This window comes from Hemicordylus capensis, chromosome 2 (genome assembly GCF_027244095.1).
Source record: "Hemicordylus capensis ecotype Gifberg chromosome 2, rHemCap1.1.pri, whole genome shotgun sequence".
Classification (NCBI taxonomy): Eukaryota; Metazoa; Chordata; class Lepidosauria; order Squamata; family Cordylidae; genus Hemicordylus; species Hemicordylus capensis.
In genome coordinates, this window is record NC_069658.1 from 311,744,427 (window position 1) to 311,816,515 (window position 72,089).

A 72,089-nucleotide genomic window follows, 5' to 3' on the forward strand; every position below is an offset into this window, starting at 1 on the left:
TCCATAAAATACGGTATATATATATATATTGAATGCTCACAATATAAGAACAGCCCTGCTGGATCAGGCCCAAGGCTTATCTCATCCAGCATTCCGTTTCACACAGTGGCTCACCAGATATATACATAGATGTATATAGGCAAATATCAGCTGCAGAGCAGGGAAGCAGCTTGCCTAGGGAGCAAGAGGCTGTTTGTTCGAATCTCTGCCGGTGGCTTCCCAGACTGTGCCTAGTAAATATATATTTGTAGTTACCTATATCACACTGCAGCAATACAGGAAGGTGCTGGAGGTGGTTGCTCACTTCAGTTACAATGGCAAAGGTATCATCTCATACTGCATGGGAGGAGAGCAATGGTAAACCACTCCTGTATTCCACCATGAAAACCACATGAATCTGTGGTTGCCAGAAGTCGACACCGACTCAGCAGCACAATCTTTCTTTTCTTTATATAGATAAATACATATATATAACTTCATTTTCTCTATAAATGACTTTTGTAAAAGCATGTACAAAGCCTCCCCCCACCAAAGAGCTGAAATATATAATATGGGTATGCAGTGTGTGCTTGCTATGACTTAACTGGGTGCCTTCATATAATGGCAAAAACATGCACACTGGAAGAGTTTGGAAAGTTTAGTTTGATAAGAAAATTGAGGTAGTAGGAATGTATTCACCCAATTACTTATTTAGGTATTTGGATCCTGCCTTTCATCTCCTATATCACTCCCTATGACTCTCTTTCCCACCCCTTTTTCCATTAAGGTTGGGATGCAAATATGGTTGCCCACCTAGTGTCCCACCAAAATGGTTACCAGTGAAATAAACACCTCTTTTGACCACTGTACATACAGAATTATAGCAGGTACCGTTTTCAAGAAATCCCAAACCAATTCTTCCACAGATAGTACTAGAAACATAAGTTTACAGGGCCTATTTAAAAATGAAGAAAACAGAAAGAGAATGAAGGAGAAACCCTGCAGCAATTAGATACTAATCATTTCACCACCACAAGGTTAGAAACAGGAAAGGAACTAGAGCCTGACACATACATCCAGGTCCCTTTAATCCTTTTTTCCTTTCAGGCAAATTCCACCCTATTCCCATTTTCCACCTGCCTGCTACATAATTGCTAATCAATTATCCTGTTGAACTGAAAGTGAACCTGCTGTGAAGGGTTAAAATGTGCTTTTGCAAAGCCTACTGCCAAATCAGAAGGGGATAAAATGTTTTCATATCCCAAGTACAGAAAATGTTTGGGTTAAAGTGGAGTTTGAATGAATCATCATCTCAAAGCAGTGTGAGGATGGGATAGGGTGCTATACAAAAACAGAATCTGCAGGGCAATAATCCTTGTGTTTAATTTGTAGTTATTTTATGATGGGTATTTTTAGGTATACTGAGACCTATATGATACTATGAATTAAAAGAACATTCATTTATATGCTTCATCCCGAGAAGCACTGAAAATTTGGCTTCAAGAACCATGCTGTTATGCTGTATTTTGAATCTATTGTAGGAACAAATTGTATTTAAGACTTAAGCCACAACCTTATTCACATCAGGTAAACAGAACCATTTGCAACTTGCTTCCAAGTAAACATGCTTAGGGTTGGGTTTTTAAAAGAATAAGTGAAAAGAAAACTGATAGAGCTATTTCTTTCTTAAAAGAAAAGTGATAGAACTGTTGAGCCTAAAGTTCCTTCCTGGCACACAATAGTAAGTAGCACAGAAATGGAACCTCCCTCATTTAATACGTGGCACTGATTTTCTTCTGAGGTGTACGTATTTCCACTTGTGCTGGAACAACTCCTCCTAATAAAGCAAGCTAGCTGGTGAAATGTTAGTTTTCTCTCTTTGCTACTAGATACACACTAACAAACAAATTGGATGTAATGGATTTTTAAACTGTTGAAAACAGCACAGAGCTTAGTCATTTTAGGGTAAATAGCAGAATAAATTCCGAGAGTTTTGAAAACTGATACAAATGCTGAAGACAATGTTGTAAATAACATTCTAAGAGTCCCAAACATTCCAAGTTGAGTCTCAGCTGCCATTAGGGGTGTGCACAAAACCAGCTGGTCCAGTTCAGTTCAAGGCCAAACCAACAATCCTCCCGGTTCGGTAAGGTTCGGGGGGATTCGTGAAAATATTTTTAAGATTTTTGTTTTATTTTTGGTACCTAAGCACTCCAGGGGGCTTCTCCGAGGCTGCAGGGGGTTCTGCTGATGTTCCCCCTCCCCCACCAGCCTTCCTTGTGTATAGAAGTGCCTGGTTTGGGGCAATCTTTGGCCCTTTGACCTGCACCCAGTGATGGCTGTAATTAGCAGTGTCTTGTCATGTGACAAAGTCTACAAGAAGCTAGAGTCTCTTGTAATGATTATCGTCATACAGGGAGTTACTTCTTCTCCATAATGGGAATCTAAATCTCAATTAATTTAACGTTACCAGCCATACTTTCCCAATTCCTTCCCCTTCCTCTGCTGGTCACATTACACCTGGTTGCCTAAGATACAGACTTGGTTGCCATCTTCCACCCACTGCATTCCATTGCAATATAATAGCAGCATTGGAACATAACTGTGGACGTATATGGGATAATATGGGAGCACAGAACAGGAAAACACAAGGTGAAGGTCTCAGGAAGATGCTGCAAACCCACCTAGGGTTGCTAACAAAATATGAATCAGCAATGTAGGCACTAAGTGGCATCACTCACTGAGCTATCCAGAATTCCTATGCTTTGTACAAAGGTTTATTGTCTATGGTACAAAGGACAGGGCCTTTTCTGACATCACACCCAAGCTCTGAAGAACTTTCCCCTGGAAGTCCATGACCAAAGCCTCCTGCTGCTCATGCTTGCTGGTGTTTTCTGCTCAGCCTCTATCCATACAAAGCATTTTCTATGCAGACCTGACTCCTCTAAACATGCCCAGCTCCTGACAATCTTCCTATTAGAAAACTCTCGGATTTCAGTTGCAGGTCAGCTTTAACAGTTAATTCATCCTTGGCATGAATCAATACTCCCTTTTCATTTAGTCATGATTAACAACTTTCTTGCTGTGCATAATTTCACATAAACTCTTTGGGGGTACTTCAGTGTATGTGTTTTCCACTTTGGCATAAATGAACTGGGAGGCATAGCTGGAATTCTTCTACCCCACATTGCACAGATACGTAGATGACCAGACAAGACCAAGGGGAAGCAGGTGTTCCCTCTTCAAAGAAATGTACAGACAGGAATTAAATAATTCTCACTACATCCCTAATTAGGTAGGCATTATTATTTCATGCTTTTAAAGATGTGGAAATGTAGGAGATAAAAGTATAAATTATAAATGCGCTTGTACATGGACAAGCAACGAGTCTTATGATTTAACGGCTGTCAAAATATGATAAATTCCTTTCATTTTCTCAGGAGTTACACAAATAATATTCAGGGATGTGCTGCACTGTTAGGTCAACCTCTTGTAGGCTGAGGCAGATTGCTTTCTACCAGAAGAGGGGGGAGTCTGGTAATCATTCATACTTTAGCAATGGGCACGGTTCCAAATTCAAAGGGATTATTGGTGTCTGTGTGTGCACGCACCACGCATGTGTGAGAGAGATGCTGATAGTCATTCTGTTTGGATCCTTATCCAGTGCTTAGCAAGGTGCACCCTAACCTTTCACCTGGAAATCAAGCTTGGAAATCTTTCAGGAGACACTTGTTATGAAGATTTGAAATATTGTGCTCCCTATTTGCAACAACGAGAATAGCTTCTTGGGCTTTTATAAATTAAAGCAATACACAGGTTGAGAAACTCAGGTTGGGTTCAAACATAAAATGGAACTGAGCGTCCAATGGACCCATGGTTGCTTGCCCGCTCCCCCAACTCTCCATCCACGTTCAGACATTGGAGAGAGGGGCATCTCTGCAGTCTGCGAGACTGCAGAAAGGCAGGGGAGCTGGCTATGCAGGTTTCCTTCTTTCCTGAAGGACAGCCCACACAGCCAATACCAGCCAGAGTGAGGGAGGAGCTTCCTCCCTCAACTCTGGTTTGGAACATGGCTAACAGTGGTGCCAGCATACAGATGTAAAGCTGGCTCCACCAAACCAGAGGTTGGGACAATGAAGCTTAGAGAGAACTAAAGGTAACAAATGGAGTTTGGAGATGGAAACCAAGGGTCCATTTTTTCCTTTAACGGCAGTTTGCCATGATTGGATGTTCAGTTAGTGAAACCAGAGGTGAAGGGACCTCTGGTTCGTGTTACGTCTGAACCCGGCCAATGATCAGCACCACTGTGCAGCCAACCTCTGGTTTCAACTTACAGGAAGTGTTTTCCATATCAGACATTAAATGATAGCATTGGAAGGCTTTAAATGTGTGTTCTTAGGCAAGTATATGCTAAATTGCTTCTCGGTTTGTGGCATGACCATATCTGACCAACAAATAGAGGTGTAGGTGCTTTGCATGTTTTATTCCTGTGTAACCATAAAAATTATTTGCAGAATTGCTCTCAGAAAATGGCAAGATGGGAAACCACCTCACTGTGGTCAAGGAAAACTGGCTGCTGCTGTTCATGATAAACTTTGAAATGCGGGAGGAAGTGTCTATCATGAGTTTGGCAGTCATGTGAAATGGTGCTTTGTATAGTTTTTCATTACAATTGTGACTCTTCATTAAACCCATTACTATGATCTTTCCATATGTGGTACAAATGAGAAAAAATAATTTGCTGCAATTCTGAGGACATTTTATGTACACAGTTCTGAAAATTCAATTTATGTGTAATTTATATCCTAAATATCCCCTGCTAACTTGGCAAAGAGGCACCCTTTTAACATGGTGATTTGGTTTATTTAGCAGGAGGAGAATAACTGGCCCTATTCAGCCCCAGCACAGTACCTCCAGTGACTATTGCTGGTGTCTATCTTGTGTTTCTTTTTAGATTGTGAGACCTTTGGGGAAAGGCATCCATTTTATTTTATTTTATTTTATTTTATTTTATTTTATTTTATTTTATTTTATTTATTTATTTATTTATTTATTTATTTATTTGTTTGTTTATTTATTATTTCTCTGTGTAAACCGCTCTGAGCCATTTTTGGAAGGGCGGTATAGAAATCGAATAAATGAATAAATAAATAAATTAGCTACATGATAAGACACTGTAAAGAAAATCCTGATACTCTTTCATTTGTTTTTCCTTTTTTAGGCAAGGTCAGACATTTTTTTCAATATCTTCCAAATATATTCCCCAAATCTCTAAATAAAATTATCCAAAAATCAACTCTCAGAAAGATGCAACCTTTTGTAATCATTTTAAACTGTTATTCACTCTAGTCATATCATGTTTTGAGTTTTCAAGCAGGTAATTATTAATTATTATAGGCCACTAGCTTCTTTACTCTAAAAAGGTTTGGCTGATAAAAGTTGCACATTGAGAATCTCCTAAAGCAATCACACAGCTGCTTAAGGCCATGGTCTGCATATATCAACTGAGCTTATATCATCAATACACCAAATCAATTGTGTGAATTTTCTTCCTTTTAAAAATGGGAATAGTGAAGGGTCACAGAAAGGTCACTGCTATGAAAAACTGATTGTTTTTGACCAAATGCAACAAATTCAGTATAAAACCTATCCATAAATCTGAAGGGGGAAAAAATCCAGTTCTGAAAGGCAATACTGAGGTGTTGGCTACATTGCCAATGGGTGTCACTGCCTTTAAAAAAACCCCAGTGTAGCGGAAACAAGCAGGAGATGGCATGGAAAGAGAAAGCAATGGAAAGACCACATGACATGGTGAAAAACAGGTACTCAACAGCTGGAATCAGATCAGTGAGCCGCCCATTTCAAGCAGCTTTTATTAGCTGAGATGGTCATATGCTGATATTGCTGTAATCATCAAGGAAGTGGGTGTCAGGTGTGGGTGATACAAAAGGATTCAGGTATGCAAGAGAAGTGTCTGAACAGTGTGAAAGAAAAAATGTTCAGACATACTGCACCTTAAGTGTTTACATTCCTCTTTTATAATTATCTTAATTAAAGAGTAATTATTTCACTTGCAGAAACGCTCATCTCTGACAAGAAACTACCTGTCTGCCATGTTAAAAAATAAATAAAAAACCATCAGAACTGTATTTATAGCATGCTTCAGTGATTGCTGTTACTGTAAAGACTGTCTTAACCACAAGAAAAATACAGTGTAAATACCACTGGTATTCAATGATCAGGAGAAAAACAATCAGTTTGCTAATTCTGGAAGTAAAATTTCCAGAGGCAGAAAGTCAAAACAAGTAATTTGTTTTCCTTTTGAAGAGTTATACTAAAACTGTTGGTATTTATTTATTTTAATGTCCCTAACTCTAAGACTCAGGCAAGGTCCCGAGTTCATTTCCCCCCCTAATTATCAATCTCATACTTTTGGTACATCCAGAAGTTGAGGCCAAGAAAAAGAAGTCAACTAGAATGTGCGTCCTGGCGCACAGCTAATTGGCTGGGCAACGGAGGCACCTGATAGGCTGAGGTGGTGGTGAGGCTGGGCCACGCCAAAAAACAGGAGTGGCCGGGTTGCGGCAAGCCAGTGGGTCATGGTGGTGAGGCGGCGGCAGGCCTGGCCACGGTGGTGAGGCGTTTGCGGGCCCGGCTGTGGTGGCGAGGTGGGGGTGGACCCAGTCGAGGTGGTGCCGAGCCTGGCTGTGGCAGCGGTGAGGTGGTGGTGGGGTGAGGAGGCAGCTGGGCTGCCAGGAAGAGGATACAGCCTAGGAGGGGATTGTCCGGCTTTAAAGCCGGCCAGAAACTTCAGGCAGGGAGTGGGGGAAGGACCAGCCCAGGTGGGAAACACCAGCCCCAAATACCGCACAGATGTTCTGTGTAGGGTTGCACATTTTGTATTTTTTCTGTTTTGATTTGTACCAAATCCGAATCAACCCCATTTTTTATTTTGTCCGAAATTAAGCCTTCTGAATCACCCGAGTTTTGTTTTGTATCAGAATTAATCTGAATCTGAATCTGAATTAATTTAGATTTTAAAAATGGGTCACATGGTCAAAAGAGTGGGTGGGGGTTATAGTGCCCAATGAGTGGAAGCTACCACAAAAATTTCAAAGTAATTAGGCAAACTGCTGATTTTTGGTGAATTTTTGAAGTTTGCATGTCTTTCAGATTTTCCCCATAGGGTATGATGGAGGTTTCAGGAAAAGTATAGCTTCATGCGGGGGGTGGGAAGGAGTGGCCCAGAGTGGAGTGTGGTTGGTGGTAGTGCCCAGTTGGTACAAGGAAGCTACCACGATTTTTTCAGAGGAATTTGGCAAAGGGCTGATTTTTAAAGAATTAATGAAGTTACGCGTCTTTCAGTTTTTCCTCGTAGGGTATAATGGAGGTTTCTGCAGTCCCATAACTCCACTTGAGGGGCACTGGGGTGGTCCAGAGCAAGTGGCGGTGTAGTGCAGATAGGGTGCCAACCACCCACATGGGTTGCCAACCCATGAAGTACAGGGTTTTGTTGTTCTAGAGGTGTTCTGAGAGTAGATTCTTTAGTAGCATATGAGAGTGGATTCATGGTTTTTCATTAAAAATCTCATTTGCTACCAGAGAATCTAAACTCAACACCTCAGAAACAACAAAGCCCAGTACCCCAATGGTTTAGCAATCCAGGGGGGTGGTTGGCATCCTCTGTGCACTACACCACCACTCACTTTGGGCCATCCCAGTGCCCCCCAGGTGGAGTTATGGGGCTGCTGAAGTCTCCATTATTCCCTGTGGGGGAAAATCTTAAAGATGTGTAAACCTCAAAAATTCCTAAGAAATCACCCCTTTGCCCTATTTGGAATCTGGGTGCACCACCCTTGGGGCACTGCCACCCAACCCACTGTTTTGCCCCTGAAGCCCCACATAAACAAGTTGAAAGAATGAAGAGAATGATGAGCAACAACGACACTGAATTTTTTGGCACAGTTATTTGAGAATTTTGCAGTGGGTGGGAGCCTGTTCCTGTGGCACTAGCACAGCAGCACAATCCATTTGTGGATTCAAGCAATCTTTCAATAACAACACCCCCTCCCCATGGAACAGTGACCACAGGTCATTTGAGATAGCAAGATAGACCAATGAACTGCCTTTGTACTATGGAACAGCTTCAAATGTTCATTTAACTGAAGTGGAGTGAGCTGTAGCCCAAACAAATCAGCCTACTGTTCAGAATTGTTGAAATTTATCATCACTGCATTTAAGAAAGTACAAAACCATGGATCATGGTTACAAGAAAGAGAGAAGCAACTAAGATTCCTGGGGATGTCAATAGATTGACAGAGGTATTCCCCACCCACCTCACCACCCAGTAGTCCCATGTGAATGATCTGTCCCTGCAATGGCAAAAGTTGTGAACCACTGGCTTAGCCTTCATGTCCCACCAAATTACATTGTGGCCTAAATTACATTAGACTGCTCAACTTAGGCAACAAAACTTAGACACCACTATAACTCATAAAAAATCAGCAGAAAAACAAAATAGCTCTTCAAAAGAGCCCATAACAAGTCAAGAGATTCTTTCTAAACCTTTGGAAAGGAAAACCTGTGTAATTTCAGAACTTTCCTAACCAGCTTCTCGAAAAGCTTCTCCACACAATTTATACCATGGCTTTTAGCAAGAGCTTTGGAATTGCATTGAGCTTCCAAAGATATTTGGGTATTTCTGTCTCAAAATGCTGTCTTCCAAATCCCTTTGCAAGGTCACTTTGCATTTCAATCACACTGAATACAACACATACTTAACTAAACCATTCATACTCAACAGCTTTTTGCATAGCTTATCTTCTGCTAATCACTCAGTGCCTCAGCTGGAGTGGAGAGAGTCAGAGAAGCCAATTTCAATTGCAATGCTTTTCCGAAGAACAAAGCATTCTGTCCCAAACACAGTCATTTCAATTTGGAAACAAAAATCTTTGTTTTTTAATTCTCGATTTTGTTTTGGTTACAAAACCTCCGAAATTGCCATTTTCGGGCACAAAACGTTTTGCACCTGAATCAAAATGCACCAGCCTAGTTCTGTGTGGGGTCGGCTAGTTTTAGACTAAACCTTCACCTTCCCAAAACATAATGGAAGAAAAGGTTAATTCCTTTCTATATAAGAAAGACATACCTGGACAAATCACAGTACAGGTGAAACTCGGAAAATTAGAATATCGTGCAAAAGTCCATTAATTTCAGTAATGCAAATTAAAAGGTGAACCTGATATATGAGACAGACGCATTACATGCAAAGTGAGATAAGTCAAGCCTTAATTTGTTATAATTGTGATGATCATGGCGTACAGCTCATGAAAACCCCCAAATCCACAATCTCAGAAAATTAGAATATTACATGGAACCAAGAAGACAAGGATTGAAGAAAATAACAATATTGGACCTCTGAAAAGTATACAGTATACTGTGTTTGATTGGCCAGCAAACTCGCCTGACCTGACCCCATAGAGAATCTATGGGGCATTGCCAAGAGAAGGATGAGAGACATGAGACCAAACAATGCAGAATTGCTGAAGGCCGCTAATGAAGCATCCTGGTCTTCCATAATACCTCATCAGTGCCACAGGCTGATAGCATCCATGCCACGCCGCATTGAGGCAGTAATTGCTGCAAAAAGGGCCCAAACCAAGTACTGAATACATATGCATGCTTATACTTTTCAGAGGTCTGATATTGTTCTATTCTTCAATCCTTGTCTTCTTGGTTCCATGTAATATTCTAATTTTCTGAGATTGTGGATTTGGGGTTTTCACGAGCTGTACGCCATGATCATCACAATTATAACAAATTAAGGCTTGACTTATCTCGCTTTGCATGTAATGCGTCTGTCTCATATATCAGTTTCACCTTTTAATTTGCATTACTGAAATTAATGGACTTTTGCACGATATTCTAATTTTCCGAGTTTCACCTGTATATACAAGTCAGCTTTCAAATTTTCTTTCAGGTTGTTAACATTCTAGTTAAAGTGACTGCAAGAGCCATGATTAGGCACATGTGCATTGTAAGTGATAGATAGGGAAGAAATGGTAACAGTGATGGGATGGAGCCACTTGTAGCACAAGGAATAGGTTACATCAGGACAAAACTGGTAGCCAGAGGCGTAACTATAGGGGGGGCAGGGGGGGCACGTGCCCCGGGTGCCATCTTTTCTGGTCATGTGGGGGGCGCCGCCATGACCAATGTTTTTTTAATTTTTTTTTAATTTTTTGTTAATACACGTTTCCTGCTCAGTGCAGCAGTGCTGCAACAGTCAAGGGAGCGCATCGGTGCCCCCTTCCCCACGAGCGGTCCCTTCCGTGCCGCCTGCACACACCCCCATTGCTTTGCTGGCGCCTGCCAGCTAGTCAGTGGCCTGGCTTGGCGGCGGCGGGCGCTTGTGAGGAAAAACCTAAGTATAATGTAGTATGTTGGGGGGGCGGCGGGGGGGGGCGCCATTTCAGTGCTTGCCCCGGGCTCCGTTTTCCCTAGTTACGCCTCTGCTGGTAGCATACAAGGGAAACGGGAGACCAACAAGGAATGAGTGGTATTTGAATGAAAGAATAGTTACTAGCAAAATGGAACCCTGTCTCACCTGCTTCTAGGCAACATTATTTCAGTGTCATCAACATATTTATAAACAAACCAACTTTCTTTACCTTCAAAAGGAATCCACTCTTTGCAAGGTATTCTTAAATACTGTGATTTTAATAATGTTAAAAGTGATCCTACTTTCTCCAAGCCTCGTTCTTTTAATTGTCTTATGTATTTCTTCAAATGATCACATCCTCTTCTCCCCCCTTTTCTTTAATCTCCAATACCAAGAAAAGGAGGTGGCAGCTGGTTCCCCCCCTATATTCAAAAGAGATGGATGACTAATCCAAGACAACCCAGAAACAGTACTTAAGATTTAAAATGGAACTGAATGGCTATAAACTTTGGAAAGGAAATGTGTCATAGATAGCATGAAAAGGTTGTTCCTATTTATACGACTTCTTATCTTGACCTTATAATTCCCATGATTCACACTTTTCAATAATGAGCCTATACTGTGGGTCAGGAACTAAAACCAAAATAAACATTCATTAACAGAATTAATTTGTTCTTGGAACAGATAGTATTAAAATGAAATGAAATAAAGAAACATATCACTCCACTCTTCTTTTTAAAAAAGGACTTAAAATTAACATCTTAAAAATCCCATCTAAAACATAATAAGGTTTACATAGCTGTCTGTGCTTTCATGTCTGCAGATAGTAGGGAGGTCAGTTTTGTTATTGGTACCTTGCCACATTTCCATGTAGTAAGGAAAAATTGGGTGCTTCATTTAGTTCAGCTTTTCCTGAAATTCAGTCAAATCTAGCAATAAACGCATTAATTGCCCATCAGTCAAGTTAGATCAGCATCGGGCTAACCCTAAGGTGAATTTTAAATATGATTTTCATTTTAATCACCTGTTCTTAATTGCTGATTTTATTGTTAATAATTGTTTTTAACCAATTGTAAACTGCCATGAGATGCTTGTTTTTAATGGTATATGAATGTGTTCAACAAAGAAAGAAAGAAAGAAAGAAAGAAAGAAAGAAAGAAAGAAAGAAAGAAAGAAGACACATGTAAACCAAACAAGACACTCTCAGGATACTTCAGGTTGTGCAATACAGGCCATATCAGATTCAGAACCGGCCTTAACCTTTTAGAGAGGCCCTCACTTCAATTTGGACCCTCTGGGGAGTCCAATTTCACTTTGGCCTGAAGTGAACCTCTTCACTTCACTTTGGACCAAAGCTTCATTCATTCTCCAAAGCCTCAATGTTCTTAAAGGACTAGGTAGGGGGCAGGAGACAGGTTACTTTCCCATACCCATGCTCCCAGAAGCAAGGAAGCAGGCAGTAATTTCTGTGCCTTGCATTTTAAAATGATATTTCCTCCTGGATTCCTGGGTATGGTGCATGTACCTCTGAGAATTGTAGTATTTTTGGGATGTTTTGATGGTGAAATGCTCTAACTTGAAACGGGCCATTTCAAGTGTTTCAAGCTCAAAATAGAACATCCTTTAAATAAAGAGCCGGTTTTGAGCTCAAAATAGAACAAGCCAGTTACGATCAAAATGTTTCAACTTTTCAAGGGCCATTTTGGAGGACTGTTTTCCCATTGCTGATTGGATTTCTGGCACTGGCTTCTCATTGGCTTGCAACCTCCTTGCTTCTTGGTTGGGTTGTTAACATACAAATCAAGTGTTAGGAACATAGGCAGCTGCCATATACTGAGTCAGACCTTTGGTCCATCTAGCTCAGTATTGTCTACACAGACTGGCAGTGGCTTCTCCAAGGTTGCAGGCAGGAATCTCTCTCAGCCCTATCCTGGAGAAGCCAGGGAGCGAACTTGAAACCTTCTGCTCTTCCCAGAGTGGCTCCATCCCCTAAGGGGAATATCTTACAGTGCTCACACATCAAGTCTCCCATTTATATGCAACCAGGTTGGGCCCTGCTTAGCTAAGGAGACAAGTCATGCTTGCTACCACAAGACCAGCTCTCCTCTCTAAGTGTTGTCATGGGCAACTGCACCACCAGTGGCTGAGGGGAGGAAGGAGGGAATTTTAAATTCAAAATGTATTTAAAGGGACTGGGAAGCAAAGTATTTAAAGGGACTGGGAAGCAGAGAATGCCCTTATATTGTGCCTTTCTTAAAGAAGATAGATCAGGAGGAGAGGAGGAAGGAATCAAGGAAAGTTTGATTTTGTGGTTTTCTTTTCTCAGCACTGAATATAATATGTTGTGCTATTGCTACTATAACTAAGCCAGCCGATCGCCGCCTCTCTAGGCAGCGCGGCTCATTTGCCCCAGCCCCCTATGGAGGAGCACGTGACACTGGGAGCTGGCTCCCATTGGTCAGGTGTTCCTCTAGGGGGCGGGGTGAGAGCAGGCCTACGGCCTGCACGCAGGCACCCACCCAGTCCGACTCTCAGAGTTGCAGAGAGCAGACATGGGCAGGTGGTTCTCCCAGCCCGGCTACGGGCGTGTGGTCAGGCCTGCGGAGAATACAGCTCCGCCGGGGGCCATAGGAGGGGTGGATTGGGCTTTAAAGCCCTCCCGCCCCATAACGGCGGCCGGGGCCGCGCGAGGCGGGGATTGGGCTTCGGAGCCCTCCCGCCACATCGGTAGGCAGCCCAGGCCATGGAGGATCGCCCACGCGCTGCCAGCCATGGGCAACCTCTTCTGGGCCTTCATAGGCCTCGTGGTGCGGCCGGGCAACCTCTGCCGGGCCTTCTTTTCTGCCAGGCCTTCTTAGGCCCCACCTCGCTGTGCGGCCAGGTGCCGCGGCCTGTTTCAGGCTGCACGTGGCCACGGCGCCTGGCCCAAGGTAGGTTCATTGGGGGGGGCGGCTTGAGTGCTCCGGGTCCCGACTGCGACCTGGGAACACGTGGCCGGGCCCTCAGGCCTCGGACTGCTGAAGACCTTGCCAAGCTGCTTTTCAGGGATCTCTTGCTGCATTGATGTCTGGTAAGATTTCCTGTTTGGCACGAACAGAAATTAACAAGAATTTCCTGGGGAAGTGGGGGAGGAGGAAGGAACTCTGCACATGCAAATTGGACAAACTCTACAAGGAGCAATCCACACACAGAGGAGCAGCAATGTACTGGGTGAAGTATGTTTAGAGTTGCAGAGGAGGGGGGCAGAAGCAGACCAGTGAGCCCCTCGTTGCCATTCTGCAATTACAGGTAGAATGTCAGGGATCTCCCTTGGTATATCATCAAGCCAAAACACTGGAGGAGCAAGAAATACTGACTACAAAAAGCATAAGGAACTAGCAATCATAAAACACATGGGAAATTTAGTGACAGCCATGTTACTCTAAAACACAACAACAACAACAACAACAACAAATGAGCAGAAATGATAGCCTTTTAGAAGGCAGTTGAACAATGACGTGTATCATGGAAGTGAGATGAACTCCAGCCATAAACGCCATTGCATCTGCTCAATAAATATGGCATTTTGGATGAACGGAAAACATGACTACAGGATCAGACTAAATACTTGTGGCTAAGGCCCACTGAAGTTAATGGGACTTAAGCTAGTCCTGACTAGGTTGTTCCATTGATTTTGATGGTGCACAGTGGGGAAATGCTTGATTACCAAGCAGAAGGATGCCGGTTCAAATCCCTGCTGGTAATATATTGGGCAGTAGCAATATGGGGAGATGTGGAAGGGCTATCTGGTTTTGCTGGATCTCAGAATTACAAAGGCAGATCTTGAGTGTCTGTCTTCCTTGAGATGTGTTTTTTTTGTTTGTTTCTGAGATAGTGTTGGCAAGAAATGGACAGTGGCAACACAGCCCCCACCTACCCCCAGTAATATTTCTTGGTGATTGATGTGCTGAGCTCCATGTCTGGCCTTGAGACTAACTTGTGCTTCACTCACTACTCTGCAATCCACAAGGTATACTCCTCTAAAATGTGGCTGACGTTTCTCTAGCTGAGCTTATGGCTATGCTTGATGCTAAGTAAGGGGTGCTGCTGTGGCAGCCATTAAATGCTAGGAATATAAGGAGTCATAACTGTGTGTGAAAGAGCAACTTGCACCAATGATGTTACTGTAGCACAGGCACTCTTGCTGGCAGTGGATTCTGGGTCTGTCATTCTTTTTTGGCCGTCTTTGGACTGTGAATGTGTCTTCTGTGTTGGAAGGGACAGATTCCCTTTTACTGTGTGCTTCTGCATTGTTTTTCAAGGCAGAGTTGGGAAATGCATTGCAAATCTCTGTGCAAAGGTTGTGTGTGCACTCTGTGAGTTCAGCTTGTTCTGGCCATAGGGAATAATGGGGAAACTCGAAACACCCCATTGTTATCCATGTGTAGTTCCTAGGGACACCAAAGTGGGTTGTGTGGTAGGGCATGATGGGTGCTACCTACTACCCAACACATAAAAGAAAAGGGCAAGTGGGTGATTTTAAACAAATGTTTAACCTTTTCTACTCAAATCCTCATGGGAACAAACTCAAAGTGTTTTGAATGTTTCAGCCACAGGGTACAATGGGGAAACTTGGAACACCCCATTGTTTCTCATAGTATAGCTCCTAGGGACACCAAAGGGGATGAGTGGAAAATCTTAAACATTTTTTTAACCTTAACTGGTTGTTTCGACAGAACATTTTGGCCATTTCTGTTTCTTTTCAAGCTTGAAACAGAATGCAAAATCAGTTCCATGTACACCCCTAGCTCCTGAAGCTTTGCACAGCCTTAATTAAAAGTGTCTGGTATAGAATTATATTTCTCTGTCACCCACACATTTTTATTGTCAAACATGGCGAAGCTCAATCAAAATGAATAAAATGCCCCTCCCTCGGCCCCGTGCAGGTGGGAGGGCGATTTGTCCCAGCCCTGCATGAGGCCCAAGAAGGCCCTCATTGGATGCTGGGCTGCTGGGGGCAGGGTTAGGGACCACTTCGGCATCTCCCCGCCCCCATTTCTTCAGTCCGGTGCTGGATTCCCCCACCCTCCCTTCCCTGGGAGCAGAGCGGGCCTAGAGGCTGGTTGTCCTTCTGGGTGCCAAGTAGGAATTTTTTGCTCCCAATGAATTGGCCGAGATTGGGGGGTTTTTCCGCTTACTCCATTCTGCTTCCTTATTGGAAGCTTTTAGATAGTTAGGCCATGGCTTAGCTGGGACAGTGTGGGTTTGGGTGAAAAGTAGTGGGGGTTTAACATCGGTGAGCACCCTTGGGTGGTTGAATGAGGATTGGTCAATCTCTCCCTTGTGGTTCGTGTGGCCCAGGGATGATGATTTGCCATGAACCAGCTTCAGGACTTTGCAAACCCTTGGGCTGCGTGGTCCAGGGTGGGCAAAGGCCTAGAAGAATCCAGACCCCCTCTGGGGGGTTGGCAGTGAGGGCGAGGTATCAGGCGGGTGCCTGATGCCTTCCTGAGCCAGGGTGTGCCACCCAAGCAAGGCACGGGGGAGGACTAGGGTGTCCAAACCTGGCCGTTGCTAGGTCCCACACTATCTTGGGGAGGTGAGCTTCCCAACCTAGTTCGCTTGCTCTTTGTTATATTATTTAATAAAGCTATGACCAGTGTTACTCATTAATGGTTGTCTGTGTCTTCTTGGGCTGGGGGCTGGGGACAAAGTCCATTTTTGTTTTACTATTTTCAAAACTAGGACTTGGTGCCAGTGAAGAGGGTAGAAGAATCAGAACAAAGCAAAAGTGACATCTAGTTGAAATGAGAAGAGTACAGGGAAAGGAAAAAAAAGTATGCATAATAGATATGAATACATGAATTGATTTTGAAAGAGGAATAAAAGATGGGTATGATGTCATGTTTCAGGCAAAGACCCCTCCCTCCCTCTTTCCCTTGTCACAAATTTGATACCCATAATCTATTCTTGTATACTGTATGGATGATCCATCTTAAAGAGACAAGTCTTGCAAGAGAGGAAAGGTAGGATGGTCATTAAACTTATTTGATTGTCAATCATGCTGAAATAACACCTGTATTTATTTTGACCAATAACTGTGTTGCATTTTAGATAATGTATTGTTTAGCATTAAGTAGGCAAAGACCTCTTAAGCATTCTTTCCATGTCTCATTAGCATGTGCATGATACGATCAACTCATACCAAGTTTTTAAATTTAAGTAATGCCCTGATTAGGAATGTAATTCAATGTTTGTATTTTATCCATTCATGTCTTGTTCATATGACCAACTGGCCATGTGGTGGTGGCTGTTCTGCACGACAAGCTATTCATCTAGAAATGTCTGAAGTTCACCAGATTTTGAAAAACTCAGGTTTGTGTGGTGAATCTCAGAGGCTTTTCTTGATAGGTGCCTCAAGATAATCATCTTAATACAGTCAAAACATTTTCTCCCATAGATACAGTATGTTTGAATGTTTCCTTAAAGGGATTTCCACCTTAACACTGCCAATGTACTGAGCCAGAACATGAGATTACAGAGCTGCTTCAGTGTCTTTGTGTCTCCCCCTGTAAATTAGATTTTAAAAACCAAACCAAACCAAAACACACACACACTCACACACAAACAGCCCTAGAGAGCTGCACATCCGCTTTTCTTGTTAACAGTTTGAAACTAGATGGGAAGAGTGCAGAAACCCTGAGGCTAAAAATGGCTCATTCCAGAAGCTGACACCTGGCATATTTTAAACTTATTATAAAATGGGGTTTTTTCCCTGGTCATTATATTCTTTTACAACACTCTTTTTAGGCTTACTCTTGTCAATTAAAGAAATACCTAAGGTTGCCTTGATCAGACACCATATGAGTTAGAGATATTTTTGGTATGCACATGATTGCAGGATCAGTACATTTTATCCATCATAATGAACAGAGATGAAATTGCAGTATATTTAAATAATGATTTTAAAGAGTAAATATCTGAGATTATCACAAAGATCTTCCGAAAAACACAGATTTATCTCTTTTGCACCCCCTAGTGGTTCTATAGCAGCATAACTAAAATAAACAAATTATATATGTAGCAGGGTGCTTTTTACATCTTCTAGAATTGAATTGTCCAACACACTTAGACAAGATCTGTTATTATCAAGCTTAATTTCCATCACCAGAAAAACTCTCAGCATTCACCACATAATCAAATCATTCTAGGCTGTTCTTACTGAAATCCCTTGTATGGAGTCAATGTGATGTGAACTCTGTCTCAAATCACTGTTGGGCATAAATTTCTTTATTTTTTATTTTTTACGTTTATATCCCGCTCTTCCTCCAAGGAGCCCAGAGCGGTGTACTACATACTTGAGTTTCTCCTCACAACAACCCTGTGAAGTAGGTTAGGCTGAGAGAGAAGTGACTGGCCCAGATATAACTGCTATTACCTTGCAAAGCTGTTTAACTACTGAACCATATAGTAGCGGCGCACATGTGCACAGCAGCGACAGGCGCGCACGCGCCACAATGAGCACATCATGCTCGGATTTATGAGATTTCCGGGCAACAACAGGGGCAGTGGCGGCAGGAAGGAATGCTGCCGCCTCCGAAACCTCATTTCTAAATGCAGCGCCGGAGGGGGAAGAGCGGCGGGAGGGTTAAGTACTACCCCCCACCCTTAAAGGTAGACCCCCCCCCTCAGTGCCGAACCGCCGGACCGGTCCGGTTGCGAACCGGTTCGGAGGCCTCCAACATGGCCTCCGAACCGGTTCGTGCACATCCCTAGCCATTTCCCTAAAGCCAAATTCTATGCACAAGTAGTATGCTCTTCAGTTTGTCCTTTCAATAAAGTTGAAGGTTGTTTATCTAGAAGTGTGAGCCCAGATGTGGGTTTATCTGCATGAGGCTCCAAATGAGTTCTCAGTACTATAGGAGGGAAATGGGATCCATCTTATGATGAGCCCTAGACTGCCAGATAGGGATGTGCGAAGGGTTTCGGATACAAAACATTTTGTACCCAAAACAGTCTGTTTCGGGTGTTTTGTAGACCAAACAAAACACCCATTTTCCAGATCCAAAAGTTTTGTATACAAAACAAAACGTCCCTGTTTCGGCTACAAAACGTTTTGTTGTTTCAGACCTCCATTTTGTAGTGATCTCTGAGTCAGTCTCCATTTTGTGTTTGACATCTCTTTGAATTTCCCACCCTTCCAGCCTTCTGATCGGTGACCTAAATCATGGGCTGACCTGCTGACAATTCCCTCCTTGTTCCCCATTGGCTCTTTTGCTTCTTGCCACTCTTTACTGACCCTACATTGGCCAGGGGAAGGGTTGGTAACCCATGGGGTGCTGGGTTATGTTGTTTCTGTGGTGTTCTGAGTGTAGACTCTCTGGTAGCATATGAGAGTGGATTCTTGTTTTTCACTGAAAATCTCATATGCTACCAGAGAATCTACAATGAACACCTCAGAAACACAAAACTCAGTACTGCAAGGGCTTGTGGGTATGGAGATGGTTGGCACCCTATGTGCACTACACAACCCCTTGCTCTGGGAAACCCCAGTGCCCCCCAAGTGGAATTATGGGGCTGCTGAAACCTCCATTATTCCCAATGGGAAAAATCTTAAAGGCACGTAAACTTCAACAATTCACAAAAGATCAGCCCTTTGCCCAATGGAGAGGAGAACTGGTCTTGTGGCTGAGCATGTCTCCATAGCTAAGCAGGATCTGCCCTGGTTGCATATGAATGGGAGACTTGATGTGTGAGCACTGCAAGATATTCCCCTCAGGGGATGAAGCCGCTCTGGGAAGAGCAGAAGGTTTCAAGTTCCCTCCCTGGCTTCTCCAAGATAGGGCTGAGAGAGATTCCTGCCTGCAACCTTGGAGAAGCTGCTGCCAGTCTGTGAAGACAATACTGAGCTAGATAGACCAATGGTCTGATTCAGTATATGGCAGTTTCCTATGTTCCTAATTCTTTTGAGATAATTCTGGAAGTTTCCTTGCCCCCATTGGGCACTACCATCCACCATACTCTGCTCTGGGTCATCCCTTTCCCCTTGATTTGAAGCGATACATTTGCTGGAATCCCCATTATTCCCTATGAGAAAATTCTTAAAGATGTGTAAACTTAAAAAATTCACACAAAAAATCAGCCCTTTGCCTAATTCCTTTGAAATTTGGGTGGTAGCTTCCACCCATTGGACACTACCACCACCACCCACTCTTTTTGCCCTGGGATCCTTTTTAATAATCCAAATCGATTCGGATTCGGAAAATTCGGCTACAAAACAAAACAGGGCTGATTCAGAACAAAATGGGGGTGTTTCGATTCGGATACAAATCAAAACAAGAAAATTCCAAAATGCACACCCCTACTGACAGCAGGACATAAATAGCAGACTGGTCAACTTCTCCACCAAAGAGGCAGGACTGAAAGACACAGAGAGGCTCTACACACGATCTGTGTGTAGAGCCCAATCGGGCTCTGCGGGGAGCGTGGGCTTAGCCCAATCTCCCCACACACGATCAGGCGTGTGCCCCTGATCCCCACCACCCCTACCAGTTCAGTGATGGAGCCGGCAATTGTGTGGCAGCCGATCCAGCTGCCCAGGGCTGAGCACCTGCTCATGTGTAGGGAGAGTGGGCTAAGCCCTCTTTCCCTGCAGAGCCCACTTGGGCTCTACACACAGATTGTGTGTAGAGCCTCATTGTCTATCAAGAACAGCAGCAGGCAGAGGTGATTCAAGACATTTTGCTGCCTGAGGCGAATGACAATATGGTGCCTCCCCCCATCTACGGGCAGGTGCGGCATTCTAAGGTCACGCTCCTGAGGCAGTGGCAGTGACATGTGAACACTCTCAGCCTATGCTTGGCAGTGGCACTTCTAGCTCACGTGAGTAGATGGAAAAGAAGAGGTGCACCCCACCAGGGGAAGGAGGGAAACCCCAGTGGGATGCTGTCAGCAGGGAGGCCCATGGGATGACATCTATGATGGCAGGCAGTGGGTACTTGCTGCCCCTGTGCCTTGCCTTAGGCCTGTGCCTGAGGTACCACCCCACCTTGCCTCATGGCACGCGTAGTGCTTTGGCATCATCCATAGGAGCAGGGAGGCAGCGAGTCCTGCAAGGCTGCCAGAGCCTGTTGATTTGTCCCAACTACCATCTTAAAACCAAAACAATAACAAAAGCAGAGAGCAAAAAAACCAACAACCCAACAACATTGATTTTTATTGGGCCAGGGTTGCCTTTATGATGGTGCAGTGTTTATTATATAGAGCGACAAAAGTAAGGCATATTTTAGAATATGCTATAGGTTGCATCCACAGTTGTCCTTAGCCTGGAGTCCTTACCCCAGAGCATACACTCCATTCTTTCCCCACTTTCCTTTCAACTAAGGGCTCCTGTTCCACACAAAGGGGAGCTGAAGATGACACCCTATATCTACAAAGCAGAAATTGTCTATGTGTATTATCCGAAGTCTACCATATGAAAGCCATATTAATATTTATATTGTTTCCTCAGGGGGGGAAAACCCTTGGCAGAATAAAGATATTTTTAGCCTCATTGTTTTTGCAATTAAAAGGTGAAAAAATAACCTAGCCAGCTTCACATACAGTTCCCTCCCCCACCCCACAATAAATTTGTATTACTATTCACTTTGCTGCTCCCCTATAATTCCATAGAAAATCATCTCACCCGTCCAGACAGGATATCTCTGGTTCATTTCCTATGCTGTAGTATTCCGAAAAATGGGCTGGCATGTTGTCAAATAAAAACATTTTTACTGAGTAGGGGAAGCAAATAATTTGTCAAACCTTGCTATTCATAAACATAAAGACAGCTACAAATCAATATACGGAAGAGTTCTTGGTTTGACTTTGACTGGGGAAAGGAAAGGGTCAACCTAAGGCTCTCTGCCTCCTAGTTACAGGAGTGAAAGTACATTCTTCCTATCTACTCATTACCAGAAAGGAAATGTTCAAGATACCATGTTCAGCTGCATCTCGAAGGGGCAAGAATTTACTGAAGTCTTTAAAGGCATAAATGTGTTTACTCTAAAGACAAAAAAGCACATGTTTTATATCCTCATTGCTTCATAGTTTCTGATCTAATCACTAACATGTTTTTTATTTGATGACAAAATCAGCGCTCTGCAATTAAAATAAATCATTAAATAATTACAGAGCAATCACAAAATATAAACTTGATGAACAAAACTTAAATAGATTATATTCTATTGTCTTGCTATGACTCAGAAGGTTGCAGTTTCTTGATGAGATAGGACTGTACAAAAGCAATGAAGGAAAACTCCCAAGATGTTTTCAAGAGGCTCTTTGAGCAAACCATATGGAGAATGGTGGGAAGTAAGAAAAATGTGAAAGGTTTATAAGAACCTGGCAAGATAATCTTACGATCTTATGAATATAAGCAATAATATGCATTCCATGTTCTCAGAAGAATCTAGAACTTTGGCATATAGATGTGCCGTCCTAGTCATAGACCAGTCATGTACTTTGGGAGAAGCAGGTTTTGACAGTTGGGCAGGAACCCATTCTAAGACATTCTCGAAAATTACCACTATTCCTTATGTAATGGGTTCTGTATACCTTTAGCTCAACCCTGCTCAACCCTGACCCTCCTGCAGATGTTGGCCTACAATTTCCATAATCCCTGGCTATGGGCCACTGTGACTGGGGATTATGGAAGCTGTAGTCCAAAAACAGCTGGAGGGCCAACATTGAGCAGCCCTACTTTAGGAGTACCTTCTCCCACTTGTCCCTTTTCTGAGACCCTCTCTGTATTCCATCATCCAATTACAGTAAATGATAGAATGTAGAGTGGAATGAGAAGGATGCACGTATGCAAGAAGGTGCTCCTAACACTATGAGTATAGAGTAGAACTGAAGTACAGAGCATGACCTTCTCTACTGCAGTACCCACTTTGTGGAAATCCAATGAAGGCTTTCAGTTTTACAACTGTATACAAGTGGGCAAGGTGACTTACATGCAAAATAAAAAATACATTTGTATGAGCCGACAATATAATGTGTGCGTACACACAAACACACAGAAAGCAAAACAAAACAAGTTCCAATAAGGTCCAAAACAAATTCCAATAATAAACAATGTCATCTTCACTGTTCTTCTGAAGGCAGACAGTGAGGGAGGCCAGGCAATTTGCAGTTTGAAAAGAAGAGGGCCTGGCACTCATGGACACCTGCCACACTTCAGATGGCAATGAAACACAAAGGAAAGCCTACATAGAGAAGCAAAGGTCACAGGCAGGATCATATGGAAGGAAGTATCTCCATCCCAGTCAATTTTTATGACTTCAGAGAAAGTACTAGCATCAATTGTATCAAATTAACTCAGAACTACTAGGTTATCATGTGTCTACATTCTATTACATTGTCTTCACTACTTTATCACTTGACATGTTAAAACAAATGAACAGAACTCTTCCTATAAGTGAGTTTTACACACACGGTAGAACCCCTGTGCCATTCACTGCTGCATTGATGCAGTTGAAAATCCAGCAGCTGCTGTTGTTCCTGTCGTTACGTCTCCATGATGGGAAGCACCACAATGGTTTAAAGTTTGCCAGTCATACAGATTCTAAGGCACCAAGGAGGGAGGAGCCAAGATGGTGACGTAGTAGCAGCTAAAGGCACAAATGCCCTGCTAGATAAAAAGAGGCAACTTTTTATGGGTAAGTCACTAAAACAACATCATAATATGTGCATTACAGCATCATATTACAGCCTATCAACTGCTGCACTGGATGCCATTTATTTTAAAAATTCACCTGGTTCCAACAGCATAATGTATCACAATTTACCACCTTTGGCATGCCAAAGGATCTGTTATTGCCAGCTTCCTAGCTATCCAGTACATTCTCATTCAACTATCAGGGCAAGTACTTAAAAGTTAATAAAAAAATGAGAGAGACACCTTTCCAAGGAATGGTTTCCTTGCCTTACACGCGCGCGCGCGCGCATGTGTGTGTGAACGTCACTGTTCTATGAGCTGATGAGAGCTGCCAGTTGCTCTAGAAGGAGAGTTACAGCAATTACAAAAATGATCAAGAGGCACTTAGTAGAGTAAACCTTTTAAGAGCACTGCACTCAGCATGACAGAAACCCACCAATGAGTATGCCTTGCCTATTCTCTCTGGAAGTTCTAGAAACTCCCACAGGAAACTGCGAAGAGCTTTCAAAGAAGGTATCAAGTCAATATCCAAAAGCTACTGTTCAACACTCCAGGACATTCATCATCAGTCCTGGATCTCTCACGAACGTGGTTTCCACCCTGCCTAAACATCCTACTTTCAGGTACATCCTCTAGGATGAACTAGGAAGTCTGGCACACAATAGACACCCAGCCCTGTGTTACAGACCACATGGGATTATTCCTCTAGTTACTATGAGCATGACGTATTAAAAAGAAGCCAACAAATCATCTCAATCAATGCAATTAACAGATCTTTAAATCCTACCATAAATATTGCCCGTTCCCACCAAAATCTATATTTCCTGCTCCTAATAAACCCTGAAATCAAACCCCATTTCTTCCTCTAGATACCTAATTATGTTCTTTCCTGTTGCCTTGCAATCCCATTGAGACTCCTGTAATAATGCCCACAGTCATTTCTAAAGGCCAAACTAGAAATGAATTTAAATGCAGTTTGGCCCTAAGTGGTTTGGAGTTTGTTTTATGAATGGCAGTTCTGTAGCCCAAATCTGGATCAGAGCTTTGCACAGCAGCTATTAAAAGAAAATAAAAATGCAGGGCCTAACATGGAAGCTATTCACATGGGCAGCAAAGCCCAGACTTTGGCGACTCAGTCTGGGCTTGGCTGCCAGTGTGCACCACCAGGATTGATACTGATCCTGGTGCTGTTTTGACACCAAGCCCTGGAATTTACCCAGGCTTTAACCGGCATTTAAGGTCAAGAGCAGTCCCTTAACCCCACATTTGGGCTGGGCGGCAAGAGCACGCAGCTGAGGGAGGACCCGTCAATGCACCGTGCTCTTGGACTTCCTTCTCCAGCTCCCTGCTTCTCTGGCTCCCTGCACTGAGGGATGCGGGAGGACCTCCTTCTTGGGCTCCCTGCTCCCGTCCCAGCACATATTTTGGATTGCCTCAGAAATGGCCACTTCCCTGCTTCACCAGTGCAGTTAGTTGGAAAGTTCTGTTGGGCTGATTTCTCACAGCATTGGCTCTCCCTCCATCTCTATATTAGCCAATGAGGCTGTTCTCATGAGCAGCATAGTAGCCCTGGGCTAGGCTCATGAGGAGTGCTGGGATCCACATGCCCAGCAGGGATCCTCACTCCCAGCCTTAGCCCCACTCCTAAGTCCAGCTTTTTCTATTTAAGCTTAAACTGTAGATTTTAAGACTGAGTTTTCATCTTCATATGGTGATTTCAACTAAAATGGAAAATTCTCCATTTAAAATGTGTGTCTAATCCTAGTGTATGACCCTTTAAGTTTTTTTTAAAAAAGGCAGGGGAAAGAGAACCCTCAGCTGCAAATAGTCAGTGCGACTTTTCTTTGGCTGGTTCAGATGACACTCCAACCAGCCCCCTTTAAGCGTGTGGGGCAGAAGTGTGGGCACATACATTTTCCCTGCTACCTGGCATGCTAGGGTATAATTGCATGGCAATGGAACTGCTCCCAAACAATTTTACACCATACACCATTATGTCTGTGGCGGGGAGAAGTGCATGCTCCCACTCTAGTTCCACAAGATTAAAGAACTGGTCAGAGTATCATCTGAACCAGTTCTCTTTTGTAAAGCTTCCTGGATTCATTTTTGTAGATGGTTGGTGAGCTTGGTGGAAATACAGACTAGGACCTTATATCATAGGGGAACTGTTTTCAAACTGAAAAGCTTGGCTGAGGTAAGATAAATACTGGGAAATTTAAAAAGGAAGATCACAATAGTGTTGTCTGCTTGGATTGGCTCATATTGTCAGCTTTCTAGATATATGTTTAGTAGCTACAGACTTTCTTCTTCATTATTATTCTACTTTCTAGGGGTGGTTCCATGGTTGCCCCAGTGATAAATGTGAACTGTGTTTCTGGAAACTGAAACCTGGGAAGATTGCCAGAAAACGATATCTTCTGAAATGGTGACCTGCCAGGAGTCCAGTATAATCTGAACTGATGCCAAAGGAGTGGACCTATTCAAGCATAGAGATTTTAGAGTTGTAAGTATGGCTGTATTATGTACTGTTGTTTTGGATGTTTTCGGGAGAAAGTGTACCAAGAGATGTCTATAATAATTGCTTTCCAAAATCTGCACATGGATCATTTGTTTAAAAAACCTTGCCTCTGAGTTGCTGATAGTCCTTAATGTAATCCTAGCATTGAACAATTTAAAACAACAACACAAAAAAACCCAGGAGCTCACACATGTTCTTCAGTAGGGATGGGACAATTCTGATGACTATGGCCGACATCAAGAGCAAGGGACCACCGGAGTAGTGAAAGGACCAGACGAACAGAACTTCCCAACTAACTGCACCAGTGCAACCAGGAAGAGGCCATTTTTAGCAACTTCCTCTTTTTATTTTATGTATGTATTTAATCATATTTATGTACCACCTGATCTCTAGGTGGTGTACACAATCCAGATTACAATATAAAAACAAAAACAAACAAAACACTTTCCCAGAATAAAAACAATTAAAAACAATTCACAGAGCAAAATGCTGCAATCATGCTAGTGGTGTAGCATGGTGTACCGGCTTCTGATAAGCATTGGTGCTGCCTTACATGTCTGCAGCAGCCCTGGGGTGGATCATTACTTTTCCATCCCACTGCACATCATATAAGCTGCCAATGTATGTTCATTGGTAAAGAATGAAATACTGTAGTCCATTATTTTAGCCTTGGCCATTTTTTATTAAATATATTTATGTAAGCACCTGATATTTAAAACTGCAATTTTTAAGCTTGCTTAATACTAACATATTAATTTTCATATAATTATATTTATATAAAATGTTATATTTGACTTGATGACGATGCATTAGAGTCATTCTGTTTGAATTTAGCTCAAGCAATATATCAGCTTAATTTTCGGCTCCATCAGCTAATAGGCAATTTCAATAATAGTGCTACAATGTAAAATGAATGGGTGCAGGTATGAACTGAGAATTTTGTCACAGGAAGTGTTAAGGTGATTCATGCTGAATAATATGAATGAATCATTTGCACCAGTCATCTTGACTCATGCAGAAAAGTTGACTTGCATTTCTGGAATGTGGATGTATTGTTTGTGCAGTCTTTATAATCAGGAATATCAGTTCTTGTACACTGCATTATCTAGAACTGAAACCAGTATGCCAAAGCATATCAGTGACACCTTACTTGAAACTATGCAGACAAACTTTATTCAAATCACTTCTTTTTCAAACAATATTTCCAATGAGGGTGCTCATTGGAGGTACCTGCAGGAATCCAGATGCAATTTTGGGATGCAGAACTTTGGACTCTGAATCTAATGAGCTTATGCCCCACCCACCCCACCCCAACCCACAAAATAAGCATCATCTCCGTATATATACATTTCACCACAAACCCAAAGGTCTGGGCTGGAGTACATTTGGCAGCGGGGTGTGGGGGAGCACTACACAACATCCAAAAGAACCATACATCTTAATCGTTCACCATAAACCCACAGATCTGAGCCAGAGTGTATTAGCTTAAAAAAAAAAAGACGATGCAAGCCTCAATGGATTCACACAGCTTCTTGATCATTCACGAACTAACTGGGTCACAACACATGAACTTTGTTTTACAGTTCAATCACAGAACCAACTTGTATATATAGTGCAGTTGTAAGGGGAAAAAAACTAAAACCACAATACATGCCTCTTGCTTCACAATTCTCATGCAGATGTTTTGGATTGTAAACCAACTTGAACATAGTGCATTTGTAAAAAAAAGTTTGTTTATTCAGATGTAACACACAGTTGCACTTTCACTAGGTGTGAAGTACTCCATGGATAAAGATAACTCTTTCTGGCAGCTTAACTGCAGTAGGAGAAAATAATTAAAAATCACAGGATTGACTGAGTTCCTTGAAATGAAAATATACAGAGTCTTGCCATCTTGAGCTACATATGTGCCAAATTTCATAATTTTATGCCAAGCCATTCTGGAAATATAAAAGTGGGGAAGGGGGTGATGTTTACCCTTTTTTATTAAGGCAATAGGCAGATTCCTCCATATGGGGTGGAATGATGGTCTAAGGGCGGGGGGAGGTCTGGTTATGGTTGCCACTGGCTCATTCAGTGGTGACTCAGGACTGGGCCTTCTCTGTGGCTGCCCTGGAGCTTTGGAACATGCTCCCAAAATAAGAGCATCTCCTTCTCTGTTTGCTTTTAGGAAGGCCTCAAGACACACCTGTTTTCTCAGGCTTTTACTGAAATTAATTTAAAACTATTTAATTGTTTTTATCCAATTAGTTTGTTTTAACTTTTTATTCTGTGCTGTGACATATTGATCAATGTTGGGATCAGTGTTCCCTCTAACAGGGATTCCCAGATATTGTTGACAACAACTCCCAGAATCCCCAGCTGCAATGGCTTTTGTTTGGGGATTCTGGGAGTTGTAGTCAACCACATCTGGGAATCCCTGTTAGAGGGAACACTGGTTGGAATCTAGAATAGAACTTGTAACATTTATCAATCACATTCCAAGTAGGGTTGAAATGATCATCTAAAGCTTGAAGAGCAGCTTCATAAGAGTTGGCCTCCCCTTCCAAGTTGGTAGGAAATGGCAAATCAGTTTATATTCTTTAGCTTTCAGGGTGGAAATAGGGCTTCCATTGTTTCCAGGGAAGAGCAGGTTCTTATGGGGTGGGCAAGAAAAAAGGTGGTGGTGGGATCTGAGCCATGTTGCAGAGGGCATCCAGTGAACAACAGAGTCCAGGAAAATGTACCTGATAAGGGAAAAGTACCTTCAAGGCTTGTGCAGTTCAGGAAGCTGGAGAAACAATCAGCAGCAGCAGGGGTGTAGTTAGGCGAGAGGAGGCCCTTGTTTGCCCCCTCCCCAGGGGCCCCTTGGAGTGAGGGAGACAATGAAGAAAACAGAAAGAGGTGGAGCTGGGGGGGCCCTCAGGAGCTGGGCGCCCCAGGTTATTTGAACCCATCCGCTCAATTATAGCTACACCCCTGAGCAACAGCAATAGTAGAATGCAGTAGTTGAGGAATATAGGCCCAGTGATGCAATGAAAGGAAGATGCAGGAACAGTCACAAGCTTTAAAGCTCACATGCATCGCTGGTTCAAAATCTCATTGCCAAATGTTTTATAACTGCTTCCTTCATAAATACAACACAATCTTATGTTTGTTTAATTGAGATTTTATTCCAGAAACAACTCCTTACCTTTTCTCCTTCCCCTCTCTTTTCCTTTCTAACTTCACCCCTGCCCCCTCTGCAGGATCCCCACTGGGACAAACCTCTAGTCAACAAAACGTAAAGGACTGCTAGATAGAATACAACACACCCCTAAGACAATTTTGAAGAGCAACAGAGAGCTGTTGATCTTCCCATGTTTTGGTGACCACTCTCTTAAGTGTGACATACAGAGGAGACAAGAGTGATATCCAACAGTTCCAGCTGTTCTCATGCAAACAGATTTCCTGTCCAAGCAGAGCCACGATGACCACATTAATAAAAGTCTGCAAGCTAATGGAGCTTTGACTGAATAGCTGCAAAGTTAAATATAGCACAGCATATCTACAAATACAACTTTACGCAATTTTTTATTCTTTGTTGGGATAAATGAAATCTTATGAGGAGACCTTTAGCAATTTTCCCCACTGGGAACAAGATATCACATGCGTATTACATTTTGAACAAATGGCTCAAGGAGAAAGTTTGGGGGAGGGAGAATCCTATAACATATTTTGAGAATCAAATAATACATTTTTTAAAAAAGTTAAATATTTATAAATATCAGGGACTGATCTATTAAAAAGTGCTAGAATTGATCATTTAGTTGTGTGTGTTACTGAAAAGCCTAACTTCATTGCTAAGGGATTCATTGCTAAGGTTAAGCCAAGGACAATTAACCCAGGTTACATGGAATGACTGTAGAGAACCCAACATACCTTCCTTCTGGCCTCATCTATAGGTGGTTTCTTAGATGGACTAAACAGACTCAGCTTTCTGGCTGGACAATTCTGGTAGCCTGTGCTGCTGTTTGAGCTGATAGTAATAAAAGAGAGAGAATGACCTATTGCATCTATAACCAGTAGATGTCGCCATTGCTACACAAAATATAGATAGGGTTTATTTCCCCAGAATTTCTATTCTCTTTTAGTTTGCTTTGCTTTCTTCATGCTTGTATTTTGGCATTTCCCCCTAATACTTCCATATTCTTAGTCATATTAGCTTTTCATCTTTCTCCCAGTTCCTTATCTTCAATCTCTGTTCTCAAGTGCTATAAATAAAATGTGGCAGTTTGCAGAAAGTGTTGTCTGCTGATAAACATGGCCCAACGATGAAGAAGAATTCATAAAAGTCTAATATTATCAACACAGAATCACAGACATGCTCTAAACCTTAATAAACACCATTTTGGTTCTTTATAGATATTTTCCTGTTCTATTTGTAAGCTTGGAAAGAAAAAAACATTTTTTTAAAAACAAGCACAGAACTATTATGGCCAATTTCCACATTACGTTTTGATACACATGGACCTACACATTATTTTTCCATGTGAAAAGAAAGCATGTGTCTTGTAGTGTGAAAACGAACACACACATTTGTTTTTCCTTCCTGCAGAGCTGTGTCCTTGGAAGTGTAAGTTGTGTGTGTGTGTGTGTGTGTGTGTGATGGATTAAGTTAACAGTTTTGTTCTAGAAGGCTGCCTATGCCTTAAACAGCCTCATTACTTAAGGAAATCAGCAGGTGAAACAGCATCTCAGCATCTCTTGCCCACCCATGTAGGAAACAGGGACATTTCTGTGGAGCAGCCATTTTGTGGAGGAGCCATTTTGATAGCAAAATTACCCCTTTCCAAGTTATACTGTTGAAATCCACATGCCTCTGCACCACATTTTTAAAAACTGTAATTTAAACCTCAGGTTGTCAAATAGTGCAGTGCAGGTTACTTTCACCACCACCCCACCCTATCCTGTCGCTTTCTATCAATGGCCAGTTTGGATTTATAGTCAAAAATAACCCATATAATAGACACCACAAAGCACACATCAAGTCACAGCACCTATCATTCTAATTCAGTTCTTCATTTTGACTCTACCTGTCCAAATCCTGCATTAAATTTCATGTAGCAGCTTCATGTTTCATTGACTTTTAGCAACCACGTTTCACTTGGGCCTGGAGCAAAGTGTATATACCCTTAAGCTACCCAGTATGTGTCACAATAGTGTTTTCCTATCTCAGTACTATTTTCTTTCTCTCACAAAGAATTATAGCTGCAACAGGTTCAATGGTAGAAACTGTATAAAATGAAACTGTATAAAGTGTGCCATTATGTTGGTGTCGATTCCGGGCAACCACAGGGCCCTATGGTTGTCTGGTAGAATACAGGCGGGGTTTATCATTGCCTCCTTCCACCGAGTATGAGATGATGCCTTTCAGCATCGTTGGCCGATATAGGTGCATAGTCTTGGAAACATACCAGTGGGGATTCGAGCCAGCAACCTCTGGCTTGCTAGGCAAGTCATTTCCCTACTGCACCATTAGGTGGCTGACAGAACTTGTATATTAACTGTAAATTGTATATTAACCCTAACCCCTGCTAACTTGGCAAAGAAGCACCCTTTTAACATGGTGATTCTCTTTATTTAGCAGGGGGAGAGTAACTGGCCCTCTCCACCCCCAGCACAGTACCTCCAGGGACTGTTGCTGGTGTCTATCTTATGTTTCTTTTTTAGATTGTGAGGCCTTTGGGGACTTGGATCTATCTTATTTAGTTATTATTTCTCTGTGTAAATCGCCCTGAGCCATTTTTGGAAGGGCGGTATAGAAATTGAATAAATGAATGAATAAATAAATACATACATACATACATAATAAATTTGTGTCTGTCCTTTGTTTCACACAGCCTCCCAGCCTGCCTGCCTTCTTAGAGGCAAAAGTGCACAGTGCTTCCTAGAGGCAAAAATGCACAGTGCACAGTGCCAAATTCTATATTCCACAGCTGGCATCTTCTGCCAGGAGAAAAGAGAGAGATTTCATTTGTTATCAGCTGTTGCCTTTTGTTATGAATCCTTTGCAATCCTATAACGATATGATCTACATGTCTATTATACCAGCTAGGTCAAGGATTAAGAGCAATGTTTTTTAAAATGCAGAAAATAATTGGCATGCCTGATTTGTATAATTAGCAAAGAATTTGCATACTATGCAGATTAGGCTGCCTGGATTTGGAGAACTGGAATATGCAATTCTTGTCGGGTTTGATTATATTTGTCAGTATTTAAACTGAAATGAACAAGTAAGTCAGTAGTTGCACATTGGTGCATAGGAAGAAATTTAAGCAATGTCTGTCCTTTATAACCTTTTAAATCTAGGATTCAGCAGCTATGACTGACTGACTGACTGACTCTCTGGCCGAGTTCAGATGACATAGGAAACTGGAGGTCCCTTCGCCTCCTGTTTCCAAAGCCAGTCTTCCAAACTTGGAAAATTGGAGTTAAGTGTGAAAAGGGAGCTGCGGTTTCCATCAACAGACTGCACTCTGGTCAGAGTGGAGTTTCACTGCCCTTAACTCTGCTTTTGTGGTGTATGAATTATGTATGAATGCTGGCACCACAGTTAGGGGCCCACGGAGCTGGAGTTGAGGGATGAAGCTTTTCCCTCCCTCTGGCCCAATTGGCTGTGCAGGATGTCCTTCTGTCAAGAAGGAAGCCCTCACAGCCAGCTCCCCTGCCTCTCTACAGTCTCACTGACTGCAGAAAGGAAGTTTTCCCTGTCATCCGAATGCAGATGAGAAAGTCGTGGGAGTGGTGTGTGGAACCACGGGTACATTGGACCCACGGTTCAAAACTATGTCTGAACTCTCTCTCTCTCTCTCTCTCTCTCTCTCTCTTTCTCTCTCTCTCTCTCTCTCTCACACACACACACACACACTTCTCCATCCACAATAGCTGATGTAGAAACTGGCAATTATGTTTACATTTCCAGAGCAAATTTGCTAGCGTTGAATCTTGATTGGCTCATTTTTCTTTGCTGAAAGGCAGAAATCTAGTAAAAATGTAAATTTCCTCTTGCTAACAGCTGGGAAACCAAAATCAATTCTTAGAGCTTGCTGAGTAATGAAATTAGTAGAGGGCTCGGAAATGACAAATGCAGTCTAAGAGTGAACAGAAGGCCAGCACTGTCATTTCCACTTAACCCCTTTTCTTTTCCAGTAAACATTCACCAGAGATCTCTTCGGAAGAGCTCACTATCCCTTCTTAACTTTAAAGGGCAACTGTTGTTGTTGTGATCCATTAAAAGTCTGCACTTGAAAGGAGATAAAATACACTGGTAATACCAATGCATATGTATGTGTACAGCAATCTGGTGTGGTCTATGGAGAGTTGGACAGAGCTCCACATTTAAATTCCTCCCTATTCAACTAATAAGCCATTGAATGGCCTTGAGCAACTTACAACTTCTGTCTTCATTCTCCGTCTGTAAAACAGTAGAAACTGCAGCTGCACATTAGCAAATGATTCAAACAGGAGACTGAAATGTGCAACAAACATAGGAATTTTTTGCACACTGTGACTCTTACAGTGAGAGCCAGTGAGGAAATAGATAAGGGGCATTTCCAGACATTGATTTATTGCATCTTGTAAAAAAAGTATCTTAAAAACAAAAAAGTATTTAGTTAATGACGGGCTCTCATGCAGGCTCAAGATGCCTGGGCCCACTTCCAAAAAAATGTGTTGTTCTTCTTTGTGATTTTTGGTGCTTTCACCAGACAGGGAACACCTTCCTTGTGCTATTTTTGGTGGGCTGCCTGCTGGTCAACGCTTAATTTCTCCACTTCTTTCCATGACCACTTTTAAGGGGACTTGAGGCTAGTAATTCAGGAAATGATGGCTATTTTCAAAACAACAAATTTTAAAAAAACATTTAAAGGGACACATAGACACGTTATATGGTGGCAAAACAAAAACAAAACCTTAGCCAACCATTATTTTCTAGTTTAAGGTTTAGTTTAAGGTTTTAAACTGCCACATTTTCCAGCCATTTTTCAATGGATTTGTGCCAAATTTGGAGGGTTGGTTGATGGTCAGGCAGATTTGATAGATGGTTTTGATTTTATGACCAATAGAATGTCCAGGGCTTATAATAGTAGATCATTGTAAAAATTCATCTTAACCATACTGGCACTACAATGCCAGTATAATCAGAAGACTGCTTGACTAAAGTCTCATGAGAATGTAGCTATTTCAAGGATCACATCTGTTCATGCTAGCGGAACCTGTAAGCAGATTCATCCCAAGTATAGTACATTTCAGATACTTTTGGATCTAGACTTATGGCTGACAGAGCCTCAGTATTGCAAATTCCTTTTAAAAAGCTGTTTTAGCAGCAAGTCTGTTTGGCACAATAGCAGGTCACAGAAGGGTGAGAAGCTGGCTTGAAATAGGGTCCTTCAGGAGAGACAAGTCCCACAAGACCTCCCACCTAGTCTCCATGGGAAGCCAATTGTGTGGAGTGTACAGTCGGCCTCATGAGCTGCAAAGGGACCAACTCCCTATCTATGTGTACTAATGGGCCCAAATGTGCCAAAACAGCATGCCCATTCAGAGCTATTTTCTTGACATGCCATCGCTAACACAGATTATCATTTTCAAGTATTTTCTCCTGGCATTGGTACTGATATGACGTCTATGAATACTTATATTCACATTCGTATACGGATATGAATTCATATTCACATTCATGATGCAGGGCGGTGTTCACTGCAAATGTCCTCTCCTAAAATGTCCTACTACACAAAAACTAAATATCCATTAAAAATATTTGCCTACAAACAGAGATCTTAAGCAAGGAAACACTTTCTTCACATGATTGCTTAATGCATTGGTTTTCTAATTCACATGTAACATATACTTACTTTGTGTTCCTGATTCTGTTAGTCCATAAAGCATCTTACCTGTACTGGATAAATAAATAAAATATTCTAAAATAATCAAGCATAATATTTAAAGGATATAATAGTTTGGCTTTGAATCAAATGGAAGTAGTTCCATTCAGTTAAAGCTGACTTTCACATGCATCATTGGAAAAAATGTCCCTTGTCTATAGTTTTAGTCCATACGCTTCTGCCATTAAATCAGGAAAAAATGAAGGTACAGGACATCTTATTATGAATATATAATGCTACTGGTTGCATTAAGGATTCTAAGGTGCTTCCTTTTTATCCACACACTCTAGATATAATTATCAGCAAGAATTCCTTCTAGGACAGGATGAGGACATTATTGTCTAGTCTTGTCACCCTTCTCACCAATGGTATATAATAGCCAATTAAGCCCAAGGTGAAGTAGCTATTGAACACTATCGACTAAGAGGCTAGGTGATTGGATGTCTTTGTTACGCCTTCTGCAACACATAATTTTTGCATTATTTAGCATTTCTGTTATTGTCTTTAATTCAAAGGCCTCTTTCAAAATTGGGAAATCAGTATTCCTAGTGCCAGAGGTAGAACTGAGGATCAGCATTTTCATTATGAACTCCTGATTCAGGAGGTTTGCGTATATATTTATTTTTTCTGATGAAAAAGAAAAACCATGCTGGTAGGAACTTGACATCTGGCTGCCAGCCCAGAAACACTTTAAAAATGTTTAAAAACAAAAATCCATTTAGTGCTCCTTAAATTATAAGAATGTGCAAACACAGAGATTCACAAATAAAAAGGAAACGTTAGAAGCACTCACAATGTGTGCTGGATTTTTCAAGTGTTTATGTTAAAATAATGGCCCAGTAAACAACCAATGCTATGCACAGTATGTCACTCTTCTTTCAATGTGCAACTATATCCAGCATTCCAGTAGTGCCAATCTAAGTTAGGTGTTCACAGTGTTGGCTTATAATTAATCTTTAACCTGTTCAAAACATTTGATTTTGAGACACACAAGGCCCAGATCACCAAGGTTTCCTTCACCATGAGGAACATGAGGAATTGCTTTCATTGCCCTTCTCAAGTATGCCCATCTCTGAAAGCCAGGTTATTGCAAAATCTCACATGACCTTCAACAACTGAGACATTCAGGGCATTGCGGGAACTATGAACAGGACTTTGCAAAGCCAAAAAGCAAACCTTTCCAAAATGAAAACAAAGGGGAACAACTATTACTACTGCTTTTATTAAACATTTCAGTATGCTTTTAATCAGAATTGATCTGAACTAATCTAATCTAATCTAATCTAATCTAATCTAATCTACCCATCAATGAATGGGATAGTCTTTTTAGGATTATAACATTTTCTAATGTAGTTTTTTTTTCATACCACACATAAATATCTTATGGAAATCACTGTCCTCAGAAGTGGAAATGGCCACCTTCAGACTTGATGCAGAACCACAGGTCCAATAGACCCGCAGTTCCACGCACTCCTCCCCGCACTCTCCCCTCTGCACCCGGACATTCTGGAGAGTGTGGAAGCTGGCTGTGTAGGCTTCCTTCTTTCCTGCAGGACAGACCACACAGCCAACAGCAGCTGGGGTGAGGGAGGAGCTTCCTTCCTCAACTCCAGTTGTGTAGAATGCTATCAGCGTTGCCAGCGTCTGGATGTAAAGCTGGCACTGCCAAACCAGAGGTTGGGGCAATGAAGCACGGAGCAGGGTGGAGGGATCCAGGGCTGGAACTTGTTGTTCCAGTCTCCAGGCATCCCTCAATGCAACACACAGTGCACACGGTGCATTGGGTACTCCCCCATCATGCAGGCGCTCTACGTGCTCATCTCTGTGACTTCCTGGGCTGCATGCAGCCTGAGGAGTCACACAATACCCAGTAGCCTTAGCCTCAGCTAACAGCCGGGTTTATTAAGGAGGTTAAGTGGGCAGGGAGTAGAGGAGGGATCCACAAGGATCTTGCCGCTTCTCATGACCAGCCTAACTATGCTTGGGACAGCCAAGCAGGGTTAGGCTGGACAGGAGAACAGCCTCCCTAAGTAGATCAGCTGATTTTGTACAGATCTTCCTGAATCCATTGTAAAATGGAAAACTCTGATATTCCTCTATACTATCATTACCCCTATCCACAAGTTTCATTCAAGATATGTACATACAGTGGCTAGCATGGTCTGCAGACATCCATTGATGGCAGGAGGACTGTGGAGAGGGCTGCAGATCTGCAAGCAGCCTTCAGTGTCTCCGTGATGAAGGCTGCTTTGCGCAGTGGTACAGGATGGAGAGGGATGGGGAGATATTTTTGCATCTGTCCTCTCCCTCCAAAGGAGGGCAGTTGTAGAAATCTGTTCCTGAGGTCTGTGCATCCCTCAGGAACAGATTTCTACAATTGGGAAGGGTTTGGGGAGGGGGGATAGAAAAGCAAAAATGGCTGCCCCACTTGCTCTGTGCCCAAACTGCTGCATAAAGCATCCATTTGTGCTGAAACACTGAAGGTTGCTTCTGCACCCACAACCTCCCACAATCCTCCTTCTAGTGATGGAGGACTGTGCATCACACCAGCCAGTGTGCATGACTGTTGATCTGTACATGTGGAAGAGCAAGCTTAAGTTAGAGTGTCAAACTAGGCCTTGAAGACCTGCTTTAAATCTCCATTCAGCCATGAAACTCACTAGACCAGTCACTCTCTCTCTCAGCCTAATCTACCTCAGAGGGCTATTGTAAGGATTAAAGGGAAGTGATGAAATAAAATCCATACATCATGTTCATTGTGTATACAGCATTATATACAATGTGTACTCCACATTTTTGAGAGGGTCAAGTCAACATGAGGTCAAGTCATTTTAAGGGATCAAATCAACATGCATTTACATGCATACACATGTCATTCATACAAAAAGGCTATGCGTGTACAAATGCCCCTCTACGAGTAACACAATGTACCATGTGACTAGCCCCATTGACTCCCTCCCTACATAGTGAACAATTTAACAGCAGGGAGATGAAAAACAATGAGAGGCACCCAGGAGCCAATGGCCAGCCATGGAAAGAAGACAAATGTGAAACAACCATCTGATGAGGAAACTGTGCTTATTTGTTAGCTAGTTACACAAAAGTTGAAATAGTGAGAAGTTTACAGTGTGAGCTAAGAAGTCTCTTATTCTAATCTCATCTCTGGCATGAACTGCCACACTGCATATGGTAATAATAACTGCTACACATAGATGTACCAGAAACGCCTCTGGGGCTTTATGTAGTCCTTCCAAAAGCAATAAAAAGTTAAACACTAATAGCCACTTGGTGGCACCCTTGAACTATCTGGAGGGACTTCAGCGCTGCCACAGTAAGCGAGAAGAGGTTTTTAAAAAGACAAAACAAAATATGTCCCTAAACCATCACAGCCACAGTGCAGCCTGATTCGTAACAATCTACACAAATCAAAAACAGTGAGGCAGTAATATATCAAGGCTCTCTCCTGTGGATTATCCGTTCCATATACCTGACATATATAATAGCTCAGAATTCTTTAAGGGGCTGATAGTTCTGAAGAAGATGAAAGTGAGGCTGTTCACATGAGCAGCCTACCCAGGCCTGGGCAGTCCTGCTTGGTAGGGCTGCTTGTGTGAAGGCCTCCTCGGGTAGCCTGAGTTTTTTACTCAGGCTTTTACCTGGGTAAAAGGCCACGAGTGCCCTTTTAACTTGGGCTCCAGGCAGCCCGAGCAGACACAAAGCTGGGTGCCTTGAACTCCTGGCTCAAGAGGAAATCCTCAATGCATCACGCTCTTCGCATGGTACATTAAGGGATATCTATAGGCCAAGCTTCATTTTCCCAGCCTCCAGAGATCCACACTGCTCAGAGTAGCATGGATCATGTGGGCACCCTAGCCACCTGCCTCACAGTGGATCGATTATTTTCTGTGGGGAAGGTAGATTCAACCCTGCCTTCCCCCACCCCGCCTTCCCTACCCCAGACATGGGTGTAGCGTCCATTGGATGATCAAATGTCCCCAAGCCCAGAGGGTCAAGGGGACCATAAGGACCCCACCACCCCACCCCACCACCCAACCTGCCACCATTTCCCATCTATTTACCCATGGCAGCGGTGGGCAGGCTTCTCCCCCTCTCCCGGCCGGCACATGGGCCTCCTCATTCCCTGGCTGGCGCACTGGCTTCTCTTGCACCAAGCAGTTTGAATAGGGAGAGTGTCACATGCCGTGACATCACACAAAGCAAGCGTGAGGGAGTCCCCCTAACAACCTTGTTCCCCGGGCCACCGGGAGCCTCCCTAGACCACTGACCCCAGTAACAGTTGTGTGAATGTGTTTCTTCCTTCCTTTCTCTCCCTCTCAGAGCTCTGTTCAACTGACATTTAACATAGGCTCCGGGCGGGGGCACTCATTAAAAAAACCTGAAGCTTCTGTTTTGTCAAACTTGGCAGTTTTCATAAACACCTGTTCTTTAGAATACCTTGATTGTGGAATGAAAGCACAGATTCAGATTTGATTTGATTTTAACCTGAGCAGCGAGACGAAGAAGAACAAAAAAATAAGCCTGGGTCAGACTAGGTCTCGCTGTCTTGTTAAAGGACACAATGAAGCTGAGATTTAAGTAAGAAGTCATGAATAATGCCATATATCAAAGATGCTTTTATACAAAAATCACCTTTGGATAAGGAGACTGTGTCCAGATTGCTAAAATAGAAGACGTGTAGGATATTTATCAAACCTTTACAAAGATTGTATACCACAATGTATCAGAAAGTGCCAATACATTCATTGCCTTCCCATATTCTTCATAGAATCATAGAATTTTCAAGTTGGAAATGACTTTAGAGGTCTTCTAGTTCAATGATCTGATTGATTTTACTCATGAGCAATCTTTCCCCTCAATCACATTGGCTGCTATCTGCCTTTTTTGTTTGGACCGCCCACCATGGGAAGCTGAGTGGAGAATCTAGCTCCATCCTTGTTCAGAGAAGATCGGTAAGCTGTTGAGGCTGCTTGCTTCCCTGTGTCTTGCTCTATACATTTAAATAAAAGCTACAGCTATCTTAACAGTCTACTTATGTTCATCAGAGCAGTAAAGGAGTTGGATGAATGTTGAAATATTAACGCAAAGCAAATTGCACAGAGACAGATGCACAGCCCAAATTTACTCTTTATAAGGGATTCATCTTAAAATTTTTGCTAGGGTGTTGTTGTTTTTTTAAAAAGGGAAGTTAATCAGTTAACTAATTAACTGATTAATTAATCAGTTCAAACAACTTAACATTTGAAAGGGGAAAAAACAAAAGTCCTCGTAAAAGGACTTAGTTTTAATGAGAGTTTCTATTGATATAGGTCAAACTAGATGTGACATGGAAGTTCTGTGATTGGAACTTCCAATATCTGTTTTCTTTGTCAAATGAAGTGTTTTGATTGGGGTGGGAGCAGTAAGCATTTGTCCCACACAGATCGCCCTGCTAAAGTTTCAGAAGAGAAAACATATGAGGACTTTTTTTGTGCCCATAAGTAGCACAAAAGGGAGAGGAGGAAGGGGCAATTTTAATAAGGGTGACAGGGAGGGTTAGACTTCTCCCCCGTACCTCAGCCCTGATCAAAACAATACCCCTCTGCAGCTACTGTTTTTTGGGGGGAAAGGTGGTAAGAGAAATTTTATTCTAGAAAGAACTTGGCAACAACAGGATGTGCAGAACCTCCTGGGAAAGTTCACTAGTCAACTGAAACTCTTCTGTCAAAATTCCTTATATGCATCACTTGAAGAGGAACCTCCAAATCACTTTGAATGTTGCTTTGCATGACATCTCAGTCAACTCTGAAAAGAGAACTGCAACACTACTCTCTCTGTAGCAGTGATCTGTTCCCATTGGTGCAAATCATAGTTCCATCACAGCTTTCCATTCGAGTACTGCTGGTTTTTTTGCTAAACACATGAGGGCAGCCAGAGATCAGGTGAAAATCAGAGAAAGATGCGTGAATGTTCCATTTCCTATTACTAACGAAAACTGCAAATGGAGAGAAAGAGTGGAGGTGGGACACACATTCCAGTATGCATCATAACAAAGGCTGGCATTGACAGGGACCATATTAAGGAGCTGGCCTGGAAAGTGCCAAGAACACTCAAGGGATGGGACAGCTTAGAGAACTGGCAAGACTGGATTCTAAGGCACATCTATTATTTACTCAAGCTTTGTGAGAGGGAAGGACTGAGTGTGGGTTGAAGCTACTGTTTTATAGCTGCTTCCCTCGTAGACCCAAATAAATCTCAAAACTATCCACATGTGCAGGCAAAACCGGGTTAAGGAAGCCCAGCCTGGTTTTGCCTGCGTGTGTACTGCTGGCATCAAGCCTGATCCTGGCAGCAAACCCACCTCCATAGCCACCCTCTAAAACGAGGTTAGGAGAGTGAGTGCTCTTCTAAACCCATTTTTGTGATTGTTTGCCAGCCCTGGCTGCTTGCAGGGCTCTCAGCCAGCTTTGGGGAAGGGGGATCTCCATAATGCACCTCACACTCAGAGGGTGATGAGTTCTGGCACCCTGACTCTCTGAGCTACCAGCAGCAGCCAGAAATCATCTGGGTGGGTAATCAGCCTGCTGAAGAGGGAGTCCTTGGTTGTCTGCTGGTAGGTAAGCTTTTTCAGGCTTCTTCCCTGCTAGACCTCTCGCCCTTTCTCACTGCTTATGAGAAAGGGCTCATAATGTAGATTTAATTAAAGATTTATTCAGGAACAACTCTATTTTATCCTTCTCCTTTCCCTCCATGTTGCTTTCTGAGAACTTTCTATCAAAGTTCTCTCCAATTCCTCTCTCAAGACCAAACTCCCTTCCCTCTTTTCTCGTATTATGCATTCTGGAAAGTCTTGAACTTTTCCATTTCTTTCCATCATCCAATATGAAAGAATCTCCTCAGATTTTGAACATTTGTTTTGGTCCAGAATATCAGGAACATCCCTTTCTCACTTTATAAGGCAGCCATACTCAAGCAAAGTCCAGGATTGATAAGGGAAAAGAATCGTCAGGGGTTGTGCTGGTCAGGAGGTTGGAGAAACTATCAGCAGCAGCGATAGTAGAAAGCAGTGCAGGAATGTAGGCCCAGTCATGCAATGAAATGAGGTTGCAGGAACGTTCACAAGCGTTGCAGGCAAACATGCTTAGCTAGTTCAAAATATTATCGCCAAATGTTTTATAGCTGCTTCCCTCATACTATAGGCAGAAATAAATCTTTTATAGATTTAACTAAAGGTTTATTCACTCCATTTGCTCCTTGTCTTTCCCCTTCCTTTTCCTTTTTGACTCTGCCCCCACCCCATTTGTTTATGGGAGATTTAGAAAGGAGATTTATTTTGAATCGGGCAATAAACCCTTTCCTCCCCCCCAAATATTGTTTATTATAAAAGGTTTATAGATGATTTGTCTATCCTCGATAAACAAGAGGATAAGTTAGGGGATTTTGTTAAATAGAGTACACCCTAAGATCCAATATAAGTAGTGGTATCAATTTAGAAAGGAGCAGGTACCCTATTTAGATACTGTAGTAAAAATTAAGGAAGATAGAAAGGTGGCATTTGAAGTATACAAAAAAACAAGTGATAAGAATACTTTATTACATTTTAATTCATTTCATCCCAGTCATTTGAGGCGTAATCTTCCATATGGGCAGTTTCTCAGACTGAAGAGAAACTCCACGGAACCTAGGCAATATAAAAAAGAAGTGGGTTCCTTAGTTGAACAACTGAGAAAGCGGGGATATCCCAAGGAGGTTATATGTAAAACACAGCAGAGAGCAAAGCTTAGAAGAAGACAAGATTTACTTGCAAGTAGAGCCAGGGAGAAGAAGAATAGAATAATATGGACTATGGAGTTTTCTTCTCTCTCTTACCAGATCCAGCGTGTGATTTTGAGGCATTGGCATTTACTTATGGGTACTGAAGGCTGTAGGGATCCCACCCCATCTATGCTTATAAGAGAACTAGGAACTTGGGGAGTTTTTTGTCAAGGGTGGATGCTTTGGAAAAGGGGAGTCAATATGAGATCAAAAGGTTTTTATCCTTGTGGCAGCTGCTCGATATGTGCACAAGCGGAACGCACTACCAGCATAGTAGATTCAAATACAGGAGTTATTAGAGAGCTGGATTTTTTTTGCCACATGTGACACCAAAGGAGTGGTATATGCAATAAGATGTGCATGTTCCCAATTATATATAGGGAAGAGTGTGCGTAAAATTAGATCCAGGATTTTGGAGCAAAAATCTAGAGTGAGAACGTGACATTGTGAATCACCAATTGTGGCTCACTCTTTAGAAAAGGGACAAACGGGCGAGGAATTTCATTTCTTCGTTCTGTACAAATATACACCACATAAATTTTATAATGAAGATATAAATATATTGTTATTGAGGAAAGAGGCTTTTTTCTTTTTAAGACCCACATTACAGGTTTAAATACAAATCAGGATTTGTCATGTGTTTTTTTTGGGGGGGGGGAGATAAAAGAGAGCGAACAGAGCATGCTTTAAACAGCAGATTTGGCAGTAAGATATTATTACTCACTATGGCTAGTCCAACAGCACAGGGCTGGCATAATGTTATTTTTCTATGAGTAGAGGGAAGTGGCAATGCCTTTTAGAGATCAGGACAGCTGTTGTAGTTAAAGGTTTAGAAGAAATTCCACAATATAGGGGAGGATAAAAGTACAGTAATTAATTACATAGGATACCTGCTGGGTATCGGAGCTCCGCGTGTATGTTTATTGGGGAGGTATTTAAAAGGAAAGGAGCGCAAAGAGAAAGCAAGCATGTCTCCACAGGCATTATACAATAAAAACCAGGGGGTGACAAGGCACTGAGATAAGAAAGCTATGTTGCATCTAAAATGGTAAGGGATTCCAGTGGGATCTTTAGTGGGAGGAATTGTGTTTGGAAAATAAGTGAATGTTGACGTATAATGTGACATGAATTGTTATTCCTCCATTTAGGTTGAAATCTGATGAAATAACAGTAGTTGTTATGAAACAGAATCCTTTTTGAGTGTAAAAGGAATTATCCAGAAAATCTGTTATCTTTAAATATATGGTTAGATGCAAATCCTTAAATACATGGTTGGATGTTAAAGATCCTGGGCGACACTGAATGTTAAATTGCCATTAAGTTTGGAAGGTGGAGAAGCTACATATATTAACTCACAAGTCTTGGTAACTATTGATATACGTTTGGATGTAAGAGGTCCTGGGATTATAGAATACAAAACCACCATAGAATCTGGAAGATTGAGAATTTATCAGCTTTAACCCACAAATAATTAGAAGGATGGAATAGTCGGACCATATTCATCTCCATTTCAATGGTACTGTGAGTGGGAATACTTCTTGGGCATTATAAAATGCAAAACTGCCATAGAATTTGAAGATTGAGAAGTGATTAGCATTAACCTACAAATAATTAGAAGGCTGGACAAGTCGTATCATATTCATCTCTATTCCAATGGAACTATGAGTGGGCATGCTTTGTTGCCAAGCAAGGAGAAGAGTTTTTCCACCTTACTTTATTTGAGTTGAATTTGTTTTGTTAAGTGGATAAGAGTTGAATTTGTTTTGTTAAGATCACAAAGTATAGAGTTGTTTTCACCATACCAAATGTAATACAGTACATTTTATATGACGTGCAACAACTTTAGGGTCATCTAAATGTATTCTGTTGGTGTGTTAGTCCTGTTTAGATATATTTATTAGCAGGCTAAGTGTAATGACCTATAACAGGTTGTGTACTTAGAGTTCAGGATCTGATATTTGTAAATAACTGGATGTATAGACACATGTATAAAATTGGGATTGAGTTTTCAAGCATCCCTTTTCTAGATAATTTAGTCACGTTGTGTTTTTTTATTCATTTTGTTCAGTATATCACGTGGCTCCTGTTGAGTTTGCCAGATTCTGAGGTAAGAGCTGGACTGAGGGAAGAGGAGGGAACAAGAGAAAAGCACTTAAGTTCTGGAATGAGAGTATTAGGGTGAGAGAAAGAAGCCAAGCATAGAAGCAAGACAAGCAGGAGGATAAGACAAGTAGGAAGATAAGACAAGCAGGAATACACATCAGCTCTGTTCAGGAGAAGAGTGAAGTGAGGGATATATCTGACCCAACTGAATTGCTGGACTCTGAGGATTTCCCTACTGTGTATGTGAATGAGGGATTTGTTGTAAATTATAGATGTGCTGGAATCATTTTATAAGTTCTTCCCCTTCCCTCCCTCTCTTTGTTGAATAAACCTCAGTTCTGGTTATATAGATATGAAAGTAGCTCACTGGATTTTATTTATTTATTTATTTATTTATTTATTTATTGTTGCATTTATGTACCGCCTTTCGTTAAAAAGACAACCCCAAGGTGGTTTACAAAAGTTAAAACATACAATAAAAAGGCAATAAAAACATCAAGCTAAAAAATATAAAAACATATAAAAAACAGGCATAAAAACAATACAACAAGTAAAAACACACAGAAGCAGCAGTAAAAATGATTATGTAAAAGCCTGGGTAAAAAGCCAAGTTTTAACAAGCTTTCTAATTTCTAGATTTCCACCCTTACCCCTGATAGATAGGATGGGACTGCACGACACTAGTCTGGGGTTTCACTGTACAGCATTATTCCTCACTCCTCCCACACCTAATTGAGCTTGGGCCCTACCCTCTCATTCACAACTGGAGAGACACTGAGTGGGAAGGTGAGGGTTACACATAGGAAACTGGCTGCAATTACCAAGAAGACTCATGCATCACATGTGATGTTCAAACTTACCTCTTGCCTCATTTTTAGGTTCTTTGGAATGCTATTCTTAAATAACAAACATAAAAAATAACAAAAAAAGATCATCACATTTCAAAGGGGCAGTGTGTGAAAGAGACTTGACTAGCAGTCTTTCCTCCCCCAACCCCTGCAAACAGATTATAAACTAATCACTTTCTTGTACCTGGTGGAGATAAGCCTATGGCAGCATCACAATCAGCTTGCTTGTGCCGCTATGGATTGATTACCATATCTCCAAACTATTTTAGGAAGATAGGGCAAATGACTCCAGAGACATTCTGTGAGTAATCATTGACTTGATAATGTTGAATAGGATATCTATGGAACTACCCTGTTTTGTTTTGTTTTTGTAGGGTGGGTGACTGACCAGCTTCTGGAAGTTTCTGGTACTTTGCCAGGTCTGTCAAGGTCTGTCCAAGATAGCTTCTCTGACAACTTGACTACACATGCTGTTTTTAAAGCTCTATCATATATGGAGTTTTAAAAACAGAGATTTTGCAAACATAATGGAGCTAAGAATGCTGCTCTTGAGAAATGGCCAACAGTGCTAACGTTAACATGTTTCTCTGATGTCAAGTGGAAGAATTGCTCAGAAGAGCCAACATGGTGTAGTGGCTAGAGTGCTGGACTAGGACCAGGGAGACCCAAGTTCAAATCCCCATAAGAGCCCCTGGTGGCGGAGTGGTAAAACTGCCACCCTGTAACCAGAAGGTTGCAAGTTCGATCCTGACCAAGGGGCTCAAGGTTGACTCAACCTTCCATCCTTCCGAGGTCGGTAAAATGAGTACGCAGAATGTTGGGGGGCAATATGCTAAATCATTGTAAACCGCATAGAGAGCTTCCAGCTATAGAGCGGTATATAAATGTAAGTGCTATTGCTATTGCTATTCAGCCATGATACTTGCTGGGTGATTCTGGGCCAGTCACAAAAAACCTACTTTGCAGAGTTGCTGTGAGGAGAAACTTAAGTATCTAGTACACTGCTCTGGGCTCTTTGGAGGAAGAGCGGGATATAAAATGTAAAAATAAATAAATAAAATAGATGAAGTTGTTTTTCAGTTTCACTGAAATCTCTTGTCTCTGCATAGCACTGATCTTAAAATCAAATGTTGATGTCCAGATAAACAAATAGTTTTAATATCTTGTCAGAATACTGGAGAAGAAATTTGTTTTAACATGTAGATTGCACGTCTGGAGCCAGAGGGACATACTGGGCAACTGAGTAATTGACTGAAGGACCAGTGGAAGCAGGGCTTCTTTGTGAAACATATGAAGCAAGAATAGCTGATGCCTTTTCCTCTGCTCTCAACCACCTGCCTTTCAACACTATTAGCCTCCCTTTCATTGGGGATCAAAGCCCTGAAGAAGGAAGCTGAGACTTCATATACATAAGGGGAAACTGCCTGCAAACTAGACAGGGAGAAACCAACCTGAAGAAGAGGTGGACAGGCATATCTCCAAAAGGATATTATAGAACTGGAAAATGTGCAGAAGGGAGCAACCAAAATGATCATGGGACTAGAGCACCTTCGTTACAAGGTATGGGACTTTTTAGTTTAGAAAAGTCCTTACAACATATGGGGCTTTTTAGTTTAGAAAAAAGGTAGCTAAGACGTGCTAGAGATGTATAGAATTATGGTGTGGATAGAGTGAATAGGGAGAAGAATCAAGGGGTGAAATGAAAGCATGAACCATGAAACTGAGTGCCAGGAAATTCCCCCCACAAATTAAAGGTATTCATGAAAACAAATGCAGCAAGAAGAGATATATAGGACCAGAGTTAGAAGTAGCCCTCTCAGTCCGGCCCTTGGCTTGCCGCTGGAGAATATTCACCTAATGGTACTTTGACAGATGCTTGACCAGTCTTTTCTGGAAAGCTATGAAGGATGCATGTTTCACAATCTGACTAAGCAGCTTTTTATTAGCATTCTGTTTACAATGCACATATCTCATTTGATGGGTGGGGAACTGGTGGGAGGCATCGAGCTGCCAATGGGAGGTCAAGAGTTGCCACCAACTCATTTAGTGGTGACCCAGGAATGGGCTTTCTCAGTGGATGCCACAGAGTCTTGGGATATGCTCCCTGATGAAATAAGAGCATCTCCTTCTCTGTTTGTTTTCAGGAAGACCCTCAAGACTCTCCTGTTCTCGCAGGCTTTTAATTAGAATTAATGTTAATTTGTTTTAATAACTCTTTTATGCTATTGTTTTTATTGTGTTGTGTATTTTAATCTGTGCTGACTTTTAAATATTTTAAATTATGTACATTACCTATAGATGTACATATCAGGCAGTATTAAAATATGGTAAATAAATAAAATAAATAAACAAACTGGTTTCCTCCTTTTCTCTCCCCTCTAAATTTTGGGGCAACAGCAACAAAGGAGTCTAAGTCACTGAATATGCTCAGAGAATAAGAGCATACATCATAACCATTGTTTTTTGGCTATCCCCAGTGGATAGGGTTAATATAGCAGTGGTTCCTCATCTCTTTCTTGGATTAGCTGACAATTTCTCTCTTCAAGGTGATTCTCACGACTAGCCAAAACTGAACTAAGGGAGCCCAGACTGGTTTTGGCTGCTCGTGTACTGCAATGGGAGCCGTGCAGCTCCTGGCAGCCAACCCTCTAAAATGCCCTCCCATTGAATGAGGTTAGTGGAGTGCATGCTCCGCTAACCTCATTTTCCTGGCTGTGTGTCACCACGGCATGGCAACTCATGAGTAGACCCCCGACAGGGAGGCTACAAAAAGCCTCCGGCATCGGGGAGGGCTCCCCAGAATGCCCCACACACACTCGCATGGGGCATTCCGGGACTTCTGAGAGCTGGGAGGCCCCCGATCCCCACCACCCCAACCGGCTTCATGACGGAGCTGGTAATTGTGTGGACAGCTGATCCAGTCAAGCCCGCTTTCCCCACAACCCCCCTTATGGTGCTTCACACTGCTCATGTGAAGTGCCTCTTCATGTTCCTTCTCTGATTGGGACGTTGGTGGCCAGCAAAAGCCATAGGTTGTGGTACCTAGAATTGTGGAAGATATCTTCTGTATCCATTTCTAGCCCTTCTATCAGGTCATCCATCCCTCCTCTTTCCTCTTGATCTTTTTCCTGCTAGCTTTCCTTCTAGTGTTAGTTGTGGTATTTGATATTTTACTCCTCTGAGGATATGTCCACAATATTCCAGTTTGCATCTCTTGATTGTTTGTATTATTTGTTTATGTGTTTTTGCTTTTCAAAGTACTTCTTCATTTGGTGTGGTGGTCCATTTAATCTTGTGTATTCTTCTGAAACACCACATCTCAAAGGCTTCCAGTTTTTTATGTGCTTCTTTCTTGAGGGTCCAGGCAGGTTTCACATCCATACAGGAGAAGAGATCAGATATAGCATTTCATCATTCTGATTCCGAGTTGCAAATATAATTTACTCTCGCAGAGGAAGATCTTCATTTGGTTAAATTTTGTTCTTCCTTGTCCTATGTGGCAATAATAAAGCAGACAATAGCTGGCAATAGTAAAGAAAAAAACAGCAACGTATATCTGCCCCGTATCCCTTTGCCTAGTCAGTTTCCCCAGCCTTTCCTCACCTGCTAGATCTTTATATTTACCATTGCTGGCCTCTGCTTTCCCCCCAGCTTCTTACCATCCTTCCAGCCTATTTGCATCCTTCTTAATCCCTCATACCCTCAACTGAACACAATATTCTAAATGAGGGCTTGACTTCATACATTATAAGAAATAGGCTGTACTTGCATACAGTCTCCAAAATAGTGCTTGGACGTTCTGCCTGGCATGTCGCTTACTCCTTGGATGAGTGAGTCCATTCATGGTTACAGTGTTTTTGTTTGAAGAGGTGAAAGCTGTGAGCATGGTGGCGGGTGCTTCCATGATCGGCAGGCTCGGGTGCCCCAGCCTGCTGATCATGGCAGTGCCCTCCATCATGCTCACAGCATTCTCCTCTTCAGACAAATGCTGTAATTGTGAGTGGGCAGGAGGGGGAGTGAGGGAGAATTATTGATGTGGTGGGGATGGGACTTCTGTATCTGCATTGGACAGTGCACATGAGCATGCTGTCCTTTTAAAATAGTGTCTGAAGAGGGCTACTGCTGGATAGAGGGGTGTTTTAATTTCCTTAGGACACAATCTGCTTGGTAGTTCTATCAAATTTCATCTGTCACTCATTTCAATTTTGATTGGACGGAACTTTCAATGGATTGCACTCAAAGATTTAAAACGAATGCTTCTGTTGATACAAAAGATCACTAGCATCTTAGGCCAACACATGCTGTCTCACAGACATTTTATTATCCACTGTAATGCCCACGTTTCTTGGAACTTTTTCTGCTCAGTCAGTTATACTCCCTTGCTTGATAGTTAAGCATTATTATTTTCCTGTTTTAATATTCATGGTAATTTGTATAAAGGACACCAACATAAGCTCCCTTGTCTTTTTTGAGAAATGGCTAAAGTTTATAGAACCCATTGGATTTAAAAATTTGGTAGCATTGCTCATCGTATTGATTTTCAGGTGTGCAATGCATTAATTCATGCAAAACAATCTGAACATCACATTTAAGAACTTATTGATGGAAACTATTGCTTTTTAAATTTATGACAATATTTTTGACAACAAACATCTTCAGGCTATGTAGAAGAGCTGTTATTTTGTTTTATTATTGTTTTTTCTCCCAATAAACTATTGGTAGAGTCTTGAAATAATAAGTGTCAAAATTAAAGCTTGAGTGCTACTGTCTCAGAGGCCAGAATGCTAAAGAAGGAAATAAACAGAAATAGGAAGGGCTCATGTACAACAGTCCTGTCCAGAATAGATAGCAATCTACAGGATTTTCAGAGCAAAGTCATTTCCTCTCTGCCCTCCAGTAAAGTATTCGGTGCCCTTTAGCTATCAGGTAAGGCTATTTTTGTCGGAAGGTATGGCTGAGTCCACCTTCTTTGTGCAGAGAGCCTAAACAACTGCTGAGCTTTACAATAAAGCACATTGAGATCCTAATAAAGCCATTGATTCCCTCACTGTCAAGGGAGTGAAAGGTTTCACTTATCTTCTCACTCTGGCAATGACAGTTAATAGGAAGCGCTGAAGAAAGCCCTACCTCGGCACAAATGCAAAGGAAATAAATGATGCAAAGAAAATGATTGTTTCATGAATATTCTTAAGTTAAATGCAATCCTCTCCACCTCTTAGCAATAAAGAACAGGGGGAGGCGGAGGGTGTCTTTAATAATAAAACTTCAAAATAGGAATTGCTTTTGATTCTTTGATGTTTTAGAATATTATTCATCTGTGGGTAATGATATGTCAAATTTGCCCACAAAACTACTTTGGGAGAGAGATACTATATAGCTATTTCAAGAGTTGTGAATCTGGTCTACCTCTTCCCCATTTGCACTTGCCTTGGCCAGGTTCATCGAAAATGTTACAAAGCATTTAGAACAAGCCTGATTTTTCCCAAAGGTAAAAATCAATGCAATGATAAATGTAATATGCAATGCATGCAATGATATATGTAATATGTGCAATGATAAATGTAATATGTGGAGTCCAGATCATAGATGATGAGCCGGTTTCTGCAGCAGAGCGGGAGCCCTGGGCAGTTGGATCGGCCACCCACATGATTGCCGGCTCTGTGATGGAGCCGGCGGGGGCAGGGGAGCTCAGGGGCTACATGGCCCCCGGAAGCTACAGTATGCCCTGTGCGAGTGCGCAGGGCATACTGGGGAGACCTCCGGAGCCTGGAGATGGCTTTTTGCCTCCCCTCCGGGGGTCTACTTGTGAGTAGCCATGGCGCAGAGCCGCACTGCAGCCACTCATGATTGGGAAGCCCGGGTTTGCGGAGCACTCACTCCGGAAACCCGGGCTTAGCGGAGGGCTAAAAAAGCAGGCTAGCTACTTGTATGCCACCGGGCTTGCCTGAGAGCCCGGTGGTTTACATGAGCAGCAAAAATCGGGCTAGGCTCTCTTAGCCCAATTTTTGCTGCTCGTGAGAATAGCCCCATAATCAGCATTAATTGTAGTTAATATCATGGCAGTTGGAGAAATTGGCCTCTTGATCATGACAATTGGGCTATATCTACTATCCACTTATTCACATTGAATGTAGGGATGTGCATGAATCAATTTTTTCAATTCAATTTGTGTCCAAATCAAATCACCCCTGATTTGTTTTGTGTCCAAATCTGTCCCCCCTGAATCACCCCAGATTCCATTTGGATTTGATTTGATTCAGATTGATTCAGACTACTTATAAGGGTCCTGGGGTAACAAATTTGGCTGGTGGGTAGGTCCCCATGGGTTCCACCTACCACCACCCAGATTTCAAGGCAGTGGGGCACTTGGTTGATTTATAAAGATTTCCTTTAGTTTTTACTGATTTTGCATATTTCTGCCATAGGAAATAATGGGGATTCGAAGTCACCCTAACATGGTTCCTCAGCTTTTTTTTTTTTTTTTTTTTAAAGTTAAGCTCTAGCCTTTGTAGAAGTGGAGTTATGGAGCAAAACATGCAGTCACTATTTTTCAAGTGTTTGGATTATTTGGTGTATAATAACTTATCCTCATGATGATTCCCTATGATGATTCATTACATACCTTCATGGAGGAGAGGTCTATCAATGGCTGCTAGTCGGAGGGCTGTGGGCCACCTCCAGCCTCAAAGGCAGGATGCCTCTGAGAACCAGTTGCAGGGGAGTAATGGCAGGAGAGAGGGCACACCCTCAACTCCTGTCTGTGGCTTCCAGCAGCATCTGGTGGGCCACTGTGCGAAACAGGATGCTGGACTAGATGGGCCTTGGGCCTGATCCAGCAGGGCTGTTCTTATGTTCATTTTGACTGTCATTGAACAGTGCCAACTGTCAACTACCGTGTGCCAGCTACACGCCCCCCCCCAAACACACACCTGGAAGGCAGTGGAGTACTCAAGTTTATTTTTAAGGAATTTTTGAAGTGTTTAGATTCTTTGGTGTCTTCATTACACACCTTCATTTCTTCTGTTCATTCTGACCCCACTGCTTTGTGGATGGGGGTGGGGAATTAGTGGCCTCCTATGTGCCAACTACCCCCCCAGCCTGCAAGCCACCCATTGCCTTGTGGGTGGGCTGTGGGTGTAGTTGGCACATGGCATTTGGCAGTTGACACTGTCTAATGACAGTCAAAATGAACAGAAGAAATGAAGGTGTGTAAAGAATCCTCAAAGGGATTCACTGAGGGAAAGATATCCAAACACTTGAAAAATAGTGACCACACATTTTGCTCCATAACTCCACTTCTACAAGGGCTACAGATTAGCTTTTTTTGCTTTTTTTTTTTTTAAAGAAAGCTGGGAATCTGGGAAAATTAATAGGAGGAATCCGAATCTCAAATCGAATCTGGCGCGATTCAGTTTGTACCTGAATCTAGCCAATGGACCACAGGGATGATTTGTTCTGTCTCCAAATCCCGAATCAGCTAGATTTGGGTACAAATTAATTTGTATCCAGATCAATTTGCACATCCATAATTGAATGCTTCATCTCATTAGGAATAGATGAGCCCTTTTCAGAGAGTATATTGTATGTACAGGTATGCACAGTATACACATGTATATACATATATGTGTATTTGTGTGAATGACTGTTCATTTAAAAGTGAACATGGGTACAGGTCCATTTAAATGCAGGGTGGGGAAGTGTTCTACTGTATGGGCACTGATGTAATGTGTGAATAATTGTATGTGCATACACATCTATATGTGTGTACACTATACACAGATTGTACATGCAATTAACACAAAGTGTGAAGAGGGCTTAGACTGTACATTCAATTAACAGTAGAATACAATTAGAGTCTGGGAAGGTTAGAACTGTTCACATGGAAGGAAAAAGTGTAAACCAAGACAAATGTATTTCTCACTAAAGGAAGATAAGCCTTGCAAGTACTACAATCAAAGACATTTGCTAGAGCAAAGTAAAGTTCAGATATGCAAAATGAACTTTCTAAAACTAGAAATGCTATATTAATGGAAATCCCCTATTACTGTATTACAGCTTCCATGAATGTGTTATAAATAGTAAGATAATCCTCAGAAGGGGCTACCTGCAAATCAGAGTATTGAAGCAGAATACAAAGACGGATTCAGATAAACTGCACAGCCATGGCAACATACATAATCTCTTTTTCTTTTTTCCAAAATTCCAGTAGCCAATTTGACCTTGGGGGAAATTCCCTTGCTTGCATTTCATAAAGGTGTGATTTCTCCCTGGTTTTGGGAAGCGTACCCTTTTGATGGATATTGGGGCCAAACCTCCTCCTCCCAAATTCACATACACACTGATGGGGTCTGAGCTGTTGCTGACTGACCAGAAGAGGGATCTTGGAGTCGTGGTTGACAGTCCATTGAAAGTGTTGACTCAATGGGGCAATTCTCACGAACAACAAAAATCGGGCTAGCAGAGGCTAGCCTGATTTATGTTGACCATAAGAACCACCGGGCTTGCAGCCGAGCCCGGTGGTTCTTGAGCGGGTAACCCGCTCGAGAACTCCTGGCAAAAAGCAGGTTTACAGAGTGAGCGCTCCAGCAAACCTGCTTTTTATGATCATGAGTAGCCGTGGCACACCTTCACACCGTGCCTACTCATGAGTAAAGCCCCGGCCGGGAGGTGAAAAGCTGCCTCCCAGCTCTGGGGGTCTCCCCAGGATGCCCTGTGCGCTTGCACAGGGCATACTGGGGCTTGCAGAAGCCACGTGGACCCCCCCCCCCATGCCCCGCCGGCTCCGCCATGGAGTTGGCCATTGTATGGGCGGCCGATCCGGCTGCCCAGGGCTCCCTGCCTGCTTGTGAGCAGGGAGAGTGGGCTTAGCCCGCTCTTCCCGCTCACCCGAAGAAACCGGGTCTCACTGATCATGAGACCCAGTCCAATGTGTGCCAGCTGTGAAAAAGGCCAATTCCATGCTTGGAATAATTAGGAAGGGGGATTAAAAACAAAACTGCTATTATTATAATGCCCTTATACAAAACTATGGCATGGCCACATTTGGAGTACTGTGTACAGTTTTGGTCACCATACCCCAGAAAGTATAGAACTGGAGAAGGTTCAGAAGATGCAACCAAGATGATCAGGGGCCTCGAGCACCTTCCTTACAAGACAAGGGTACAACACCTGTGGCTTTTTCATTTAGAAAAAAGACAACTGAGGTCTATAAAATCATGCATGGTGTGAAGAAAGTTGATAGAAAATTTTCTCCTCATAACACTAGAACCAGCAGTCATCCAACGTAACTGATCACCAAGAAATTTAGGACCAACAAAAGGAAGTACTTTTTCATGCAACACATTATGTAATAATAATAATAATAATAATAATAATAATAATAATAATAATAATAATTAACCTAAGGAATTCTCTGCCACAAGATGTTGTGACAGCTTGAATGGCTTTAAGAGGGGTTTATATAACTTCATGGAGGACAGGTCTACCAATGGCTACTAGTCACTAGGTGGCTATAGGCCACCTCCAGCCTCAGAGGCAAGATGCCTCTGAATACCAATTGCAGGGGAGCAACAGCAGGAGAGAGGGCATATCCTCACCTCTTGCCTGTGGGCTTCTCAGAAGCATCTGGTGGGTCACTGTGTGAAACAGGAGGCTGGACTGGACTGGATAGGCCTTGGGCCTGATCCAGCAGGGCCGTTCTTCTGTTCTCATGATTTTATCCTTCCAAGTCCCAGTTACTGGTTAATATATTGCCACAGCTGGATGCTTCCTTGTTGTGCAGTCTCACATTGCTCCAATATAGGCAATGGATGAATAACGTGGTTCCTTTGCCACAATTACATCACACTCACTGGCAGCAAAAAGTAAATGCAGTCTAATACAAGCCACAGGCCTGGCTAATGCAGGCTAATAAGGTTAAAAAATGCTTCCGTTTGCACTTTGCTTTTAATGTGAATGCATGGGTTTTTACTTCAGCACTTTCTTGAGATACAAACTAATGAATTCCTGCATGCTGCATTTTAGTTCCATGAAGCACTGCCCTTATGGAAAGCAGCTCCCACCACCTAAGCCACGATGCTGACTTGAGAAATCAAACATATTTGTCAGTGTCAAAATGGGGTAGTGGAATTTAATGGGGAAAGTCAGCTCTGACGGTGCCTTTCATTTTAATGTGTAGCATGTGTGACCGCAGTGCAAGCATGCCATGAACACATCAGTGAGAATAAGGGTGGATAACTTTGTGTGCAGGTATATCATCATTCCGTTTTTTGAATGGATGCAATGAGCTTTGCCGAACAACCATTAAAGTGCAGTAGCCTAAAGTTGATTAGCAGTAAGAGTATTCACACATGCAGCCTAGCCCAGGCTGTGCGGGTGAAGCGCCAGAAGCGAGGTCACTCCAACTCTGTTGTGATGACCAAATGGATGCAATGCCTTCCAAGGCAACCATACTTTTAATCAATGCCTGCCACCACCAGTTATCTGTGTTATACCTCAGTCTAATAATGCTAGAAGCCACCTAATGGCGCAGCAGGGAAATGACTTGTCTAGCAAGCCAGAGGTTGCTGGTTCGAATCCTTGCTGGTGTGTTTCCCAGACAATGGGAAACACTTATATTGAGCAGCAGCGATATAGGAAGACGCTGAAAGGCATCATCTCATACTGCGTGGGAGATAACAATGGTAAACCCCTCCTGTATTCTACCAAAGACAACCACAGGGCTCTGTGGTCACCAGGAGTTGGCACAGAATCGATGGCACACTTTACCTAATAATGATAAGAATTAAACATACCGATTCAACACATCAAGTTACTAAATGATAGGTATTTTAGTCATGGTGTCAGCCAGTGTGCGCTCCCTCTCTCCCTCCCTCCCCCCCTCTTTCTGACACATAGCTCCTAATCCCATTTAACCTCACTTTGAAATTAAGCACAGGTTAGCTCTTTAGGTCATCCAATTAATGAGATTCAAAAGAATGTACCTCTAGCAAGTTCACATTCTCATTTGGGATAGTTCCAGAGGCAAGCATAAACAATTCTCTGCTGCAAATTGTCATCCAGTTTCTCATTTGCTATATTTGATTCCCATCTCTTTCTTGTATCGCCCTCTTTCAAGAATGGTATACATTTTGTAGATTAAGCCCCTGCAAACCTCAAAGTCATGCTGGATTCAGAATCCTCTTTCAACAGATAATTTAAAACTGATTCCTTCCTATAGGGTGACAGTTACTCTTTTCTTTTTAGTAGGTCTAGTTTATCCAAGTGATTGAAGGTAAGAATTTTGTGGGGAAGAAAGAGGCTGTCATTTTCACTGCTTACGTAGTGCCCAATGTGTTTTCTATTAAGATTATGTATATTTGAATTTATCTTAGGAACAAAGTAATAGAGTTAAAGATTATAGCATTTAGCAAACAATTTAGTGATTATTTTATAGGATAAATACATCAGAAGCTCCTCTTGTAAATGCCCCATAAAAATAAATGGGAGTTGCCCAGTAGTCTTTGGACACCCCCCCATTCATTTCAACAGGACTGAAAGTCACTAGTGAAACTCCACTGCTTTTGTATAAGTACAGGACCCTTGGAGCAGCATTTTCTGGATCTGTGCAGTAACAAATACATTTCGACAAGAGTAGACTAAGCAAGATGGAGAAACAGAGACCCCAACAGAAAGCACCAGGAAAGACTTCAGAGCAGATGTTAAGACCAAGGAGGGCTCCCAGGAAGAACAAAGCGCAACAAGCCCACAGAGGTATGCAGATGTAGAGTTGGTCTAATAAAAATTCCTGACTAAGCTCAAGAATTTCTTTTCAAGGAGCTGTTGGGATTCTGGAGCCTGGTGTTCCTAATTCCAGCTGAGCAGGGCAGGAATAAGAAGCTATTTCAGACACTCCTTATCAATTCGAGTTAATGGACAAGAGGGTGGAATTTTCCCAAACACATTGAATGCTTTTGTTAATTAGATTCAGGAAAAACAAAACAGAGAAGGCTACATTCAAATCTATTCATGCGTTCTTGGAAATCAGTGAGCACTGGATTAAAACTAGAGAGATCCAGCTTTAAATCCTGCTCTGCCATGGAACTCAGTGGGTGACCTTTGACCAGTGTCTGACCTACCTCACAAGGTTGTTGTGATAGTGAAATGTAAAAGAAACACCATGAATGCTGCCCCGGAAATAAAAACATAATAAATAAGCTGGGAGTAGGGAAAGTTCTTCACTCTCTGTACTCCTTCTGATGTTACAGTAAAAGGATAACATCCCCCTGTATTTGGAAATTCTATATTCACGGGCCAACATCCAGACTAACCCTCTGTGAATGCACCAGAGTTTTTCATTGAATGAAGAAGCACCAAGAAATATATGGAAATAACTTTCTAATTTTATTAAGAAAATATTTTTGTAATTAAGGATTGTAATTAAGGATATTATTAACCAATAAGGGCCAAAGTAGAAGTGATGATGTTCACATGATGTTGCATGGCTGACATCCAGACTGATCTTCTGTCCAAACACCAGGATTTTCCATTGCATCATGATGGGCTCCCACAATTTCTGGTGATCTCCCCTTCCCTCTCTGAGATCACTGGAGACTTCACAGAGGCTGTCTGTGCCTCTTGAAACTATCTCAGAGTGCCTGCCAAACCTCAGCTTTGGAAAGATCACTGAAAATCACCACGTAACATCACGTGTACATAATCATTTCTACTTTGGACCTTATGCCAAAGTAAGGATTGGGATGCCTGGTTGTCACTGGTCTTGTGAGAGCTGGTCTTGTGGCAGCAAGCATGACTTGACCCCTTAGCTAAGCAGGGTCTGCCCTGGTTGCATATGAAAGGGAGACTAGAAGTGTGAGCACTGGAAGATATTCCCCTCAGGGGGTGAAGCCACTCTGGGAAGAGCAGAAGGTTTATTTACATGGAGGAAAGGTCTATCAATGGCTACTAGTTGGAGGGCTGTGGCCCACCTCCAGCCTCAAATGCAGGATGCCTCTGAGTACCAGTTGCAGGGGAGTAACAGCAGGAGAGAGGGCATGCCCTCAACTCCTGCCTGTGGCATCTGGTGGGCCACTGTGCGAAATAGGATGCTCAACTAGATGGGCCTTGGGCCTGATCCAGCAGGGCTGTTCTTATGTTCTTATGTTCTTTCCACATACAGTACTCCTTGGTGCCTACAATAGGGAATCCAAGGTGAATCGATGATTGGGTAATAGATTTGTCTTGTTCTGAATACCAGTTTCCACAAGAACAAACATAATTTTCAGTGCTAACTAAGGTGAATTTGGGAATAGGAAACTTTCCTGGCAGAGTCCTAACAGTTAATTTGTCACTGGTGTGGATAGTCTTATTTCATATTAATGAAACGCACATTTGCTATCAGAAAGCTGATGAATGCAAACATGATCATCAAAACACTTTGAAGGAAATGCATTACACTACCTTGCATGATAACAATGGTGTGATAATCATAGAAATTGATTCATTTATCGTTCAAAATTGGCTGTGGCAGCTCTAACTCTTCCCATAACTAGACACATCCTGTAATGGGTGGGGAGCTGTAATTTGATACTCAGCCGCTGCTTTCCTGTCTCTGTTTGATGTGCACATCAAGCATCTCTGTTTGATGCAAAGAAATTATTGTTGAAGCTATTAAGGTGTGCATGTTTTATGCATGTCCAGATTTGTCCCAAAATAATCCGCTGCTGCCTAGTCCACAGATATCTTTGGAAAAGGGAGACCAGTTGCCCCATTTAGAAATCCACTTCTTTTGTGCCACTAATGTCAGCCACTCATTTCTGCAGCTAACATGTCACACTGGTGTCCATGTCCTGCTTGGATTTATCAAAGTCTAGCTTGTTGTCCACAGTCATTCAAAATTCTGGGCTAATCCCATTGCCTTTGCACACAGTTAAAGTGAGAAGTTCCAGGAGCAGTTCTTTAGATTTTTTTGAATGAAAGAACATTCAAAATTAATTTTTTTAAATTTGCTTTATTAACAAGTATGCACATAGCACGTAAGTGGAGGAGCTTTAGAGCAGCAGATCTACTACTACCACTTCAAGAGAGCATCTGTGCCCGAGGTGCAGTCAACCAGTTCACAAATATCTTTTTCCAAATTGCACACTGCGGTTTTTTAGGGATTTGCACAAAATGGATTATGATATGCATTCCGTTTTGAGCTCAAAAGGGAATGCAGATGGCCAAAAGGTTTTATAGAAACAGCGGCCGGATTTGCCTTTTTTGATGGAACAAACTCAAAAGGTTTCGAGTGGTTCGGCCATAGGGAACAATGGGGAAAATTGAAACTCCCCATTATTCCTCATGGTGTAGCTTCTAGAGACACCAGTGGGTTGGGTGGTGAGCCTGATGGATACTGCCTTCCACCCAACCCACAAAAGAAATGGACAAGCAGGCAATTTTTAACCATTTAAAATTTGTTTAAAATCTCCTGCTTGCCCATTTCTTTTGTGGGTTGGATGGTAGGTAGCACTCATCATGCCCTACCACACAACCCACTTTGCTGTCCCTAGGAGCTAATCATGGGGAACAATGGGGTGTTTTGAGTTCCCCCATTATTCCTTATGGTCGGAACAAGGTGCACTCACTCACAGAATGTACACACAGCTATAGCATTGCAATTTGCCATGCATTTTGCAACCCTGCCTTGAAAAACACAGCAGAAGCACACAGTAAAAGGAAATCTGTCCCTTCCGACGTAGAACACATTTCAAACACAGTTACTGTGCTGCAGAAACATCATTGGCACAAGTTGCTCTCTAACACACAGTTATGACTCCTTACATTACAACTTCCACAACAACTGCCACAGCATAGCCATAAGCACAACTAGAACAACTTCAACCACATTTTGGTAAGGTGAAGGGAAGGGAAGAATGGCAGTTCAGTCCCCAAACAGCATAGCAAAACCAGTTTGCTAAGAAAGCAGCAAAGCAAGAGGTCTTGAGACAGTTCTTTAGTACTGAATAACTACAAGGATTTATTTAAAGAAAAGGTTACAAATGAATGTAAAAAAGCCTGCAGCTTAATTTCAGCTGTAGCTCAGGGCTGAAGAGAGAAACCAAAACAAACAGCAGCTCTGGACAGACAAAATGAAGACCAACACTGGATGAACAAAGAGGGGAGGAGTCCAGAACTTTTATCCATGACCCTGCCCCCCCCCAACAGTGGTCACTATAAGACATTGCAGCTGAGAGCTGATGCTGCCAGACATGGAGCTCATCACAGCAATCACCAAGAAATATTGCAGAGAGAGAGAGAGAGAGAGAGAGAGAGAGAGAGCTGCCACTGTCCATTTCACACCACAGCACTGTCTCACAAACAAAACAAATCACAACTCAAGGAAGGCAAGCACCTAAGTTCTGCATTTGTCAATCTGAGATCTAGCAAAACCAGAGAGTTTTGCTGCAGCAATAGCATAGCTTATTATACTCAGTGCTGAGAAAATCACAAAATCAAATCTTCCTTCCTTCTATCCTGCCTGCCACAGAAAGACAAGAGCAGTAATGGCCAGGGCAGCTCAGCTCTGAGTTTAGCTGTCTGAGGACTCTGAACAGGATGGAAGGAGCAGGAATAAATTTGAGCACTAGCAGCACTCTAAAAGGGATGGGGCAGCTTGTGTGCATGCTAGAGAAGTGCGGACTGGTTCGATTCAAACCATGGTTCAAATTGAACTGACCTGATTTGGCTGGTCCGAGTTCGAACCAGCCTGCCCCCCCCCCCCAAGAGGGATGCTGGTCCAAGTTCTAGAACAGACCTGCCCCAGTTCTAAAAGAATGGGTCCGAACCGTTTTGGGGGATATACTTGGAGGATATATAATCTGGTGAGGATTCCCCTTTAGAAGTAAAGGGGCATTGCTTATACTAAGTGGGGCAGGGGGAATGAAAGGGTACTTAGTACCTTCACCTTGCAGGTGGGGCAGTGGTGGAGATGGTGGTATAGGGAATGCCCTTTACTTGTAAATGGGAATCCTCGCTAGATTCCCTTTACAAATATACCCCCTGAACCAGCCCATGAACTGGCTTGGCCCAGTTCAGTGGGTGAACCAGACTGAACCTCACCTGGTTCGGCTGGACCTGGAACCGAACCAGCCAAACCAGTTTCGTGCACACCCCTAGTGCATAAAGAAAGTTCCAGGTTCCCTCCCTGGCATCTCCAGAAATAGAGCTGGGAGAGGCTCCTGCCTGTAACCTGACTCTGTGTATTGTAGACAATACCGAGCTACTGGATGGACCAACAGTCTGACAGGAAACAATGCTTCTACATTCTTACCATGAGAAGAACTCTTCCTTCTTCTCTTCTTCTGCAGCATATATCCTGTGACACTGCTGCCTGCCTGCCTCTGTCTGGATAACACCATGACCTCAGATTGGTGCTTGGACAGCCTGACACATGGGTCAGGGCACCAGTCCATCTTATCGCTGGCCATGGCCGTGGCGTGCATGAGTGTCTACGTGTGTCAGCAGCACAAATGGGCAGCATAACAGGCAGACGGCTCAATCTCCTAGCTTGCTACCAGTTCCTGCAGGTACTGCAGAACACACTGCTGCTCATTGGGCTCCTTCCATACCGCTGGCAAGGCACCAAGAAAGCCCTCTGTGTACCACCAGGTGGAGCAGAACTACTGGCTCCCTTGGCCCTGCTGGGGAGACTATACTGCTGGATGGGGAAGCATGTTGAGACTCTACTGAGACTATACGTTGAGACTATACTGTTGGATGGGGCAGGGAAGGTGGGTGCCAGGCACCCACCCAAAAAATCAAAGAGGAAAAGGCTGGGGGGTGGTGGGGGGTGGAAATCCAAACAACACCAGGGAAACAGAGAGAGCCTGACAGGCTAGAAACCAGACAGATGTCACAGAACATACCAGCCTACAAAAACACAAAATGAAGTCCAATTCAGGCACACAGCAGCAGCAAAGGTGCAGCTTTGGGGCTGCAAAAGAGAAAAAAGCACAGCATCCCAGTTATTAAAGCCACTAGAAGCTGGTTACAAGATGAAGAAGAAATTCACAGAAAAAGAAGGAAAAGAAAGTAAGGGGGGGGGGAAACCCTCAGCAGCACACAGTTAAAGTCACTGGGGCTGCTGGTATAATTTAAAAAATTGGGGGTTGGCGGGGAGCCATTGATTGTCACTGCAAAAAGAGGGTTGGAGAGAGATAAGCCAGCACGCAGGCCCCAGGCCACCATCACTAATCTGTTGCTGCAGTCTTTGAATATCCTTCCTCCTCTCCTGATGTATCCTCTTCAAGAGAAGCACACTATAAGGGCTGTCTTTTCCTCCCAGTCCCTTTAAATACATTTTGAAAATTCCTCGTTTGGTGTCCCCATTTCTCCTCCCTTCCCCCAGCCAATGGGGGTACAGTTGCCCATGACAACACTTGATTTGTATGATAATTAGCCAGACAAGAAACAAGGAGATCACAAGCCAATAGGAGGCCAGTGCCAGAAAACCAATTAGCAAGGGAAAAACAGACCTCCAAAATGGTGCTTGGAAATTCAAAACAAAATGGGATTGTTCTGTTCTGAGCTAGAAACCGGCCCTTTATTTAAAGAGTGTTTTGTTTTGAGCTCAAAGTACTCGAAACAGCCTGTTTTGAGTCAAAACGTTTTGCACACTCCTATCGTTTTTCACACAGACAAACACACACACACACCACACACACACACTTTACAACTGGCTCGCTGCAGGGCAGAGGAGGTCACCTTTCCTAAACTCTGATGTGTATCTTATTCAAACACAGAGAGAGGTTCCCAATTAGCTTCTTATTATTAGCTCTCATTGAGAACACAGCAAACAACTATCATCCAGCAATCTATCTAACCAAGAAATCAGCCAGCTGAAACATTACTTTCAGTTTGCCCTTCTATTCACCATGTTGACCTAAAGTTAGTAAATAAAAATTCAACAAAATACAAATACAATTAAAAACTGGAATTTTAACCTTAGTGATAGAATTTAGGGTTTAAGTGGCCAGGGTCAGAACCTGAGTGGGGAGTGAGGGGAAAAGGACACTTCAACCCTGATATCCAGGGGGCATGGCTTAGGTTATATATCTATTACCATGAGGGGAAAATGAGGCAGAACAGTAGATATTGAGGTCATTAACACAATCGAAAACTGTGTTCAACCTGGGTTTTGGAGCTGTGTGTTCTTCCAATTTTCGGTTGTGTGGACGCAAGGTAAGAGGAAAATCTGGGAAGACATGATTGTGTGGAAGCAAGGTAGGAGGAAAAGCTACCCAGGTTTTCCTCCTACCTTGCTTCCACACAATCAGTTCTACCTAGATTTTCCTTTAACCCTGCTTCCACACAACCAAAAACTGGGAGCACACACAGGAGGGCTATTCTCACAATTGGGAAAAATTGGACTAGGAAAGCTTAGCCTGATTTTTCCTGCTCAAGTACCCTTCCTCTTAGCCCAGGTTTGCGGAGCAAGCGCTCTGCAAACCAGGGCTATCTGGTTGTGAGTAGCCACGGTGTGGCTCCGCAGCATGGCTACTCACGAGTAGACCCACAGCGGGGAGGCAAAAAGCTGCCTCCCGGCTCTAGGGGTCTCCCCAGTATGCCCTGCGCACTTGCGCAGGGCATACTGGGGCTTCTGGGGGCCAAGAGGCCCCCGAGCTCCCCAGTCCCTGCTGGTTCTGTCATGGAGCCGGCAATTATGTGGGCGGCCGATCCAGCCACCCAGGGCTCTGTCCCTATCATGAGTGGGGAGAACGGGCTTAGCCCACTCTCCCTGCTCAGCTCACTAAACTGCTCAGCTCAGCTCACTAAACCGGGTCTCACGGATCATGAGACCCGGCTCAGGGGCTATTCTCACGATCTGCAAAAATCAGGCTAGGAAAGCCTAGCCCGATTTTTGCAGATCGTAAGAACCACCGGGCTCAGCTGTGAGCCCGGTGGTTCTAGAGCGGGTACCCGCTCAAGAACCTCTGCCCTAGAACCAGGTTTGTGGAGCGCTAGATTGTGAGTAGCCGCGGTGTGGCTTCACGCCGTGCCTACTCATTAGGAGACCCCCAGAGGGGAGGTGAAAAGCCACCTCCCGGCTCCGGGAGTCTCGCCAGCATGCCCTGCATGCTCGTGCAGGGCATGCTGGAGCTTTCGGGGGCCGATCATCCCCCACTCCCCCCAGCCCCCGCCAGCTCTGTCACGTTGCTGTCAATCATGTGTGCGGCCGATCCGGCTGCCCAGGGCTCCCTCCCCGCTCACCACCCCAAACCGCATCTCACCAATCGTGAGACCCGGCTCACAGTCCCAAACCCAGGTGGAACACAGTTTTTGATCGTGTGAATGACCAGTGTGAATGAGCAGTGTGAAGCTCCATGTGGGCTTGTGCAGGAAGAGTGGGCTTGACGGAGCAGGGAGCTCACCCTGGGCTGCCGGATTGGCCACCCACACAATTACTGGCTCTGTCATGGAGTTGGTTGGGGTGGTGGGGATCTTGAAGTCCCAGAATGCCCCCCAGAATGCCCCCCAGAAGTCCCAGAATGCCCCACGCAGGGGATTCTGGGGAGCCACCAATGCTGGGGAGCTCATTATAGCCTCCCAGTTGCAGGTCTCCTCACAAGTCACTGCAGCGTAGAGCTGCACCATGCTGACCCACGGTCACAAAAATGGGGTTAGCGGATTGCTCACTCTGCTACCCTCATTGGGGAGGTCATTTTAGAGGGCTGGCCGCCGGGAGCCACATGGCTCCCGTGGTGGCACACAGCCAGCCAAAACAGGGCTGGGTTTCCTTAGCCCGGTTTTGGCTGGTCGTGGGAATAGCCTGAATGCCTAGAGATTATTATACATTGGTTTGCTTGTTTTGAGTTTCCAGAGCTTGAGAGATTTGCTGGAGCCATCCCGAAGTGGCATAGAACACAGCAAATCATACTGCACCATGTCTGACTGGCCCTTCCGTTGCATTGTAACGAAGTCTGTGAGCAAGTCTCCCTCCTCGATGTGCCATCTCACTGCTGGGGAGAGAACACCCAAACTGCCCGCCTCTGAGTCTGTAATTGAAATACTGTGATTGAAATAGTGCAATGAGGAGTAGTTGGGACTTTCTGCCTTCAGGGCCGTTACACAGTGGCTGGTTGAATTTAAACGTATAGTTAAATTTGCAGACACTGAGGTAGGGGAACTATAGACCTGAATCAGCATATGATGCTTCTTATGACTCACTTCCTTTAGCACATGGGTGCATGTATAGGGTTTCCAAAGGAGCATCAGCCTCTTCTCCCTTTAACAATTATACAGAAACAAGGTATACCAAGGGTTTGAGAATTTGACTGCCCAGTTCAAAACGTTCCTGAATGTTAGTATTTTCTTAAATAGTCTTTTTAAATATGTCTATATCCCCCCTTTCTTTGTTCAAGTCAGAAATAAAATGATACTTACACCATGTAATGGCTGAAATTTATTCGGGAAAACCTTCAAGGCTACATTCCATGTGCTTGAATGATACCCACCATAAACATGGAAATATACTCCAGATGCCAGTGCATCGCTTTGAATACATAAATAAATCTCCGACAGTCAAACTAATGAGGATGGTAAGGCAAATCTTAGCCTTTCTGACATTTGACTTATCTCTTCTCAACGAGGAGAAAGACCAGCTTTAAATTATTTCTGAAAGCCTGATGAATTCCAGCCTTTGACTGGCCAAGGAAACTATAGAGGTCTGAAAGTGGTGTACTCCCTGCCAGCTGCTCAGGTCACACATGTGATTGTGAATTCCACTATCATGCTTTGCTACAGGAGAAAAGGCAGCTTCCTAGATAAATTGAGTCAGTCTGTCCGGACTATGGATGGAGACTCGCCTGTTGTGGTATTGCATGGAAGGACCTGATTTCTGCCAGATATCATTGCTAGAGGCAGTGGGGGCACATAGAAACTTGCTGGGGAGACGGAAAAGAAGCTGCAGGCAGGTACTGTCCCTCCCAGCCCTGTTCTCCCTCTCTCATCTCGCTCCACTCTGAGCCCAGTGGGCTGGTAATTCACCCCATTGGGGACAGAACTCCCTTTCTGCCTGGTTGGGGAGGGCAATCCCCAACCAGGCAAATTACCAGCCCGTTGGGCTCAGGGTGGGGCAAGACAAGGCGGGGGGTAGCTTGGGCAGGAAGGAACAGGAGCATCACACACTGCACCTGCGGTTTGTTTTTCACACACACCTCAGCTCGGTTGTATGAGCCACCTCTGGCTAGACCTCAAACCCATTGTCGGGATCTTTTGGGTAGTGTGCTTACCTGCCTTTTGTCCATAGTGTTGCCTTTTAATCTGGTCCTGTGAGTTTGGCTTGAAAAAGAAACCTCTCTCCTGAAAAAACTTAGCAGCTGCCACTTTCACTATCAGTTTACCTCCAGGAAAGATGGCAGTTCTAAATTCCTACTCCAGCTAACAGGAAATATGGCAATTAAATCTACAGCCCTTTCATGTGACTTCATGTTCTCTAATCCAGGGTCACCATGAGCTTAGAAGTAAGGCTGTATTGTTAACTGAAGAGGATTTCTGGCCTTGTGGTAGCAAGCATGACTTGTCCCCTTAGCTAAGCAGGGTCTGCCCTGGTTGCATATGAATGGGAGACTTGAAGTGTGAACACTGCAAGATATTCCCCTCAGGAGATGAAGCCGCTCTGGGAAGAGCAGAAGGTTCCAAGTTCCATCCCTGGCATCTCCAAGATAGGGCTGAGAGAGATTCCTGTCTGCAACCAAGCCGCTGCCAGTCTGTGAAGACAATACTGAGCTAGATAGACCAATGGTCTGACTCAGTATATGGCAGCTTCCTATGTTCCTTACTGTGATAGGAGAACATGATGTTCGGAATTAATGTCTTTCATAGAGTTCTTAAAAGATCAGAAGACAGAGAAGTCTCCCATAACACATTGCAACAATCCCAAAATGAAAAACTGTATTTAGAATTCCAGTTAGGACATGCAGGATTTGTTTTTCTCCAGCCCAGACTAGGCAACAGAGAGCTTGAATACCCCAGAACAACAATACTATGAAACAGATAAATATTCTGAAGGAAGTAGGGTCTCTTGACAGAAGTGTTCTGCTGCAGGATGGGTAGAAACTGGTATACTTATCCTTAAAGAGAGGTGATGAAGAAATCCTCATCTACTGAATTTCTAATTGCCATGTCAAGAAAACCTGCAGGTCAGGGGAAAGTGGCAACTCTAATGTTAAGAGATATTAATTTCACAGATATGAATAGTATAGTTGAACTATATACTATCCATTTCTCTGAAAAGCATCACTGGCCTAAACATAAGATGTATGTGGTATAGAGATAATCTAGCCAACTTGAAAATGTGTCCCTGATAGCTGCAGAAGTAAGGGAAGTTGGCAAAAATTGCCCTTTGCACCCAGACCCAATGATGACATGAGACAACTGTATTGGAGTAAAATGGTCCACCACTTTATTGATTGACAATCAGATTTAGAAGGAGGATTGGCACCCCAGCCCCTACAGTGTGGAAGCTGAAGACGTGCTGCTGTGGTGTGAGTCAAACCACCACCACCACCGCCGCCGCCGCCGCTGCTGCTGCTGCTGCTGCAACGAATATTTATATGCCGCTTTTCATAAAAAGTTCCCAAAGTGGTTACATAGACACAAACAAACAAACAAAAATGGCTCCCTGACCCCAAAGGGCTCACAATCTAAAAAAGAAACATAAAATAGACGCCAGCAACAGTCACTGGAGGGTTAGTGTGCTGGGGAAGGATAGGTCCAGTTGTCCTGCTAAATAAATATACCCCTGCTAACTGAGCAAAGAGACACCTTTTAAAGTGGTGATTCTCTTATATTTAGCAGGGGGAGAGCACAGCATCCCTCCAGTGGCTGTTGCTGGTATCTGCCTTATGTTTCTTTTAGACTGTGAGCCCTTTGAAGATGGGAGACCATTTTTCTTTGTAAACTGCTTTGTGAACTTTGGTTGAAGAGCGGTATATAATGTAGTAGTAGCAGCAGTGGTGGTCATAGTAAATAAAGAGAATCACCACTTTAAAAAGGTGCCTCTTTGCTCAGTTAGCAGGACTCAACCTAAATGTATAGGCAACAAACGTTGGCTTCAGGCAGCATCAACCCTATGGCTGGTGCTGCCCATCAGCCAACCAAATTATTATGATCCCCACCCCAAGCCGCAAAGCCTTTTAGGCTGGAAGTCCCACAGCAAGTTGCAGTAAATCCAAAATGAGCACTCACTGAGCCACAAAACCTCTAGGGACAGGCAAGGACTCTTCCTCATGCCAAAGGTGTGCCTCAAGGTGCTCACCAACCCTACACTACCCCACAAAACAAATCACACTGTACTTGCCATTGTGACCATGAAAACTAACTACCTAAGGCCCATAGTGTGGGGTAGGCAAAAAAGGAAGGAAGGAAGGAAGGAAGGAAGGAAGGAAGGAAGGAAGGAAGGAAGACTCCCAGCCAAGGCCAGTCTGCTGAAAACCAAAATAATTCCAGCTTGCCCCTAAAGGATTACCATCCACCTGCACTATGACCTGGTATGGGTGGGTGGGGTTACTTCTAACCTGGGACTGAAGGGTGCTGGTGCACAGTCACAGCAACGGCTGTGCTAACCATCCCACTGGACATCCCTCCAGCCAATTGGGAGCCCATCCTTGCCTCATGCTTCATTCATGATGCTGGGGCAAAGAGCCGGCTCCCAGAAAGGCTGGGGATGTGGCCATATTCAGTTGCACATTATTGGAATGGTCCACCCGCCATTGGCAGGGAAAGAGCATTTAAATCTCTTTAAATGCCATGCAAGCCCTTCATCTGACAGTGATTGCACCACCATCCTTGTAAGAGCTCCTCGACAAAACAGTCTTGCACAAGCACAATTATTGGCAGCGATGGGGGTGCTGAAGGGCACTGTTTTTCTGTCACTCTGGGAAAGGAACATGATGACTTCCTAGCGGGGGATATGTATATGAGGGAGGACAAAGGATCCTTGTGTCTGTTCTGGTCTATTGTGACCATGAATGCTCTTGCCATGGCAGACGCCAGCAAAGCAGTCCAGGAACACCCAAACACACTCCTGCTGCTGTGTCATCTTGCTGATCGGGGATTAGCCCTCTCGTGAGAGGGCCAGTCCACTGGGGAGGATCTTAGTCTTGAAAACCTTCAGTCTTCCATCAGACTCTGTGCTCACAAGTTGAGCCATCCAAAAAGAGTGGGCGCCACTTGTATGGGGTCACACAGAGACCCCCTCCTCTCCAGGGAAGAGGAGGGGGTTGATGTTGAATTGCTTCTCCTCTGATGCACTCAAAGGAGGATTTGACACTCCATTTGTCCAGGCGTTGCTGGCAGGGAGGCGGACTGGGACAACACCAGCACCAGGGACAGATCTTAACAGTCATTCAAATTTTGCATTCAGATCAGCTGCGGCAGGGATTTGTGGGAGATGGGAGCCCCAATTTCCAGCGACCCCAGTAGAGTGGGGTCGCCTTGCCAGGCAAAAATAAAAATGTATATGTCCCGATGGACTGGCAGAGGACCACTGGACAGCTTCTTCGCAGCAGTTGCCAAGACTGGGAGAGGTGTTGCCGGGGTACCTGTCCTCACAGCTTGCTTGTGTGGAGCAGCCAGGCTGGGTAGCATGTGCCATCCAGCCTGCATGTGTGTCTCCATGGCCTGGAATTCTTGTGAGAGAATGTTCTGTGGGAGAAAGGATCTCATCACATATTATTAGTGATTCTGCCTGACACCCCTGCCCCACTGACGGTTGTTCTCATGAGCTGTGAAGGGGTATCTCCATGGCTTTACACACTCATGAGTGAGAAGGGACAGCATCTGTCGTCATCACAGATGTTGAATCATGCCTTTCATTGAAGCCAATGCTGTTCCTGCTGCCCAGCCCTTCTCATGAGTAGGCATTCATGTCCCCATGTTATTTTCCCATTTGACAGGCTCACAAGCTTGGGATGGTACATGGTGGTGTCCCTGTTGCCAGGCAACTGCTTTATTAGTTCAGAGACTGGGGCGGGGCAAGTGCTCAGAGAGGCAGCCAGCAAGAAACACCACAGGCATGGAGTGGGCACAATCCTGGGCAGGTCTGGGGCTCTGTCTCTATTACAGAAACAGCATAAAACCACGGTTATGGTGGTGTCTGCGTTCGGAAGTAATGCTGCCACTACAAAACCTCAGGTTGGGGTGGCAAAACTCACTACAAACCTAAGGTTCAAATTTGTGAGGAAAACTGCAGGTCACTTTTGCCACGAAACCACAGTTTCTCATATTCCAACATAAAAAATTCCAATCTCTGTCCTTTTTAAACTGTAGTTTTGCATTACGTGTGAATGCGGTTAATGTAGAATCACTCTGCATATTGCATAACTTTGATGCAATATTCTATACTTTCATATTAAAAGACATAAAGAAGGGCCCTGCTGGATCAGTTCAAGGGTCTATCTAAGCCCAGCATCCTATTTTTGACAGTGGTCCATCAGATGCTTCCAGGAAGCCTCAAGTAGGACATGAAGCCAACAGCCTTGTTGTTTGAACCCCAACAAGGCTAGCAAGTATTTCAGAATATTTACTAATCATGAACAGCACCATCCTGTGCATGCTTACTTAGAAGTAAGTCAGATCCCAATAACCTTACTACCAAGTAAGTGTATTCAGTTAGTTGACTCCTACTACTTGCTCCTCTGCATGTTTACCCAATAATAGGCTCCAGTGAAAGCAATACAGCTTACTGTCAAATGAGAATGCATGGGATCACAGCCTTAGCCTCTTAGCCTTGGTTAGATGTTTGACACAGCAGCACTGCAATTATGTGGCAGCCCAATTCATCATACAGCCTCCAAGTGACCTCCAAACCCTCCACATGATGAGCCAGTTGTACAATGACCCAGTTCAGTTATCTCCCTCTCTACTTTTTTTAGGAGGAAGAATCAGTGCTTGAATGATGGGAGAAAAGGTGGGGGGCCTTAATGAAACCAACAAGTCCCAATCCCAGACTTCCCACAATTTTTAGCCAACCATGGTCTCTCCTCCAGATTTCTAAATGCATAGATAAGGGAGTCATCACAAAAAGGAAGGGGCTGAGCACCTTCCACCAACACCCCCAATAATTTGAGCACCGGGAAGAATCAAACAAACAAGACCTCTGCATTGTGAATTCATGTGAGGCCCAATTCACACTGGAGGTTACCTTCATCCTGGAGCAGAGTCATTCACACTCGCACTGCTTATCCAATATGCTTTTGCAGCATTGCCCTCAGCAGAGCACGTGAGCTGGGGTTCTGTTGTTGAACAAACCATGAGAACACTACAAAATAGTGAGATCATTCTCACGAACAGCCCTACCCAGGTAGGGCAGTAATAGTCCAGGTAGGGCTGGTTGCAGTGTTCCTTCTAACAGGGATTTCCAGATGCTGTTTACTACAACTGCCATAATCCCCAAGCAAAAGCCATTGCAGCTGGGGATTCTGGGAGTTGTAGTCAACAATATCTAGGAATCCCTGTTAGAGAGGACACTGATGAGCTGTGAGAACTGCCGGGTATCCAGGTTTGAAACATGGGCTAAAAATGAGGTAGGACATGTGTGCACCTCCTACCCCACTGCCCCATCGTGTGGGCACTCAATCTGCTGGCAGCTCCTTTCGAACTGCCATCAGCCATTGCAACCATAGAGCTGGGGGGAAGGAGCATGGTGCATGATTGGATTCTGGGCGGCTAAGCAGCCCTTCCCCTGGCTCTGGATAGCTTGCTGCCCCACAGATCATGCCAGGAGTGGTGGGGTCATGTGAATGACCTTAGTATATGGGGGAAAGATCATCACCTAGATCATCTGGTATGG

The 72,089-nt window shown here is 43.2% G+C and overlaps 1 long non-coding RNA gene across 1 annotated transcript; it reads left to right on the top strand.

Moving 5' to 3' along the window:
- Positions 1 to 12,915: 12,915 nt before the first annotated feature.
- Positions 12,916 to 31,444, top strand: LOC128348115 (uncharacterized). The gene is made up of 5 exons (XR_008317936.1): positions 12,916 to 13,490; positions 14,295 to 14,429; positions 16,145 to 16,774; positions 25,427 to 25,599; positions 28,842 to 31,444. It is a non-coding gene; the product is annotated as an uncharacterized LOC128348115 (long non-coding RNA).
- Positions 31,445 to 72,089: the final 40,645 nt, after the last annotated feature.